Below are 59,076 nucleotides of genomic sequence, written 5' to 3' on the forward strand. Positions count from 1 at the left end.
TCGCGGCGTGCGGGCTCATGGCAGTCAGCGCGGCGGGCTGCGGGCCCTTTAAGACGCGGCCGGCAGGCAGCGTGCACATTGCCAAGGCAACTGGGGGCGGGCGCCGGCGGCCGCACTGACGTTAGGGGGAAGCTGAGCAATAACAACAGCGACGCGGGGCGGCGCGGTAGCGTCGGCTTTCCCAGTGCGCCTGCGCGGCCTGCGGGCCTGCTTCTATTTATGTGGGGGGGCGCCAAGATGGCGGGGTTGGAGGCGGCGAGGAGAACGTAGGGGGCAGCTCCGACCGGGCGGCGGAGGGGGGAGGGAAGAGGGAGGAGGAGCCGGAGCCGGTGGGAGGGAGCGCGGAGAGCGGTGTCACCGAACGCGTGAGGCGGGGGCCGGCGAACGGCAGGCGGGGGGTGGGGGGGTGGTGGAGGATGGCGGAGCCGCGCCGGGTGCCGTTCATTAGTCTGTCACCGGTGAGGCGCCGCGAGGGCGAGAACCCGGCGCTGGAGCGGGAGCCGGCGGGCCGCGAGCCGGAGCCACCGCCGGCGGGCCGCGAGGCGCCGCTGTTGGAGCCGCCGCACGAGCTCTCCCGGCCGGAGCCGCTGCCGCCGCCCCGCGAGAGCGCCGCGCGCCTGGAGCCACCCCGCGAGACCGGCCGGGCCGAGCAGCAGCCGCAGCGGGAGCCCCCCCGGCCCGAACCGCCGCCGCTGCCGCCGCCGCAGCTACCGCCGCCGCCGCCGCGGCAGAGCAGCCGGCAGGAGCCGCCGCCGCCGCAGGAGGCGCTCCCGCTCCGCCAGACGGTCCGCCTGGAGGTGGTGCTGAAGGACCCCACCGAGGAGGGCTGCGTGGAGTTCAGCTACCCGGAGCTGCTGCTGTGCGGGGACTCGCGGGTACGGGACCTCCCATTTCCCTCCCTTTCCCCCTCCCCTCCCACTGCGCTTCCTCCTCCTCCCGGCGGGTGGCTGCCCACGTCCTCGGCCTCGCCGATAACACTATCTGTCGCCCCTTGCTGCTCGGGGGTGGTCTCGACCCGGCGGGGCGGTGTCCTAGGGGGAAGTCTAGCGGCCTCGCAGTCGTTCTGAGCTCGTGGTGCTGAGGCTGTGCCGGCGCCCATGGGCGGAAGGGAGGCTTCGCACTTGTAGTCCCTGAGTTGGCCAAGGGCTCCTGGCTTTGGCTGTGAGCAGGGGCGGGGGGAGCGCCAGTGTCTTGTGCCCGGCTTTCCCCAGCTCTCGCCCTCCTTGCCTGCCCGGGGATCTGTAGTGTTGCATCCTCCCTTTCTGGGAGCCTTTTCCGGCAGCTAGGCGAAACTTTTTAGCATGCCGGTCTATTTTCCGGGCTGTCTATAGGCTATGTGCAGGTAAATGGAGAGTTGTAAGCCCGGCTCCGCTATAAACGCTGAGAAGCAATTAAGTGAGCGTTAGCAGACTTGGAGATGAGTTTCTGCCGGGTGGGTTTTTTTTTGGGACGGGTAATGGTGGTGAATGAGAGTTAATGTTGAAACTAACTTTACCTGTAACTCTTAAGAACTTCGTTCAGAAAAAAGTGCTTTCACTTTTTCTGTTTCTCCCAACCAGAAAATATTTGGTACTCGAACTACTTCGGTTTGCCAAAAGATCTCGCAGCATTAGCCGGTCAACAGGACCCCCTGTTCAAGTAGGAAGGAGAAACGTGTCCTTAAGCTGGTCACACTTAAATCACTCATTCTTAGTGAGTTGCGAATACCAGTGAAGTTGCACTTGATTCAGATAATTGTAGTCCCTCTTAATTCCAGTACATGATTTCAGAGGAGATTTCAGGGGACAAGGAAGTAACTACTATTATGAAGGGTTTGATAGCTCTGATAAAAGCAAGCCTCAAATACAGGTACTGGTATCACCACTATTTTTGTATCCAGCACAAACTTGAGAATGACTGAAACTTGTAATTTACTAAACTAAAGTGTTTCTAAGTGGTGATGCCCTATAACTGTACTTAGCAGCCTGCTTGCTTTTGGTTTGTTAGTTGGAGGGGTGTATGCACTGGATTGTGTTCAGATGTGGAAAACGGAAAAGTTGATGATTGTGATTTTAATTCCTCTGAGATCTAATGCGAGTTAGAAGGTTCCTTCTGTTCATCCTGTCCTAGAGCTGTTGTGGCAAACTGTACCACTTACGACTCCTCTGTATTGGTGTGGCATAAGCATGCTGCCTTGTCAAGTGCCATCTTTCAAAGCAGTTTGCTTATGAAAAATTGTGTTAATGTTTAGAAGTGGTTCAGTGTGTGGAGGTTGACTTTTCCTTTTGGCAGTTCCCAGTTCTGTAACTGCCTTTTTTTCCTGTAGGTTGGTAATGTGTTAATCACACATAGTCATGGAAAAAAAATGGTTTTTGAATGTTGTTTTGGATGTAAATTCTGTGTCTTCTGGGGGAAAGGACTGATTTATGGGATTTTTGGTACAGTTGGGACCAGAGGATATACAGGATTGGAGACTTCTTTTAGGGTAGAAACGGAGGTAGAAATACTTTATAAGAAGTGTCTGTTTTTCAGCTCTCTCTAGAGTCCAAACTGAAATGAATAGATGTTAATGGTCTGTCTTGCTGGGCTATGTGGAACAATCAGTTGATTATGTAAAACAGTCTTATACATTATGATCCTCTTTAAGAGATTCTGGACTTGTGTTCTTGTAGGAAAAAAACAGATGTGTATTTGGCCTGTCAGTTTACATTATTGCTTGCTGTATGGTAGGAGCTGGAAAACGTACTCTGATATGGTAGGGAAGACTTAAAATCTTGTCTTAATCAGCATGAAAAGTGAGCGGAAGCACATTTTATCCAGAAATAAAATTAGTGCATGCTGGTTCCTTCACAGTTAGAGCAAATACAAAAGGAGAATTTGCTCTGCACAGCGCAGGAGGCTTAGCATGACAGAAGTCTGTCTTCTACTGTGGTATGTTAATTGTTCAAAGTCCTAAAATAGAAAAAAATTGTGAAAGGAAAACTGATCTTGCTTGTGGAGTAGGATAGCTATGGTAATTTATGCCAATTAATGCAGCAGAGAAAACTACTTTGTTAAAATGAAGCTTGACCAAGAAGTGCCTGCCCTTTATGATTTTCTGCAAAATCTGTAAGATTTGCTCTTTCTAAGTATGTAGTAACTAATGGGCAGTTAATGCTGGGGTTTTAAGTGGAGAGTTAGATTTTCAATTTTTTTTTGTTTTGTTTTTAGTAATGATTCAGTTTAAAATGAACAGTTCATACAAACTTAGCTATGCAGACTGGTTTTGTAGGGTGAAGATTGACTGGCTTTTCAGAGAACTGTTGCAGGCTTCTTATCCCTTGAAGGTTGACTTGCTTATATCTATTCCTATTAAAGTTCAGTGTTACAAAATTAGGAACTTGTCTTTCTGTCTTATGTTGTTTGGAACTGGAACAACCAAGAAAGTTTTTCTATAGGCAGGCAGTTCTGGAAAGACAAAGGCTGGTGCACAGCAATAACTTCAAACATTGCTCTAATAGGTCTATTAATAAATGGTAAAGAATCCCAAAACTTACTTGACAGGAGGAGTGCAGCTTTTTTTTTTTCTTTTTTGTTTAATTACAAATTTGGGTTCCTAGCCTGAATCAGAAGCAAGTGGAAATGTTTGTTAGAATCTTATGCTGCCTTTGTCCTCTTATTTTGCCTTGATCAAGAGACTATCCTTTGATAAGATTGTTGGTAGAGTTCATCTTTTGGTTGGAATTACATGTGTAAAGTTTTTGCAGGTGAGTAATAAGTTGGTGTGGTTGAAGAGTTTGTCTCTTTAAAAACTGGCAGAAGTGAAAGTGTGCTGCCTTTTATGTTGGTGCAATAGAAGCTTGATGTGTAAAACTTAAAGCAGGTGAGCCAGAAACCCAGGATGGCTTCTGTCAAGTAAGGTATGAAGGCACTAAAGTAATGTCATAAAGTTATTGCAAAGTCAAAGTCATTCATCCTGCAGAAACTGTCAAAACTAAAACTTCCTTGAATTTGAGATTTCGGTAGTGCTTAATTAATCCAAGTCTAGTCAGCTACAGAGGCAAGTTAACACTTAAGTATCAGATTTTGTTTTACCTCTGTCCTCAACCTTGTCTTATTTCACAATTAAACAAAAATCAAACATTTGCGTAGTAGTGTTCCCAACTAAAGGTAGAGAAAGCAGTGCTGCATGTATTGAGTGGTATTTTTTTTTTTTACTGAAATCTCAAGTATGCCTGCAGGAAATGTGTATGTAACTTCAACTTATGTTTCAGGATTAACCTACTGATTTTTTTCTCTAAGTTATTAATTTGGAAAATGTAAGATAATTACGTGGTGTTTTCAGTTTTGCTTAGCTTACCTTCCTCGTTACATTTGTCTCAATACTGCTGGGCTAGTTTGCCATTGTTTGGTCACCATTTAGTCAATATATTGGCTTTTGATACTGTGTAAGAAGGATCTTTTCTGAACTTGGTGCTGCTTTTTGTTCTGTCTTAGTCTGCCATAAAGCTTCGTTTATTCACTAACAAGTGGTCCATGTGTATTATAGTTGCCATCCATAAAGTTCTGTAAACCAGAACTCCATTCCATTGTCTTTTAGCATCTTAATACCTCTCCCAACTCCCCTTCCAACAATTGCTATATGTGATTTGAACTCTTAAATTGAAGCCAGCAGCCTGTTTTTCTGCTATAGCTTATTTATTAAAAAATACCCAAAACACCATGTATATCCTCGATTACTGTATATTGACATTCATGTTAATAGAAACCTCTTTCTCAAATTAAAAAAAAGGGAGGGGTGATGTACTTCCTGCTTATTTGTGCAGCTGGAATATTAAATCTCTCTTGTTGTAGCTGCCATAGTGTCAGTAGAATTTATGCTATGATTAGTGAAATTATCTGAAGAAAAAATAGCAATACAAGAATTAAAGGAATTAATTTATGGTTGCAACTTACTGAGCTTGGTAGTCTTTTGGCTGCTTCCCTGCTGATTAGAGTACCAGGTACATCCTGCGTTTTGTATCTGGAAGGATCACAGCACCAGTAGGAGGCACCGGTGAAAGCAGAAGCAAAAGGTAGTGCTATTTAGAGAGGGTTCTTTCTCTTAAACATCGAATGGCCATAGTTCTCTTATGCTTACACTTAAAACTGAGGTTGTAGTGGAATGCTTGGCAAAACGTAAGTCTCATCTTTCTCTTAACTTCCCTGTTTGTGTTCTCATTAGAAGCAAAGTAACTGAATGATAACTGAATAGGTCAAACTGATTTTTAGAGAATAAGATAAGTATCTGGACTCAGTATAAAATCCAGCTATTTAGTTATCAGGGCTTTGTTTGTTGACATAGAATGCCTCTAATAAAAATCCTACTGAAAGTGTTTCTCATGGAAAGGTATTTGACTTTTTTTTTTTTTTTTCAGAAATCTGTTCACTTGGAAGATCCATTTAATGATGAACAGCGTGAGCGGCATGAAGTAGGAATGCTAGCCAAGAAGTTTGAGGCAAAATATGTGAGTTATTTACCTGAATTAAAGTGTGCAAATATTTAGTAGTGATAAGTTATGATGCTGTAGAAATGTTAACACCTTTTTTTTCTTCTTTTTTTTTTCTGAGTAAGGCTGCTAACGTAGTCTCAAATAATTTCTCTATACTTGAGAGCTGACAGTCTCATGATATTTCATTTAAGCAGCTTGAAGCTGCTACAAGCTTATTAGACAAGTCTGCTAAATAGATTTGTCTATAGGATGTTATAGCTTGAGAAGCTATTCTTGGAAGAGCTTCTTATGTAAACACAACTGAGTAATAGATGCAGGTCGATATTAATGATAAATACTGTGCTGAAGGAAAGAAAGTTTATGTAGTGCTGTTGTGCACTCTTGAACAGCTCTTCTGTTTGGGCAGAATTTTGATGGATCTTGGTGTATTTCTGACTAGTTTGGAATGCTTCCATAGGAAGTTATTGTTGAATAATAAGTCATAGCTTGATGAGTTTATCTTGTAGCTTCCAGCTGCCTAAAGATACTCTGCTGACTCCTGAAAGTGTAGCATGAGTGACTTGAACAACACTAGGTAGTAGCATAAAGAGGCTTTCAGTAATAAATGAAGGTAGAAATCACAAAATGTTGACTGAAACCACACCCAAACAGGTCTTTAAGAATTCATATGGGTAGGGTTCGGTGATTAATTCTGAGCTGGCAATCAAAATTCATCATCATGCTTAGGCATGTTGATATTCTGGATTACTAATAGAGTACCTCAATAATAAAGAAGGGAAACAAGGGCAGTCATCTGTATCTTTTGCTATTAATATACATAATCTTTCTTGTCTGATTTATTCAAGTTTTTTTTTTTGGTGGTTCGTGGTTTGTTTTGTTGTTTTTTTTTTTCTGGCAAAGGCATATTTCTCTGAGTGCCCAGTCTGTGCATTGTGTACAAGTAATTACTGTGTTACATAACAAAAGAAACCCTTAAACTGAAAGGAATTGTTTTAATCTTCTGGAAGGATTGGTGGAACCCAGTATACCCAGTGAATTGAGAAGGCAGTTCCAGAATACTTTTTTCTTTTTTTTTTTTTTTTTAAATTTGAAAGACAAATTAGTTTTTTTGAATGTGAGGAAAATGTTTCAACTGTACTTTTCTAGGAGACTCATTTCCATAATACAAGTTAGAGATTTTATAATGTCCTGAAACAGGTTACTTAACTGCAGCAAATTAAAAGTTAGTGTAGAGCATGTAAAGCAATATATGTAGGAGGGAGTGGTAGTTGAAGCAGTTTAATTTTACATATGCATTTATGCATACATCAAAGCTAACATGTACATTTATGGACATGACATGTTGTTGTTATGCTTAGAAAAAACAGAGTTAAATGCTCAATAGTCATAAAAAGGGGCAGATAGATACTTTTAACTATTAGAAAGCAGTAGGTAACAAACTTGTAAGATTAGAGTTTTAAGTTCACAGTGCTCTTGTATCTGATTACTGTTTGCACTTCTGATTTCTTGCATTTCTCTCATTCTGTGCCATGCCCCCCTCAGCCCCACAAAATTCCTGGAAGGGTAATGTCTTCTACAGAAAGAGCTACTTATGTTAGGGCCACTGAGCATTGAGGGTGGTGAGTGATTAATAGTTCTTGTGTTAGATACTCCCTGCACTTTTTCTCTTCGAATAAGAGAACCATCAATCTATTTACCATCCATGCTTGGAGGAATTGCATCTTTGTACACTGACCCGGTACAATTGCTCATGTTCTGACAGCATCTAGCCATCTTCTTGTTCTTGTGGTGAGACATTCACACCTTAGCTTAAACTAGAACAAATTAAATACCCTTTCTCTCTAATGTGTTTTAGTGTAAAAATAACCACTAGCTGTATGAAAGAGAAGTAGAGGTTTTTTCGTTTTGTTTTGGATTTTTTTGTTTCTGGGTTTTTTTGTTGGTTGTTGTTGGGATGGAGTGGGTTTTGTTTTTTTATCAGCTTTGCAAGAATTACTGTATCTTACTTAAACTAATTAGGTATTGCTTATCAATATCCATATTAAAATGGAGTAAAAAAATCTCAGCACATGTGGCAGTACTGAAAAATTTGATGTGTGAAGAACAGTTTTCTTTGAAGACTTTTTCTTTCTTTTCAGATAAATTCCTGTACTCATAATCAAATCGGTACTGTATTTGGTATGTCTTGCAGGTACTAAGAAAGCCTGTGAATAAATATATTTTCATAAAGTAAGATGCAATAAAGTTCAATGTACCATTTGTTTACTTGACTGTTCAGAACTTTTCTGCAATTGCTATGTGTTTTAAACATCAGCATAAAACTGTTCAGAATGGTTCCAGTTTTCGTTCTTTTGATGGTTGTTGCTTTCTAGACAAAATCAAACACTGTTGTAAAAACAGTATGTTGAATCTCAGACAATATTGTACATAATGTAAGAATTTTCATTGGGTCAAAACAAAGGTCCATGTAGTGGATGGTAGAATAATCCTCAGACACTAGTGTCATCCCATACTTGAAAGTGTAACAGAGTAAGTGTTATTACACTTAACAGAGTAGTTGATGTTACTTCACTGTGCCTGTCTGGCAATCTGTGGCTTAATTTCTCCCAAAGTCAAAGGTTGCATGTTTAACTACCTTTCTTACAGCTTTCTGACATAAATTTGCCAGATAATTTTGAGCTCACTGACTTTGTGTTCTGTAGCACTGATTGCAATGATGATTGTTATATGAAAACATACGTTGTATTTAAACTTGATGAGTTTGCTTGGTGCACCATATTTTCTGTATTGTAAGAAACAGTGAAATATTTCCTGTTCTTCCACATACTGCATGTGGTCCTGATACTGTCATCTAAATTCAGTCCTTTCATTCCCCAGCTGAAGTGTCTTTAACATTGTTATTGTACAGAAGCACTGTTTTCTACCTTTAAACATCCTTGTTGGCTTACTGTTCCCTTTTTTGTTCCAATTTCTGTTTCTAAATTAAAGAATATTAATGGTGGGATGCCCTGATTTATTGGTGATATAATGATGACTTCTGATTTTTTTTTCCTCTGTCCCTTTTTTTATAAGTCCCAGTTCTTTTTTTTTAACCACTGTTGATTGTTGAGCAAATGTCACAGAACTCTGTGTAACAACTCCAGTGCTTCCTGAGAAGAATAAGAAATTGGGAGAACACCATATTTATTCTTGTTTGGGTTGTACTTCTTTTGTGTCAATGACTTTTATTGATACTGAATTCAGTTGATGATTTATCCTATTAAGTTCAGAACAACTGCACGGTCTTTCTGTGATTATTTAGTTGTCTTCTTAAATTTACTGTCATCAGCAATTTTGACATCTCACACCCAAACCGTTCTATTATTTCTCCAACTCTTAGCCCTCTTTGTTGCTTCTAAAGGTGAATTAATACCCATCCCTTGGTGACTTGACTGATTACTTTCTTTGCCAAAATGAAATACTTATTTGTACCCTTTCTTACTCAGCCTTAAACCAGACATTAATTTGAGTGTACTTTCCCTCTTATCACTTGTTAGTTTCTTGACTTTACAGTTATTTGGACCTTTTTTCAAGTATCTGAAGTACTGCTTGCTTCTACCAAAATTCTTCCCTGCTCTGCAATGTATAGTTCTTGTGCTTGCTGGCTTTGTTCTTTATAACTTCTAATGACTTGCCCAGTGTAGAGATCAGGTTTACTGGTTTATAGACTGTTGTTTGTCCTTGGGAGATTTTGCAAAAATCGGTGTTGTAGTTGCCACCTTGTAGTCCTGCTGGGCAAAGGTTGTTTAGACTTTAGGTTACATGCCACAGTTAATTTATTGAAGTCATACTGAGTTTTTGTAAAACTTGCATGAGTACTGTTTGCAGCCTCAGGAGCTAGACATCTTGATTTGCTCTAATATCATGACTGCTTATGTTGTGGGACAAGGTTGGAGGATCTGTTTTGAGAAACATGAAAAGCTTCAGTGGTAAAATATCCCTGAACTGCTGCATAGTAAACACTGAGGCAGTTGATGATATAGTTCTGTTGTGGTCTTGCATCCTTAACATGTTGATCACAAGGACTTTCAAAATTCTTCCTTAAAAATAAGCAAAAGAGGCCTGGAGAAAATTCTCTGCCTACACATAAAATGGTTCAGATATTTTCATATGTCTGAATGTAGGTTACTATTTTAATCCTGCTTTTCTTCATTCAGCTATTATGAACTTCTTTTTTGTTAACTTTGTTCCATATCCATTCTATGTTTTTATGAATAACAGGCAGTCAGAATGTATTAACAGCTTTTAAATATTGTTTGTAATGCCCGTACACTGAAATAATTGGATAGCTGTTGCTGCAACAGGATTTTGGGCTGGCAAACACGGATGTTGGTGTTTACTTGATCTTAAAAGATGTGGTATGGAGGGTGGATTGCGTTACACATTGGTGATATCAATAAAGTATAGTTTACGTAACATTCTTCAGACAACCTGCTAGTGCCTCAGTTAGAATCATGAGAATTACATAAGCTTTTGCAAGGGTTAAACAGAATCTTTAAGTGCTACCTTTATTTTTCCTAGGATTTTGTTTTTCCTTCTCTCATTCAAGCTCTGTTTCATGGCATGTTTTGGGAACACGCAGACATTCAGCTGTGACATGAGTGACTGTAGGGGGATGACAGGAAGTTAGGAATACTTAGCTTAGAAATCTTAGGCTTGAAATACAGTTTGGAAACCTGAATTAAAAATGGCACTTAGTTTTGATTCTCCCCTCCCACTCCTCCCAGGGCTATTGTGTGTATTTGTTTAATTATACCTGAGAGATTCCTGTTTGCTTGCAAGAGCACATGTTTTCCTTAGTTACAAACTTGAATTCTTGCAAAATATTGTTAAAATTGAGGTGTTCAGATGCTTAGGCTTCTCATGAGACCAAGGATGAAACCTTCTTTGAACAGCATCTGCATACACATAATAACAAGCAGTTTATAATATTTGGATGTTAAAACTGAAAAGACTCAGATTTTAAATGTTCTTAACTGTAGAGTACAGGCAGAGAAGCTTCAGAAGCAGTCTTTTTGAATTCATTGAAGGTAAATGGTTAGCATTTTAGTAAAGGTGCTACCTTTTGGAGAATTTTATCTTTTAAGACTTTAACATTGGCAGTTTTAACAATATGTGGGAGTCAGAAATGTAGGTCTTATATCCTAAGTAGATTGTCATTTGTATAACTAAGTTTAGATTCCCTGAATGTTTGAGCTGGGTGTGAGTTTTTACTTGATTTAACAATAAAACTTTCACATGAGAAAAGTACTCACATGTTAAATTGAACTTTATTGTGTCCTGGAGGCCAGTGAGCCCACAGTCTGTGAGGCACTTTCTGGCTTTGAGTTACTCAAGTAACCATTTCATGTCCAGTCCTATCAACTGAGGTGATGGCTCTTGCATTTCAGGATTTTATCTTAATACATATTTCTTCAGTTATGTCATATGATTGCTGTAATTTCTTGAAAACTCATAGGCACCATATCTGCAAGTACCAGATCAATATTGTTTTATTTTTTTACTTGGGTGTCACTTTCCTGTAGAGAAGCAGTTTATTTTGTGTGGGGAAACACTTTACTGAGTGCTAGTCTATTAGTATTTTCCTTTGTAACAACTCTGTAATATCCTGTAAAACTTAACACTTTCTAAATTGTCCCAGCCCTTCTGTCACTTAACAGTCCTATCACTATGCTTTAAAAACATAAAACAGTGAAACATCTCTAAATGGGAAATGTTAGGAAAATGTCAGTAATGCAGAAATCAGGTGGCCCGTGAATACCTTTCAGGGATGATTCTGGTGAGGCACGTTTACCAGAACTCATTCCTGTGTGAAAGTTTTTATTAATTCATATAGACTGTCTTCAAGAAAGCAAAACTAATAATTCCCTGAATGACCATCCCTCAAATATTGTATGTTCTGTAGACTTTAGTATGTTGTTTCTGTGTTTCCCAAATGATCTAACTCTTGTTTTGTTTTCAGGGTGGAAAGCCCCACAAACATCGGAAGGATCGCCTGCAGGATCTAATTGATATAGGTTATGGTTATGATGAAACGGACCCTTTCATTGATAATTCTGAAGCGGTAAGTAAGCCTCATCAAAGCAGCAAGAAGAAATAAGACAATGCTTTACTGTTTTTAAGAAAGAAAGGTATGGGAAAAATTTGTGCCAGTGTATAACTAAGAGATCCAAAAGGCACCCTATTTGGGAATCCAGTTAGTGATTGTATTTGTAGTCTCATTCAAATGTCATTATGCACTGCAAGAATAAAGGAGGCTATTGCTAGGCTGCATAATTTTCCAACTTTAGAAATTATTTTTATTTGTGCACTTCATTTACTGTGGTCTGAAATTAACACTGGCTCTGTTTAGTTTCTTGTACCAGCTATCTGGATTATTAGTAGATTACTGGTGTTAGATTTCCTGCATTAGATCAGGAGGATATTCTGCTCTTAAAACTGACTAAGAACAGGATGGTTATTCTGAAAAATTTGAGATAAAACAGTTTGGTTAAACAGCACAACGCTACAGCTTATTTTGTCTGAATATTTTGCAGAAATGAAAGTATGTCTTGAGGTAAAAGAAAAAGATAGTGGGTTCAGGCAATATAAGGGATATCAGGAGATTTAGAAGAGACATTGGAAGATATGATGGGGATAGTATATGAAATTGTGAGAATGAGGAAGAAGCTTGGAAGAGAGAATGGATGATTTAAAATCTTGGGGACCTATGATTCTCCTTTATTGGATAGCAGGAAGAAGGTATGCTGTTCTGTCAAGTAAAAGCAAACAAAATCCTCTAGAAAAAAAAATCTGATACTTTACCCAGCTTTCAGTTTCCTCCATTGCTTGCAGATATGAGTTACACTGGACAAAACGGCAGTGATCTGCTGCTCTGAAAAGGAGGAGGCTGAAAGTCTGAATGTGAATGGAAAGATGATGAAAAGGAGTTGTGAGAAAATGGGAAGAAAAGCACAGAAGTGAAGTGCATTGCTTAGCATACATTGTGTTGCGCCTCCACTTGGATGTAATAGTAGACTTAGGAAATTATAAAACTTTAAAGAGCTTCTGTGAACATTGAGCTGTGAGGTATCTAGCATATAGATGTAGCAATGAATATTACTTTTCAGAACTGTGGGTGGTGCACAGAAGGTGTGCTGCAGAACTCATACCTTCTTAGCAAGAGAAGTTACACAATGGATAGTAGGCTGAGCTTATCTCTGTGTTACTTTTTGAAGTAGGTCTTGAAGACATGTGAACAAGTTTTATGAAAAGTGAGTTTGCTGTACATGCTTACTGTAGCTTGTATTAATTTGTCCTTTTTCTTGGTCTACATTAAAATTTTAGTTGAACTTGCCAATATTAAAACTGTCTTATTGTTATCCCTCAAATTCTTTTGTGCTGCTGGAACAGTATTGGGGCATAAGCCTTGTATGTCCTTTCCAAAAGTCAGATTCTGATCTTCAGCTCAGTATGAATGAAGGTTCTTCACTCCTGCTGAGAAACAACTTGAGCCTATAGGCTTACTGAATGTCACTGTTGCTTAAGATAACAATCCTTAGTTTTGAAATTTTGTCATACAGAACCCAAATTGTAGCTTGGTTTTTCTGGATTGTGACCTACCACAGATCTGATACGTGATTTGGATAACTTTCAGTACTCAACAGTACAGGTGTCTATCAAAGAAGTGAGTCTAGCAGAGTGGAATACTCACAAGTGTATTAGTATTTCTCATGCTGTGCTTCCTTCCAGTGCTGCTGCTGTTACCAGTAGCAGAGCCATTAGATTTGTGGGAGCATTTATTTCTGATATCTTTTGCCAGACTCCTTGCAGGAACGTACAAAAGGCAGTTGTTAGGGGACCAGATGGTTGCATCATGTGGTAGCTGTGGAAGCTACTGGGGAGAATGGTGTATTCTCTAAAGATTGCTCTCCTGAACAAATCATTATGCCTTGTGTCTGCATTACAAATACAGACTAGAGAGAGGCCATCTCTGTTTTGCTTTCATCCCCATTTCTATATAGAAAAGAAGAAAAAAAAAGTACTGTGTGCCAGCTGCAGTTTAAGTTGCTTAAGGATCCTGTAATGTAGGAGTTAAGTTCAACAAAACCTCTCATTCCATCTAAGATGCAAATAGGAAGTGTTCAGAAAGATCTACGTGTCTGGCTTGCTCATCTTCTCTGTGGCCAGCTATTAAATCACAGTGTACCCTGAGAAATGTCAGAGCCAGACCCACCCTGGACTTGCTTCATTTTGGAAGATACACTTTCTATAATATCCTGGATACAAACACTTGAAAAATTAGTATGAATGCCCCTTGAATTGCTCCAGGGCTGTCATTCTGTTGTCCCCTTCTGTATCCCAGAAAAAATAATCGAAAGCTTCTCCAGAATTTTAGACCTTTTTCTTGTCACAGGTGTTAAAGGAATACTGAGCTCTTTGGCACAGAAAGAGATATATTCCATAGCTTCAGAGATAGTTTCCTTCTAGAACCAGATTTTGAAGTAATGCCATGAAGTATTTTTCAAGAAATCAAACCAATAAAATTGTAAGGATGTTTTTAGCAGGCATTGTATTTGAGTTAAGAAGTTCTGCTTGCTTTCCAATTAAGCTGTTTTGTACATGTAACAGGGATGTATATATATAACAAATATCATATGTAACAAACAGCGTTTGGGTCCTCCAAGGATCCAGGAAGGCAATTGTTCTGCTTTTTTTCCTGAGGGCAGGGATCGGGGTCAAGTGCAGGGAATTTGCTAATGGCATGGTTCTCAGGTAACAGATTTTAAAGGGGCTGGAATGCAGAGAGGTGCACGACATGCCTGTCTGAAATAAGGTTTTTGGAAAGTGCTGACAAAAGGGAGCTTTTCCTAAGTGAGGAGACTTTTCCTGTCAAGCTCCTCAAAGGTCACTGGTACCTGCCCTGATGAAGTAGGGTAAATTTTGGTGTGCTTAGTAGGCTAGGTTGCCATTGTTTACATTGCCTTCTGTGTAAATGCAAACTATGCACAAGCTTCTTAAAGATTTGCTTTCATTGTTTACTCTGCAAAGAATCAGTACTTTCCTACAGTGCAGTAAAGACCTTGGCAGCATGGCTGCATTAAACATCTCAATGTCCTAGTGGCAACTAAACACAGAAAAATAAGGGCTCCTGAAGGGACTAGTGATGCAGTCAGTTTCTGCCTCCCATCTTCCTTCAGGTATGTCTCCTCTTACAGCAGTAAGTGCATAGTTACAGGTTGCTGCCTGCTTTGGATTAATCTGATATATATGCTGCTCAGGTTTTTTACCTCGCTCTCCTTGTTGGAGAAGTTTTAGCTGGTCCTTTCTGGAAGAAGTTTCTTCTCATCTCTGGTTGCAGTTGCAGGCAAGTGGGAAATCCATGCTTCAGTCTATATCAGTAGATATTTTTGGGTTGAGTATCTGACTGCAGCTAGTGGGTTGTGAACTTGTCATTTAAAAAAATGTAAATCTTACTGCTTTTACTAATATGTAGCAGTTATTCTGATGGCAAGTCCAAATCTTTGCTTATCTTAAAGGACCTCTGTTAATACACAAAATGTTCATAACTGGCAAAGCAGGCTGTCCCTTTCCACTGCTTTGATGTTGAAAATAGGTTTTACTATAGCGTAAACTGACAGGAACTGTGTTCTGTATGGAATGATATTCCTGTAGATTTCTGCTTCCCCTTTATTCTTACCTGCATGCCCACATATGCATACACATACATATCAGCCTGATTTGGCTGGACTCTTTGGTCTTGTGGTGACCTCTGAATATTTGCTTAGTTGAATACCTTCTGGACAATGTAAGCTTCACTTTGGGGAGGTAGAGATTCCAGGGGAATACAGTGCTCTCTGAGCCTTTTGCTATGTAATACAGAACAAGGATCTGAACTAATCTTAAAAAGGTGAAAAATTATGCAATTTTCTCTTAATCAGAGGTATGACGACTTGCACATCCAAAACAAAGACCAGGTAGCGCCTTCACCCATGGATACTGTAGTGCTACTTCTTCCCATGCAGAGGAAGAATCTTCTACCTAGAAATCTGTAACCAGTGAAAGCTGTCTTTTGAAGCAGTGGTACCAGGTAGCAACGCTGACAGGAACTGAAGCAATATATGAACAACAAAAGCAATGGGAAGCATACACTTCAGTACTTTGGATACTCAGGGCAATATGACAATATTTACCCTGTCAACTATGTTCAAGGTTCCACAGCAGCCTTCTAAACACTAATGTAAGAATCCTGTCATGTCTGGTAGAGAAAACTAGCCTACTACTTTTTTCTCATGCATGGAAATTTTCTTCAAAACAGGTACTTAAGCTTAATGGGAAAACATGTTTTTCTTCGGCTATCTCTTTCCTCAAGAGGTCAGACCTTCTAAAAGGCAGTCTTTCAAGGATTGTATGTTGATTTGAGTAATTCTGAACACACTGGTAACAGAGTTGCTGTTTTTCTGTCTGGGTTCCCTAGAATACTTTCCATAATATAAGAGCTTAGTCTTCGCAGAAATTCAGTGTCATGATACACGGTTTTCACATGTTTTTTAGGATAAATTTGGTTTTCTTCATCTTGTTATCTCCAGGCTTATTAAAGATGTGATTGATCTTAATATCCTTTCCCATCCTGGCTTCCCTTTAAGTATTCCTGGTGGAGCGATCTAAAACTTTAAGCTGGTGGGTTGCCAGTAAGAGCACCTTGCCTAAGACTCCTGAATATCTGAGATGCTTTTTCCAATGAGAGAGATATCCTTTTGAGGAATGTCAGAGCTCAGTGTGCCAGTGGTCATGACTGGTATCTATCTGGAGAATGGCAGAGCTCAGCTGATGGTAATTTTTACTTTTCTTTTTTTGTTTGTTTTGTGAGATTCTGGGCCAGGTGTTCTTCTCTCATCCTTCCTACTCAAAGGAGCTTGATTAATGCACAGCTATGGAGGTCAGTGTTGTTGCTTGAGAGAGATTAAATGTCTGAAACAAAATTAAGAACCCCACCAGTGTTAGGAGCATATGCAGGAAAATGCTACATGGGCTTCATTAAACATACTTTCATGTTTGAGAGATAAATATAACATTGTTGCATTTTTTATATGGAAAGAGCTTACTTTATAGAACTCTATCACAAAACTTTATCCATTCTGAATACAAGAGGGTACATTAAAGCTTTTTTGAGATTCAGCTTATTAGCTGTTTTTGTTGGCTCTGGATTTCTCTGTTTATATTAGTTAGTGGTCTGTCTTGTTCATTGTCACTTTGCCCAGTCCTGGAAATTCTGTGGTTAGAGAATAATGCTTACTTAGCTGAGTGCACCATGTCACCTTTAACAAAAGAAGTCTTGCGTGCTTCCTAGGTGTCTTCAGGGTAGATCTGCTGGCTGGCACCTGACATGTCATGTGTTTGTGTGAATACCAGGGCAAATTTCAATTAGGAGATTATTCCATTGCTTTTTATCCCTCCTCACCTCAAGATAAATAAAGGTGTGAAATGGAGTACCAAACAAATAAAACAGGTATCTGTTCTGCATTCAGCAGAATAGTATGTTTAAACTATATACCCAGCAGTCCCCTAATCAAGAGCTGTTATGGCTAGAGGGACAAAAGTAGTTGAATTAGCAGAATAAGTCTGCAACAGTCATGTTCTCTTGCTCCTTCTGTAAAATATATCTTTTGCTAGAAAGGAATAAATAATATCTTAATCCTTTTTCCTTTTTTGTTTTTTTTTGGGGGGTGGGTTTGTTTTGTTTTTTTTTTTTTTTAGTTCCATCTTCTGGTGTTGGTTTCAATCCGGTAGTTTAGGACTGCTCATGTATTTAATAACATCAGTGGGACACCTAGGAAAACTGAAAACTCAGCTTCTGCATAGGAACTTGAAAAAGCCTGAGACTTATATCTGGCTTTTGTAGTACCATTATTTAAATTTGTGTACATCAAGAATGTAGGAGTAAGAAATAATCATGTGTGTGGCAACTTCTTGGGTTTTGCTAAATTTAAATTTTGAAGAGCACTAAATCACTTTCAGAGTCATCTGAGCTAGTAGAGGGAGAGATCATGGCCTAGGATCAACTATTCTTCACAACTAGATGGATTTATTTAAGAAACACAAGGAACTTGCTTGTGTTTTTTTTTTTTTGAAAACACTATGATTATTAATATAATATAAAGGGGGGTATAACATGCCGAAATAAGAGATCTTTGGTAAGAGAGTTTGTCTTAAGTGTCATATGCTAAGTCTGCTCTTCACATTAAATGAATGGAAAAGGAAAGTGTAACTTTTTTATTTTCTACAGAATCTTATAGTTGCACTGTAACAGGTAGCCTGAGAGATTAAGTAATACATGGCATATTTATTTGTCATAAAACCCCTGAAATCTATTTTCAGTGTAGATCAGAGCTCAGTCTTCGAATGACTTGACTTGAACAAATAAAGGTGGTCACATGAGTGGTTATACATGTTACATCCTGGACTGAAATATTTTCAAGGCTGTATAAGAACGTCATCCTGTTGCATTGAAGGTCACTTAGGCTAATAGTCTGACTCTGTGACTGGTGGAGGGGTATAAGAGGTGGTAGTCAGGGTGAGAACAAAACAGGACAACATATATGTACTGGTACTTCTCTCAAGGTGTTCTTGTAGGCTGACTGATTACAATATACTGACTACTAAACTAGGGTTCTCCTAGGAGACTATCCTATCCTAGTCTAGATTACCATGAGTCAGATATTATATCTTTATCTAATAGTCTGTTACACTTCTTTCTGTTGTGCTTTGCTAGCCGTCCTCTGCCCCACGGTTAAAAAACACAACACACCACAAAACAACATGCCTGTGCAATTTGGAAGAGGAACCTTCTTTACCTATGGGAAAGCCCTTTCTGCTTGTTTTTTAATGTAATCTTGAATTAGAAAAGCAATGTATTGTTCCCCCTTACCTTGTCCAAGATTTCATTGTATATTTGATTATGCTATTTTTCAGAAAGTTCTGTTTGTTTGAACACCTCTTCTTAAAGGCCAGCAAAGCCAAAGACTGCATTTCAGCTATTTGTGTCTGTAAGAAGCATGCAGATCTATGAACTACATATGTTTGAAGTGGCCTCAAGTGTGTACTGAACATGGTGTATGGATATTAGATCCATTTGACTGAAGCAACCATATTCAAAGTAACTTCAGTAGTTTGACTTTATTCAGTAGGCTAATGATGAAAACTAAACAGCCCCCCCCCCCCCCCCAGCTGGTTAAAGTAATCTCAAAAATAAACTGAGCAAGGAATAAAAGTGATCCCTGCTTATCTTTTATCTGAATAATGCCAATTTTGCAACAAATAATGCGTGGGGTGCGTGTCCTCAAAAATACTTGGCCATGTTTGCAGCAAAACTTGTTTCCAGATCTCATTTCCAGAATTTAATACAGAATTGTTACAAAGCCTTTTCACATGTATTTTTATAATATAGGTTGTTGCTTGGAAGAGAGCTGAATGAGCTCACAGTCAAAATATCTGAGGATAACGGTCAAAATATCTGCGCACAGGAGCTGACAGTATTAATATGACACTGCTATATACTGTGGGTTTGGATTTCAGAACTAAATTGATATAATCCATAAACCCAACTAAATTTCTTTCATACCTAAATATTTAATTAGATTAATGGCCCTAGAAACATAGCAATGTAGCTCAAGGACAGAAGTTGAAAATAACTTACATGCTGATCTGGTTTTAGATGATCAAACGATACATCAGTCTTCCTTTGTTTTCTGCAGAATGATTCCATAATCTTGTGTTGGACAAATCTCTGTTCTCAGGAGTCTATCATATATGAAATCCTGTGTATTTGGAGGTCTGAGAATATTTATTCTCAATCTTGGAATGTGTAAGGAGGAGCAGAACACTAAAGGGCTTTTACCTATTTTCCTTAATAGGATCAGTTCTGTGATTTCATATGCAGAAAAGCTAGTGCAAAGCAAAAGTCTTGAAACCAATTAATCAGAAGATTTAGAAGTTACAAGAGCCATGTTCCCTTTAGCTGAGAGTCCTGAAGAAACTTTAAAACAAAGTTTAATCTAGCTATTGCCAGTATCTTGTACAGTTATGTTCAAATTCTCTGTTCATTTGAGGTGCTAGAAGAGAGTAAGTTTACCTCAAAGGAGAGGATACTAAGTAAATTGTAGTCTACATGCCCCAGTTTTAGCCAAGTTGAAAATAAAATTAAACATTTAGTTGCAAGTTATACTGTGTTCAGTAGGCTGAGGAAAAAAAACAATTTTGGTAGGGAAAAGTAAACTCAAGGGTTAGGAGAACTGAATTTCAAAAGGCTCTTCAAAAGTTTGACTGAATTCACAGTCCTCAGCAGAAGCTGTTGAAACCTCAGTTGATAAGTTATACTTCCAAGTGTTGCTGACCTTGTTTCCCTCCTGGCTGTTATGGGATAGGTAGGTAGTTTGTTAATCTGTGTATTGAATGAATTCTGCCTCTCTGGTTGCCTTGTTCTTACAGATCTGTGCCACATAGCACATTGAACATTCTATTAATCTGCTGTGATTCATGGCTTCCTTGGTTGTGGAATGTCTTTATTCCTTACTTTTTCTTGTGTGTTCTCCAGAGCTTTCTTACTGCTCTGCAGCCGAGTCTTTACTGTGTTTTCCTTTACTTGCTATTCACTTACTATGTTAATGGTCCCAGCTTTAACTGTGTAATTTCTCCTTCAAAGTTGGCAATTACTGTATTCTTCTGTTTTGATCCCATTCTGCCCCCACTTCACCAGTACAGTTCACACCCTGTCAGCTCAAAAAGGAAATGCCTGCTCTGTCTGTTAAGCACTGTGGATAGTAATTTATTTTCTTTTCCTTTTATCTTCCTTGTGCATAATAAAGCTGGTTCTGAGAGCTGTGGAAAAACATCAGATTTCTCTGAAGTTCTTACCCAGCCTCCACTTAAGTTTACTTTGCACCTCCTACTTTGCATGGTCGTCCTGGTCTCTTAAGATGAATGACAAGCCCAGTTTGCTTTCATTTTGTCCAATTAATAGATTCTCCTGCTTTCCTGTGCTAGTCTTTCATATGATCTTAGGGTATTTCATAGGTCTTATCACCACTTTTTCTGTCCCTTTCTGCCTTTCTGTGCTGCTTGTTAAGCCTTCCATTTCAGGAAGATAAAAGGTGATGACTCACTGAAATTTCTGACTACTTACTCAGATTAAATCCACATAGATCTCCAGTTCAGGTTCTTTCACCAGCTTTCTTGTCAAAGTATACATTTCATGTTTTCCTCTTCTGGTTAGTTCTTCCTGTCTCAGTGCTTCTGGTAGTCCAGACTTCTTGGTTCTTAAACCATTTTATCATCATGATATGGAGGGGGAAATGAAATAAGTGGATAGCTGACACTCTACTTTGCACTCTGTATGTTCCTTCATGTAGGTGATCTCAAGTCTTTAATGTTGTGGCAGTTAAAGAGCTTACTGATTTATCCAGCCTCTTGACTTCTGTCTTAAGACGTGCAATGGAAAGCCTGCTGATTCAGACTTCAAACTAACAAGGACATTGTTTCCTTATCAAGTATCTTAATCATTTGGCTGAGCTACCAAACGTTTATAGCTTGCAGGTGTAACCTGAAATAGTCTATTTTCCTTTACCGCACTGCACGCCTCTGAGGTGTGTCAAAATACTACCCTTTAAGATAGGCAGAAATTGATTCTTAGTCTGTTAGACACTGAGGTCTTTTGTGACACTTCCTGGTACTTACTGGTAACTGGTACTTTTGTAACACTTTCTAGATCGTATAATGCTTTCTGCTTATCTTTGTTGGCAGGTGCGTGTCTCAGGCGTTCTGCTTTAATGCTTCCAGGCAGACTGTAGCTTCCAGAATTAATATTTGTTGCTTACATACACCATTCTAAAATTTTCCAAATTTGAAAACTAAAACTGGTAGTTTGAATTTGGAGTCATTCAGGACAACATTGTCTTTCTGTGCAGCAGTAACAGCATTGTCAAGGCAACTCTCCCCACGTTCTCTTGCAAACACTTCCATGACTTGCTTTGCTACTTTTACACATAGAGCTGGAATGAATCTACTCATCCTCACAGCCTTTCTAAGAATTTCTTATTAACAAGATATTTCCTAGAGTTTCCTGGTAATGGTTAGGGGAAGAATGTCATTCTGAAGAGGCTGCTGGTCATGAAATAATAGAATTCATGTCCTACCCTGTATTTCAGTATTGACCACTTTTCCTATGGTTTTGGATTTCAGTATGTTTTGAGATACAGCTTTGTACTTCTAAATGGGAAATTCCTTCATAAACACTAAGTACTTTTCAAAATAAAGCGTGTATAAGAGTTTGAAACTTTGTGGTTTTAAAACTCTCTAAACAGAGTGAGAGTTTATCTGACTTCCAGTGTTACGAGTTCTGGCAATATGGTATTTGTATATATTCAATGTAAAATTAGAAATAAGAGATACTGTATTGAAATTTATGGCTGGGATAGCATTTTTAATAAAAGAAAATTTCAGGGTACTTTTGTAAGAGAAGTAGGATTTTGAGCAGAGCACTGTAGTTAAGAGTCTGTACTAAATGTATCATTTGTTGAAACATCTGAACATGACGTGCGCTGCAGAGACTGGTATTAATGAAAATTCTAGCAGTGTTAATGAAACAGCATATAATCTTGACAAGCTCTTATGCTTAATTTACAGAAGCATCTCTACGATCTGTTCCTGGGTATAACATCCTATTCTGTAAAATTCCAATACAGATTAGTTTTTTTCCAGTGCAGCATTCAGACTGTCATCTTTTCTGAAAATATGGAAGAATTAGGTTCTGGAAATAACTGTAGCTATCACAGATAACTTAAAGGGCCTGTGATAAGAGTGTATGACTAGCAAAGTAATTTGAACCACACATTATCTCATAAAATTGAAGGGCACTCACTAGAAGTATTAAACTTCAAATTTAAAATCGGTAGAGACAGTGTTGTGGGGTGGTTTTTTTGTGTTTGTTTTTTACAAAATTTGTTTCAGCCAGTGGTGTTGCTGGTAGGCCTGTAAGGCTGTCCTAGATGAAAACTAATAATTGACTATGTGCCTGCCTATTTCCTGACAAAAGCAACCAGTGAACAATCAAGTGAACTTGCTTGTAGGCAGGTAGTATATATTTGTTCATATGATTTACATATCTTGAGATTTAACATTTAACATAATGTAACATGCCCCCAAAGACAGAATACTGGGGGGGGGGGAAAAGGCTGAAAGTTTGTGTGTTTGTGGGTTTTTTTTTTTTTGGGGGGGGGGGAAGGCAGGCCTGTGTAACCATTCTAATTTCCTTCAGAAAGCAGTACTTTTAATGCCATAATCCTGCCTTTTTCCAAAAAGGGCATTATTTGAAAGTAGAAAAGTTATTCTGTGATGTCAACTTCCTGTGCCTTGGCCAGTAACTTTTCAATAACGTTACTATTCTGTTTCTATTCCAACAAGCTGTGATGTGTACTTGTGTAGATTTTTTTTTTTTATGTATAGGGACAGGTAAATTAACTATGTATTTATTTTATTGAGAAATGCTGATAAACTCATCTTTTCTCCTGCCCAGTATGATGAATTAGTTCCTGCATCCCTCACAACCAAATATGGAGGGTTTTATATCAACACTGGTACACTGCAGTTCCGCCAGGCATCTGACTCAGAGGATGAAGACTTTGCAGAAGACAAAAACCATAGGCCACCTAAAGTGAGTGATCTTACTAGTGCTCTTTATACACAGGTTATGGTAGGTGGACACTGAGAAATATTTGATCTGCATAGAATGGCTCAGATGAAGAGGTTGAAACCAGAATGATGCACAGCACTGTTTTATTGTGTTTTTCTGGTTTGTGGCTCAGGTACTAGCTTTCAGGAAATAACTTGGGATGTCCAGTCTTGTAAGGCTGACAGTTAGGCAAGCTAAGAAGTGTCCATCCATCTTGAAGTGACAGATGATTCTGTAATTTTATTTTGATTTTATTATGAGATAAGAAATTTTCCAGTACTGCTTTTATGATTTTGCACAACTCTTGCATGATTTGAAAGTGTTCCTAATATTCAAAATAACACTTAAAATATCTGTTAAAATAAACTTGACACATAAGAACAGCTATACTAAAAAGAACATATAAAGTATTTCCCAAACAGTATGCTGTTCTGTGTACATTGACAAAGTTATAATCAATGTGAACATAATTGTTTGCATAGGGCATTCACAAGTTCCATGCTATTCCAAGAGCTTCCTGCTTTCTGATGTCCTTTCTTGCTCTATAATTCTTTTAACATAATCTTAAGGTTCTTATATTGGATCTGTTTGGGATGGACTTAACTTTTTTCTTTTTCATAGCAGCCCTTATGGTGCTATGATTTGGATTTATGACTAAAATAGCATTGATAACAACAGACAAAACTCTGATATGTTGAATAATATTTGCATAATGTGGAGGCTTTCGTTTTCCCCACTCTGCACCAGCAGGTAAGCTGGGGATCAGCAAGAACTTGGGAGAGGAGACAGCTGATCTGAACGGGACAAAAAGATGTTCCATACTGTGTAACTTCATACTCAGCAGTGAAACTGTGGTAGCAGAAGAAGGTGGAGGGATTCAGTCTTCCAAGGCTATTAGGCCATTGCTTATGGGTATCAGTCTGTGTGTGCCTTTCAGTAGTTGTTTTTTTTTTTTGTTGAAAACTCTGAATTCAGTAGCTGTTTAAACATCAGTAATTACTGAGACTTGTCAGCAACTGCACTGCTGCTAGGAATCCAGTGGTACTGTTTGCTTTTACACACATTGAGGTATTTTTCCTGGCTCTGAATTGGAAAGTGTAAGGAAAACTAAATGTTTATTGCTGTAGAAGTCATTTAGGGTGGAAGAATCATTATCCTTTATTTGATCTCATTCTAGATAGCAAAGTTAAAAGAAAGTGAAGATCGTGGAATGAAGAAGCGCAAACGGAAAGATGAAGTGACAGAAAAGGAGAAGAAGCCTCGGAAAATGAAACCTCCTAAACCGTTGGGGTAGGTTTCTTTCCTTAGATAACCCTTGAATTGTATGTGAGGTTTGGTTTTAAGCTTGTGTGCCATAGCAAGATTATCACAGCTGTTCAGAATATTTTTAAACTATAATTAATAGCAGGTAGATTTTGGGTTTGGAATTAATGTGGAGGGTTTTTTTCATAAATAATTCCTACAAGCTAATTTTTTGTCCCCCTAAATTTTGAACAGCCAATAACAAAACAAGGGCAAAAAGCATTACAGAAAAGAGGTTTTAAGTTTATGAATAGCATTACCCATCACTGTTCTACCCAAATTCTTATATAGCACTAAGAGTTACATCCTCTAATGGAAAATAATTTCCTCCATATCCCTTGGTTTCTAATCTGGAAAACTACAAAGGTATCTTAATTCTGCATATTTCTCAGCAAATTTGTGCTTTCCTGAGATCTGAGGCTAGCATGGAAAGATTAAGGTTATGTGTTTTAAATTGGCTTCTAGAAAATTGTTGCTGAGTGAAAGTTATTTTATTACGAATATTGAAATTGGTATTGTAAATTTATTGATAGTTGGTTTTTTTATTTATCAAGGAGATGAATTGGGAAAAAGTGCTCTGTTTAAGTAGCGTATAGATATTGAGCCTGCATGTCAAAATTCGTAGCAAAGAGAAATTTTTTTTTAATGTACATGGTGTGCCTAGTCTTAAAACAACCTGTCACCATTCACAAGCCTCAAGAGGCAAGTTTAAGTATTTTGGTAGGATAGGTCAGCCACTGTGCCAACTTCTCCATGTTTAAATTGAGAAGTCAAAAGTAAATAATCTTTGCCTCAATGTGTACATAACCTAACAAAACAAATCAGCTGGAGAGTATGAAATCACATGACCAGCAAAGTTTTATGGTAGTTGATAGAACAGTCTAAAGATGGAAGCACAAAGCACTTGCTTCATTACCCCAATCATTTTTTGATTGTACTAAACTCCCAGTCTTTTGTAAAAGTTACTAAGGCGTCAAAAGTCACATTCGTTCTAATGAAAGATTTATTTCCTATGCAGAGTAATGGCCTTAAATTCACACAAGTCTGAAAAGAAGAAAAAGAAACTGTATAAAGACTCTCTCTCTCTGGCTGCCATGATCCGTAAATTTCAAAAGGAGAAGGAAGCCATGAGGAAGAAGGAATCTAGTCCAAAACCGCCAGTGACTGTTGCAGCCTCTACCCCTAGTAAAATTCCTTCTTCCTCTCACAGTGCAGGAAGTGATATTTCTGACTTGAATCTTAGGATCAGTGATCCTGTACTCTCCATTTTTGGTAGCACAAATGAACGTGAGCTCATACAAGAAGCTGAAAGTGCCCTGGACATGTTGGGAGACATTGACTTTGACAAGTTGCTTGATGGCACTTCTGATGGCAGCCCAGTATCTGAGCTGTCAGGAGAAAATGGAAATGTCACTCAGGCAACCTACACCTCTCAGGTCATGACACCCAAGCAGGTGCCTGCCCTCCCAGAAGGTCTGCCTATGCTACTTGAGAAGCGCATTGGAGACCTTCGAACAGTAAGTATGAATTCACTGGTAAAGGATTACATTCAAGAATCTGTATTTATACTCAAATGAAACAGACACAGAGACAATGCAGGTCAGTTGTTAAAGCAGTGCTTGTTTCATGGTGGAGACAACGTTTTCTAAAGCTTCTGTGTATAATAACTTTTATTGTTAGAGTTATTTTCCATAATGGAAATATCAGTGTTACTTTAATTTGAATGTTGGTGAAATTAATGGATGCTTTCTTTCTTTGGAGGAAGAAACCTGAAATATGACAGCGGCTTACAAATGTCTTGAATTTTTGGCTTTGTAACGTAACTGTTAACTTGCCAGTTATATATAATAATTATATATAATATATATATATTATATAGTATATATATATAATATAATTTGAACAGTAGTAGAGGTTGCTTTGCTACAGATAATGATAAAGCAATGTTTCTCATCTGTATGTAAATGTCTTATAATGTTCTTAGTAATTTTTAAATGTACCAAGCTAACTACAGCCAAGAGGTTAATGTTTATTAAAGTGAGAGAGATTATTTTGCCTACCTTGAATACTCAGATTAATTCTGCAATGAAGTAATAAGAAGCTTTTAGCAAAACTGCAGAGCTGTATTATAGCTGTATTAGGCCAAAAGTCAGGAAGTGTTAGTGGCCCACCCCAAATTCATGCTGCTTCACAGTATAACAAGCTCCACACAGCAGGAAGAAAGCTTTAATTCAGTGGATCTTGGAAAAACCTAACTTTTCCATCCCCTGCTTTTGATAATGTCTTCTGGAAGTTTGGTGTTGGCAGAACAAGTTTGTCCATAAACTTGGGGAAAAACTAGACTATTGACGTAAAGGTTCCAACTTTCTCACCTTCTGTAAATGGAAATCAGCTGACACATAGTCAGTGGGGAGAAAACATCTTCTAAAAGGCAGGAAAAATAAGTGGGTCTTGTCAAATACTTCACATGCTCACAACTTTAGTGCTCTTGAGTGCAAAGAAAGCTAAGTTTATAGAGCTGTAAGAAAAAGCCTATGTTTCAGGAATATGATGTTTTTAGGTTAAGAACAATAATAAAAAAAATGCAAACCACTGACTAAATACAGCAAAAATTTCCTGACCTCCTTTTGTAGATGAATGTGTTCTAGTTCTCTAAGTGGCCAATTCTGAACTACCATGACAGAAGACAATATTGCACACATGCAGGAAAATTAATAGAATGGCTTTTTCTCTGTTGTGAAGGTAACTATCAAGATAATCTGTGGGGAAAAGAAAAAATCAAAATCCACAAAAAACAACTAACCAACAGAAACCCAACAAAACTAAACCCAAGCACAGTTCAGTGATAGTGATGCAGTTTTTGAATCTGGAAATTCAGCCAGCAACACTGTCCTGTGTGCTAGTATAATGCTGAAATTATTTCTGCCTGGGAACCAAAATGTCAAAACATTATCTTTCCTTCCACTTCATATAAACCACTTAAAGATACTGGATTTAAGACTTTCTGATTTGTCTTTCTGGTATCCTATTACTTTCAAACACCTGTAGTAAAACAATTACTAGCAAACACCTTTCTAAATTTTTTTTTTTAGCAGGACGAATGCTTCAATAGTGCCATCCCTTCAGCAGCTGAATTTACAGTAGCAAATAGTGAGCAGAACATGGTCATTTTAGGAACTTAAATTCTGCTATCAGTGTTCATGACTGAAGTGGTAAAGCATTCAGACAATGGACTACCTTATGTTTTCTGATAGAGTATCAGACTTCTGTTTTCCTGTGCAGTCTAGAGTTTACAATTCCGGTAAATATTTTTCTTCTGAACTTAAATGTGTCGGTTTACAACTAGCAAGAAGTTATTTCATAGTAACAAAGGAATTTTATCAAGCTAACACTTGCATTTATTTATAGTTTTTACCTAATTTGTCACAAGTCATTGAAACTTTTTAAAAGGCAATTGGAGATTTTTGGTTATTTGAATATTCAGCCTCGTAGCATATTGGCAGCCTCTAGTATCTGTCAGTCAGTATGATGATACCATACATACTTACATATCTGCATGCATATTCTTTCTTAGCTTGCTGTCTGGTCCCAGTGCCAAAATAGAAGATGACAATAAGACTGTAAAAGTAGGGCTTTTTTTCTCTTGATTTCTATAAATCTGCAGAGTGGATGGGCACTAGAGAGAAGAACTTGCTGATTTTTGTAGAATAGTGCAGGGAATTGGATTTCTCTGATAAGGTGTTACTGTTTGTGAAAAGAAGAATCTAGGTGATAGGAATAAAGATACAGTAATTCCCATGTAGAATCCTTTTGAGATCAGTAAAACCTTCTAATAAAAGGAAGTATGTATAGGAATAAGACTGAGATTTTTTTTTTTCCCAACCGCAGACATACTTAGGAAGAGACCAAAAATATTAGGGGTATATTCTAAAGATGGTGAGAATGATGCACAGCACCAGAAATGAGGGACGAGGTATTCCTCTAGCATATCTAATCCCTCTGTAGAAACACCAGTGAAGGATTAAGGCATATCTAAGAAGGCTAGAAAGTTGTAACTGGGTGAGGCAGATAATAGAGGTAGGAAAGGAGCCTTTCACAGATTGAAGGTAGGAATGTGTTGATGCTGTTGCCTGCTTGACTTGTCCTCTTTTTAAAGCAAACAGTGATAGTGGAATGTAGCTGGTGGTGAGGTAATAAAACATGTCTACTGGTTTCTTTCTTCATAGCTATTGAAAAGATGAATGTGATCTGATTAACATCAGTGATCCTGGAAGATTATAAATGTAATGATTATTTGCCCTAGAGCAGGATGGTTTTATTTGAGTATAATAACAACAACAGTCACTTTTTTTTTCTAAACAATTCAATATAGTTTTGTTTTGTTCTCCAAAGTAATGCTGTTTTCTGGAAAATAAGAATATAATACAGCTGTAAAAGTAAAGATACAAAGGTTGTTGGGATTAAATGCTCTATGAACTTTTGGATATTCTTTATTGCTGTGTTACCAGGCCGCCAAGATGTTTGATGAAGAAGGCAGGAAGAAGTTTTTCACACAGGACATGAATAATATTCTGCTGGAGTAAGTGCTTCTCTGTACAACCTTCCCTTTTTGGAAAGGGGGTGAAAAGAAAAGTACAGAAGAGGAAATATAAAAATGAGGTTGTTCCAACAAAGTCCTTAAAAGTCAATGAAGGTAGATCAGTCTAAGCTAGTTATTAGCTAAAGAGATTTATATATGAATATGATTCCTGTCATGACTGTCTGTCTTTATCCAGTGTAAAGTGTTCTGTAGTGCCCTGTGTCCTTCACTTCATGTGTAAAATTCAACAAAACTGCCGTTATTTCTTCCTGTCCCCTACTTTCATGACTCAAAACACCTTTAGCTTTCATAAAGGAAGATTCCAGCTCTTTTTACTCTGTAATGCTTCAACTAAGTATTTAATATAGAAAGTTCTGTGTTCATATTCTAAGAAACAAAAATAATCTCTAGAAGACTGTAGTAGTCAAAATTGTATCAAGGTTGATGTGCAGTGGTGGGAGTAAATGAAATTTGAATAATGTTCAGTGTTGCTGGCAAAGTATGCATTTGAATGGTTTCTTGCCATTGATGAAGACATCCTCTTTTTGTAAAAAAAGTTTATGTGAAAATGTTCCAAGCTGATATTTTTGGTGTGTATAGCTAGATTATATTATACGTACAGAGCTTCCTTAGGTTTTGTTTTTAGTTGGCATTTCCAGCTTGGGGTGCTTCAGTGGTTGACTGTCTCTTGTTTGTCAGTATTGAGCTACAGTTACAGGAGATAAATCCTGCTGTCCGCAATGGAGTGTACTCTCACCTTGAGGCTTTTGTGCCATGCAATAAGGACACACTGATAAAGCGTCTGAAGAAGTTACACCTCAATGTCCAGGTAAGGATAGGGAGATTACCTCCAGCATGGATCAGTTATGTAATGGTGATGAGGACAGAACACAGGAGAGTAGTGCAGCAGCCACAGAGTCTCCAGTAAGTGAAAGATTTTGCATCAGTTGCTAGATGAGCTTAAAAGTGCTTTTTGTGTGTGTGTATGTGTACTTGGTATTGTCACTACTTTAGGTACAAATACTCTTAAGTATTTCAGACCCTTTATTTGCGAATGAAATGCTTTCATCTTGAAGGCTCGGTACATATCAAAGTTGCAGAACTAGAAAGCCACAATAATTATGGTTATGATAAGCTAAAAAAAAAATTACCCATAACTATTACACGCACTTTTGTGTCAGGAAAAAAGAGAGTAAAATAGATGACCGAGCCTGTGCTGTTTGTGCAAAATAGCCTTTGTGGCTAGGTCTTACAAATACTTTGTGTGTCATTTGCAGTTGCTTTTCTCTTATAGTTTTTTGTCCTATTGAATAAAAAAGTCATCTGTGATCTGAAGTATTTTGACCTGATTCTTCAGATGAAATCTAGGACTAAATCTTGGAGATGATCTGAGGATCAAGGATGCAGAGTCTCAAACTTGCTAAGAAGACAAACAGATTCATGTGCTGTTTTTAAGCAGTAAGACATAATAGCATATAGTTTTCTAGTTCTTCTCAATAAGCAGTTATGATTAACACTGAAGTCAGGAGATTTAGGAAGAGAATTGAGAACATGTAGGGAAGTATATACTATATTACTTTAATGGTTGAAGTTCTTAATTTGGAGGTAATTCTAAATGTATATTCTTTACCTTTGAAGTACATAAATTACATATAATAATTAATATTCAGATAATCTGATACATATATATTGTTCATTAGCTAGGATGTTTTTATACCACAGCATTTTTTTGGAAACTTGGATTAATTGCGTGCTTATTTGCAAGTGTCATCTTGTTCTTCCCCTCAGGTTTTCTTCCTTAGTTTGATTTTAATAACTGTCTAATGAGATCATGCCATAATGTTTTGGGATATTCATGACAACTTTCCTTGTGGCTATCTTTCATTGTTTGTAGTCTCAAGATTTAAAATTGTATGAAGAATTTCAAGTATATGCATTTCTACAATGATGTTGCACTAAACAGGATTCGAGTGCCATGTAGGAAATAGCTGTTGTGGTCAGTAGTTAGTGCTGGGATTATTGCCTTAGGAGTAAGTGGGAAGTAATTTTTGTGAAACTCTGAAACACATTACATCAAATAGGACTGATTTGGTGTTTCTCTTTTTACAGGATGACCGCTTGAGAGAACCACTGCAAAAGCTGAAACTGGCTGTCAGTAATGTCATGCCTGAACAGTTATGCAAGTATCAAGAGGACTGCCAGGCCCGCAATCAAGCCAAGAATGCCAAGTAGGTATTTTTGGAGTCTGTGCATGCCCGTTCTAGAGTCCAGCTGAAAGTCTGTCTCTGCATTGTTCATTCCCTGAGCTCAGCAGAGTACTTGGCTTCAGTTTACCGGTGTCTGTAAATTTTGAACTCTACAAAAATACTTAGTTTTGGGTAGGTGATGTCATCACAGCTGGCTCTAGAAAGAATTTCCATTAACTGAGGTCTTAAGAGAAAGAAATTGTAAACTGAGAAGTATGCTGGAGATTCTCAAAATGCCAGATTAATGGAGGAGGATGGTGTGTTCAGGGTCTTGATGTATTTTGCCCTTGTTCTTTGTAATAGTTTCACTCGTAATTAACTAATTCTAGACTTGCAGAAGCATTAATTAATTTATAAGCTTCCTTCCATTTCTCAGTAGAGGCATTGTATGAAGTTTATAGCTAGCAACCTTGATGGGATCCATACAGTCTGGCCTTTTCGCTTGTCTCTGAGGACCATGAGATGGTGGTGAGATGAACTTTCAGGAGGGGTGTAATGAGAATCTGAAGTTGAGTCTGTTTTTTGGTGGGGTTTTTTTTTCCCTAGCACCTAAACCCAGACTCCTTACTCAAGGAATCATTTTGTCTCTGTTGTATGCCTATACAGAAAATAATTGTTCTATCTGTAGGTTACAAGCGGAAGATGAACGAGAGAAAAATGGATCAGAGGAAGATGATGATGAGAAACCTGGAAAGAGGGTTGTTGGACCCAGAAAGAAGTTTCATTGGGATGACACAGTGAGGTGAGACAAAACCACCTTTTCCACTGAGAATTATCACTGACTTCATAAAGGGATCTGCGAGGGGATGTTATGCTTTTCAGAAATACACCTTTGAGAAATTTTTGGAGAGTGCTGGGGCTAAGCAGGCAAGCTAGAATGTTGCCCTTCTTTAACATGAAGGGCAGTATCATCCTATGTCTAAACCTTTTTTCACTGCTTATCTGTGTTACCCAAATACATGAATATTTTCCTGGTCCTAGGACTTTAAGCTGCTTTAAGCAAAGAACACATGTAAGCAGAGTTACACCTGCTTCTCACCATTCTAGGAATAGGTCACAAAACACTGTCAACCAATGAGCAGTCAAGATTTCTGCCACAATAGGGTAGACTTTCAAAATTGGTGATGCTGTTTTGGCAAGCCTTACAGTCTTTGGGCAAGCCAGCATCCAGAGTGCATGAGTCTTAACCCCTCCCATCCCCTCTGAACACAAATTCTATGTTATCTCTCAAGAGCAACAGATTCTTACCTAAAATTATGAAGTCTCACTTTTCTTTTTCCTAGAATAGATTTTAACTGAAAACTGAGATTACTGTTATTTAAATAATCTAGGTAGGTTTCTATGCAAGCATATCCTTCTAAATCAGACATTCCCCATGCAAGATATAAGCTAATTTAAATACAAATGTATGTATTATTAAAAAGGCCTGATGGACTTCTCACAGTGAGTCTTTTTTAGTGTGTTAAGATGACAGGGAAGCAAGCTTCACAGAATACATAAAACTAGTGTAGCTTAGACTGGCCTGGAGGGAGACATACTTAATGAGAGATATTTAAATCTGCTCTTCATTGAAGAGGCTCTTAAAGGCCAGTGTTACTTAACTGTGTGCACATTTTTTATTTTTGAGGACAGTAGAAGACAACATGCCTGTCAGGAAGAATTTTCTGTTGAAATATTGAGTGTAAAATGGATTTCACTTGCTTTTAGACATTCTCCATCTTAAATGAAATAGAGGTCCCTGTGAGCAACAGGAGATGTTTTAGCAAGTACGTCATTATAGTAAGGATGGCAAAAAGTGAGCCATACAGTGTGCTGGAAATGAAGGAAAAGTGGTAGTGACAAATCATACTAGTTGTAGTAGCAAGCTTCCAAAAACTGCAATTGGAACTGAGCTCTTCCTACAGATGGTGATGGACAGTCCTTCCATTTCTCAGCCTTTTTCTGCTGAGCTTTTGAAAATACTGTTTCTTTCAGTATACTTACTGTGTGTCTTTTTGCAGGTCTCTGTTGTGTAATCTTGTCAAGATCAAGCTGGGATGCTATGAGCTAGAGCCAAATAGAAGTCAGTCTGCTGAAGATTACCTCAAAACCTTTATGGAAACAGAAGTGAAGCCACTTTGGCCTAAAGGCTGGATGCAAGCAAGGTAAGATACCTGCTTTGTATATCTGTTAATCTTGGTACTAAATATTTCTTGGATGTTCTTTATTGTCGTACATTTGACTGAAATACATACTGTTAATTTTCGTTAAAACTTCAAAATATATCAATGGAACTGAAATAACTTAGAAGATAGAAAATTAACTTATGAAGAGCATTCAGGCTTGTTTGCAAGCCTGAGAGCTAGAAGCCCAGCGTTTTCTTTGGAGAACTATTTGCTGTTGTCATCTGCTGGAAACTGAATTTATGCAAGTTCGTAACACAGTATGTGATGCTTCATTTGAGAGACAGGTATGAGGAGGGGAGGTAACTGCTTGAGAAGTTCTTTTTGTGGTATTGAAAGTGATGGTGATATAGAAAGCAGCCATGCCTATTTAACTTGTAAGCAGTCTGATAACACAGTGTGACATAGATGATAAGATTATAAACTGGAATTTCAACATCAGAATTTACAAAACACTAAGGTTTGTGCTCTTTATTTCCTGTATGTGATTGGGATGCTCTGTGATGCTGCGGTTAAAAATGCACCAGTTTCTTGATGAAGACTTATACTTGCTTCCTACTGACTTAGGTGGAAACAACCACACGAGGGAAAATGAGAGCAATAGTAATCATTGTGAAATACAAATTTGGCAGTTTTCAAACACTTCAAAGTGAAAGAAGAGAAGCAAATATAGGTGTTCTTTCCTTCTGTACATCTGCTGCAAAAGACAATTTCCCATCAAATCTTGACTGTAAAAGCTTAATGATATATAATAAATTCTCCATTCCTGGCAGTGTCCAGGGCCAGGTTGGATGGAGTCTTGGGTTACATGGTCTAGTGTGAGGGTGGTGAGGCACCAGAACAGGCTGTCCAAAGAAGTGGTAAATATTCCATCCCTACCAGCGTTCAAGGCCAGGTTGGACGGAGTCTTGGGTGACGTGTTCTAGTGTGAGGTGTCTCAGCCCATGGCAGGGAGTTGGAACTAGGTGGTCTTAAGGTCTTTTCCAACCCTTACTATTCTATAATACATTAATACTAATCAATGAGATTGCCTTGATTGTAGATTAGTCAAATCTGTATCAGGATGTAAAGATAACTGTACTGATTGCTTCCTAGAATAGTCAGTGTAGAAAATGAGGTTGTAATAAGCTGTTTGTGAAACAGTAATGAAAGGAACAAATGAAGCTTTACACTTCTTGGCATACAGCTGACTTATTTCTCAAGGATCTAGCTTTGTGTCATAAGTATGCTGATGAGTGAGAGGTTATCTCATATGAAGATTTTATTGAAGTAAACAAGTTAGCTTAAAAACACTTAACAAAGCTCAGTGGTAGTGGCAAAACAGTCAAGTGATAATGTAAGGTCATCCAAGAATATATACAAGTGAAGCACGTTAAAACTTTGCATTTGAAAGCCATGTAACATACGGTTCTTTCCCTTCCATATGGTAAGCATGCTGAAAACTTTACATAAGCTTTTCAACTGCCTATAAAAGGGATTTCAACACAAAAGGAGAAAAATCAAACAAACCTAAAAACCCCAAAATGACTTCTCCCCCCAAAACAAAAAAAAAAAATCCAAGCAAACAAAAAGCCTCTACCCACAAACAAACCAAATAAACACCAGGAGCTGCCTCAGAATAACTTTCTGTGGACCAGCAAGACTTCTTTTACCAACTAGGCAATTTTAGTGCCATAGAATTTGTTCTGTATTTACAGGGAGGCACTTCACTGCATTCTCTTTTGGAAGTGATGTATTGTAATTTATAGACAAACAGTTACACATGGAAAAAGCAAGAATTTCAGGGAGTCTGATAGTGGTAGCTCTTAATACAGTACATTTTATTCATATGCTGGATGCTCAGTGTTGTTGAGAAGTTAAGAGCAGGGATTACCATGCTGAAGGATTTACATTTACACATGGTCTCAAGTGAGAAGGAGCTATGTAAGCTGGAAAAATTAAGGCTTTTAATGCTAAAAATGGGCTGCTGACTGCATTTCACAAGAAATACTTACTAATTGGAGTAGGTCTGTGGTACCAGAACTTTGTGGCTTCAGCCTAGAGGAAAAATTTTTATTCTGTCAAAGTTAACTGCATTTACTGTTCATCATAGGTCAGTATAGAAGCATGAGAATATGTATCAACCATAATTTAAAACTGCACCTTGTTTATTTGTCTGGGGGTATCACAACTACCTTTGTCATATGAATTTTCAACGTATATAACTTCCATACTCTGCCCCAGGAGATTATTTTGTTAATATCCATGGATTTAGAGAAATATTTTTGTCTTAGAGGGTCCCAAAGCCTTTCAAATAATGTAATCCATTTTTTTGTGTAACTGGGTTGCTTATTAATTTCATGTGCATCAGAATAAAGCCTGCAATGTAAATATGTGTATGTTCAAAAATGAAGTGTAAGGAACAGGAAGTCATTATGCATGTAGGTTGCATTGGAGGTCATCATGCATGTAGGCTTGCAGCACATTTATTTTGTGCAGGTCAAGCAGCATGCTTGACTTGAAATCGTGATCAGAGAGAAATAATCTCATACTGATCTCTGATCAACTTTTAAATCTGAATATATTTATGCAATGGTGGGGTTATCATCCAAGTGTGTTCTTGCTTTGGAGCATACACTGCACGGTCCTTTCTTTGTACTGTATCTTTAACTTCTGTTCCTGTAGTAGTACACTTTTGTCTTGAATCTGTAAGGATACTACAAATTACTGGGGCCTGGATTAATTCTGGATTTTCATTCCCAAATTAAAAAGTTTAAGGAATAGACAAATCACCAGGAAGGAGGTGTGAGAGAAAAATTCTGGAGAAATTTCTGGGTAGGACAGAAAGTGGCACATGGAACTTGTAGCAAAAGGAACATCTCATTACATTATGTTCTTCATGGGCATTCATTAGTTCCTGATGGGGAGCAGTGTAATACAGATTTGGAGGTTGGTATCATAAAGAAAATGGGACAAAGTAGAATCTGAGAATTAAGGCACTGAAATGTAGCAAGAGGATGTCAATGTTTTCTTGCCAGATGACGAGATTTTGGATACATGGATTTTTCATTAACTATTGCAGCTCTAAGGATGTATTATCAGTGAAAAGCTCTTGTTTAGACAGCTGTTTTTGATGTGATCACTGTTAGCGTGATAGCAGTGGTGTAGGAAAATCTTGTCTGTTCGTGTTTGCCTACCTTGGAAACAGGGAAGAGGGCCAAGTTTGCATTAGCTGTCTATGGTAGCTGCATTTGGGTAGTAACCTGCAAGATAGGTACAGATTGAGAATCATTTTTACTTCCCACTTATCAGCTTGGGGTTGATAAGGAAAAAAAAGCATGTGAACTGTTGAGATTTGTCATACCAGCTCTTGCCATTCATTGGCTCTGTACCAGAATGTATAAGTCCAGTGTAGCTGAAGTCACAGAAATGGTACTCAATGGCCTGTGTAAAATACTGAAGAAAATCGAAAGCTGGCATGGCTACTGTATTCTGACTTTTTCCCTCTGTTTTAAAAAAACAAAGATAAAAAAACAGAAACAGAAATAACACCAAAGCACAGCAGACTAACCTCAAAACTCAAACTGTGATCAGTGTGTGACTACATAGTGTGAAGAGTTTATTATAATCCTTAATGGAATATTCAAAATGTCTCATTGGTATTTGAGGAGAGAGAATTCAACATTCTATTACAGTGACTTATGTTTGGCCATTCACTGAGCTATTTTGAATGTAAACTTCAATTTAGGGGTTTGGTTTCTTTTCTTGTTTGTTTGTTGGGGGGGGTTGTTGGTTTTTGGGGTTTTTTTGACTTGTGCTGGGGTGTTTTTTTTATTTGGTTGTTTGAGGTTTTTTTGGTTTTGTTTTGGGTTTTTTTTGGCATTCTTCTATTTATGGGTGTTTGAAGCTACATCATGTTTGCAGTACAGACAGGCTACCTACTAGCTGCTTTGGGGACAGATGATCAAAGTGTTCTTCTGAAAATTCAAGGATATTTGCATATTTGGTGGTCATATGCTGATTGTCCCTATAGAATCACCTTATGTTTCTTTACTTGTCACTCTTTCAGGATGCTTTTTAAAGAAAGCCGAAGTGTTCACAATCACCTCACTTCTGCTCCGTGAGTACAATATTTACAACTGCCATCTTTAGGTTGTTCATAGTATCTGTATCCATCTTCTTGCACTTGAAACTTATGATGTTAATAATAAGTAATGTTCTTGTGGCATATATTTTAATTCATTTATGAAGTGGTTAGATAAATCAAGAGGATATTCATTCTTGGATTAATGCCTTTAACTCAGAGTATTTCAAAGTGCTATATGCTGTCTGAATTTTGCTGTACAGCATATTAAATTGAACTTAGAGGCTGCAGTACTTCCTGCTCTTTTCTTCATAAATATCTGTAACAACGTAAGTCTGTGTATCTTAGTGGAATTTTACCTTGATTTTCAATGACACTGTGTCCCTCTGGGGACCTGTCTGCATTCAGCCAGAATTCAGATAAACAATTATGACTTTGAATAACACACAAATTGCAATCTCTGTGATAAATGATTGATATAGGATATTTTTATACATAACAAAACTGAGTCATGGTCCACCTACAGTAAGGTTGTCTTTTAACCAGGTATATTCCTAGTTGTGTGGGAAAGGAGAGAAAATGACCTATAAAATGTAAATCCTTTTGAAGAAATAGAAATGAAAAAAAAATGTGTGAAATGCCTAACTTAAAAATTGAAGCTGATAACTAATAATCCCTAATGCTGTCTTTGATTGCATAGCTGCAGTTGGTGCTATGGTGTTCACTTACACTGCAAAAGACCCTGGAAGCTTGTTAAATGGCTTCTTGCGACAAACAGAAGTTAGATGCAACAGTGAAACAGTTTTTAAGCAACAGAACCCTTCTTTTCTTGGGGGAGGGAGGAAGCTACTGATTTTATGTAGTTTGAAATATAAATGAGAACACAAAGTATGCTCCTCAGTGACAAAGCCATCAATGTAAAGCAAAATTGCTTGATTTTTTTTTTTTTTTTTAGTTTCTCTATGTTGGCCAAGTAGAAAATGGCTCTCTTGATACATACCAGATTATATCAGCAATTCAATGAATTTTGCATCTAAATTACTAGAGATACATGACCCAAAAAATGGATTAAAGGTGTGCTTGTTCTCTCCCCCTGTATATTTTAACTCATTTTCAGGATGTTTTATTATTAAAGCTGGATTACAGTAGTCATCTTTCTGTCATATTGGGATGGGATAACAGTTAAAACTAAAGTGACTCACCTTTCTGTTGTCTTCTGATGCACATCTGTATCCTCTGTTTTAGGGCAAAGAAGAAGGTGATTCTGGCCCCTAAACCCAAAGTGAAGGTAAATGACTGTTTAGATATCTGAATTTTATATGACAACTTGATACAAGCTGTTTCCTGCCTCTGATCCAGAAAAATTCTGGCAGAAGGATTCCGTCAGGAAATGCTGTAAGAGCTTATTGACTTGGTGCTGTAGCACTTAAAAAAAAAAGTAGTTCAAAAGACTTCTCTATAGCTTTGTAACTTTAGGCTATATTAGTTCTTTGAAAATAACTATTAGGTACTGGTTCCAATAAAATTGCACTTTTTTTTTAGTGTGCTTTGTGTTCTTTGTCAGCTGTATTAAATTTGGTAAGACTGGAAAAAATATGTGGTTGGGAGAATAGCATAAGTTGATAGAGGTTCTTGTTAGACAATGACTAGGTGTTGTTTTAGTAAAGTAGCAATTTTACCTAGCAGTCAGGTTAGCTACCCTGGTCTTCACAAATTATTCTTAACTGTGTGAAACATTCTTAGTTACATGGAGCAACGGGTTTTAAGCAAAAATAGGTTTAAAAACACAAATATTGAATTAGCATGAAGGACTAAAAGACCTAATTTCAATAGTAGATCTTTTTCAGTTCATCTGAATATACAGAATAACAGAATTGCACTAAAGAAGACTAGATCTACTCCAGAAAGGCTATTAAAACCTGTGCTGTCTCTATATTCTCAGGACTTCAGTCCAAAAAAAGAACAGAAAACCTGTATGTCTTCAGTCAGTTCAAGTTGCACTACTGTACTGAGTTCCAGCACGCCTGTCTGCACCCCAGCCAGCTCTAGCTGCACACCAGCTCCAGAGACCATCTGTTTGGATGACTCACTGGATGAAGACCTCTCGTTCCACCCACCTTCACTGGACTCTATTTCTGATGCTCTGGCAGTTATCAATAACGGTGCCAAGGGATCACCTCTTGGGTCCACCATAGACACAACAACATCCAGACCTCGTCCTGGACTGAGGGAAGAGAAACTAGCAAGCATTATGAGTAAGTTGCCACTGGCAACTTCGAAGAAAGTAGAGCCCACTCAGACACCCCATTCATCAAGTCTTATTGCTGGTCACACAGGGCCAGTACCAAAGAAACCCCAGGACCTAATTCACACTGGTATCTCTTCAGGCCTTATTGCTGGATCTTCAATTCAAAATCCTAAGGTTTCCTTAGAGCCTTTGCCAGCCAAACTACTTCAGCAAGGATTACAGAGGTCAAGCCAGATCCAAGCCGCTTCTTCCTCTTCACAGACTCATGTTTCTTCCACTAAGACCCAAGCAGCTATTTCCACCTCTCAGAGAACCAAGGATGCTAATATCTTGGTATCATCTTCTGAGGCTCAAGGTGTTTCTTCCTCAACATCACAAGTGACAAAGGTGCACCAGCATTCAGCTGTACAGCAGAAATATGTATCTCCTTTACAAGCAACTATTAGTAAATCACAGACCAATCCAGTGGTAAAATTGAGTAGTAATCCCAAATTGTCTTGTTCATCACCAGTCATCAAGGCTCAAGATAAGTCTGTAGTATATCGCCTGCCTTTGTCTAATCCATCATCTGGAAGTGGCTCTCAAGTGTCTCACCCACTGGTTTCTCGGACAACATCCAGCACCTCTACCTCTAGTAACTATTTAGCCAAGGCTATGGTGTCACAAGTTTCTTCCCAGGGTTTCAAGCCTCCCTTCTCCATGGCTGCCTCTCCTAAACCTGCTGCCTCTCCCAAGCCCACTGCATCTAAACCCTCTGTCACACCCAAGCCCAATGCATCACCTAAATTTTCATCCAAGTCCACCTCATCCCCCAGGCCTGCAACAACACCTAGTTCTTCCAGTTCAAGTGCACTAGTTTCCCAGAGTAGTCACTCCAGCAACAACCCCCTTCATAAACAGTCCAGTGGTGTAAATATCAGCAGGCAGTCTCCCACAGTGAATTTGCTGCCCTCTAATCGCACCTCAGGCCTTCAGCCTGCAAAGAACCCTCAGGCTTCTTCAAAATTGCCCAACTCTTCTCCTTCTGGAACTGTTGGTAAAAATAATCTGGGTGGAGTTGGAATGAATGTACCTGCCAGCAGAGGCAGTAACCTTAACTCAAGTGGAGCTACTAGGACTAGTCTGTCTGGGGGAGCAGGAAGTGGAACACAGGGTGCTACTAAACAATTGTCAACTCCACACAGACCATCTTCTGCCTCAGGGTCTCCAGTTGTAGCAGCCAGTGTGCAGGTACGCATCTAGCAAGTTTACATTTAAACCTTGCATTAATATTTATCACACTTACTTCGTAAACATTCTGTCTTACAGTATCTTGATTTGCAAATGTGTCATAAATTTAATGCTTATACTTTACTAAGCATAAATGTTAATACTGATGAAACTCTTTCTCACTAGTGAATAGGTATTTCCAGCTAATGTGAAATTCAGGGATCAGTTTGGAATGAATCCTCACTATTAAATGTTAGTTGTTCTATTCTGTGAAACAGAATACACTTTTTGTTCGTGTTAAGAACACTAGAAAAGGTAAGCCTTCTGTGGCCATATTTCCAGGGGATGTGGTATTTCCTTGCATTATTGGGTTTGTGTATTCTTGCGTATTTGCCTATTTGTAATGGTGCTGGTCACATGAAAAGGTGTATTGGTACATTTGTTGCCAAGCTTCATAAATAATTTGCAAAACTAGAGTTCAGTTGCTTATGGTTTGAGTATAAAGTAAGACTTGTGTTTAAAGCTAACACATGCAGGGCTTTTATTTAGTATTTGTGATTAAATATGTATTTTATGTCTTAGGGTCTAGTCAAATTGCATGAGACATCTCTAATATATAAATATCCTAGAAATTGTTTGAGAGCTATGCAGAACTTCAGCACTGGAGTTAAAACAGTCATATAAAGCAAATACTTTGAAAATACTGTTGTCCTAAACCCCATGCAAACCTATGATTTACTCAGAAGACAACTTGCTTTCCCAAGTTGTGCAATGTTCTGACTGGGAACTATTTAATTACTGAGCTGATTTGAGGTTTTGCTCTCCTTATTGCTTTCTCTATTCTGAGGTCTTTACTACTTAGAATCATAGAATAATAGAATAGTTAGGGTTGGAAAGGACCTTAAGATCATCTAGTTCCAACCCACCTACTTAAGTAAACTTAGGCAATATCGCTGCAAATCAGGGTCTTGTACAGCAAATGGAAAGCTTTGTATTTTTCTGAACAGTGAACATAGCTATTGTATGGAAGGGATGTATACTCAGCTTTTAGCAATTGTTTGTAATTTTTTAGCTTGTTAGCAAATTTTTCTTAATGCAGCTGAATGACAGGAGGAAGGTTGGTTTGTTTTTTTTTTTAATAGGATGTTTTTATGGTCTTTCATCCTATTGTACTGTAAGTCTGTTACAGTAAATAAGAAATGTCTGGCGGGCTCTGACAGAGCCTTTTCATTATTTTGGGTACTTTGAATGAAAAAAAAACAACCCAACAACTAACCCACATGCTGTGCAAGGGCCAGTGTGAGTCTACAAAAAAGGTGAGCCAGATACAGTCCAGTTTGGGTACTCTGGAAGGTGCCTAGTGGAGACAAAAAAAGCAACAGTGAATGGACTGGGAATGGAATTGTTTCTTCCTAGTGCAGTCAACAGAATCCAGTGGATACAATTGCTGTGATGTAGAAGAAAATGTGAAATGAGTGTGGTAATGCTTAAAGATGAAGAATGAGGGAAATAATAGTATTGTATTGGATGATGAGATGAATTCTGGCAAACCTCCCTGTAGTTAAAGGCAAGTGATTTTTTTTTTTTTTTTTTTCCCTGATGATCTGGGAAATTAAATGTATTTTGGCAGACACTGATGTTGAAAAGGACTTGAGGGGGGTGTGGTGGATAATAAAGTAACATGAGAGTGTACTGTAAGACAGCAAAATAATATGTATTGGTATATAGGATGGGGAAATCAGCTAGAGGTACTGAGCAGCACATAGTATCCCTAAAATTATTATTGTGACTTTCTATATGGGTGTTTTTGACACTTCAGAAGTTACTTTCGTAATCTCAGAATGGTTCAGAAGAATGGTGCAAGGCAGATAAACCATAGAATAGTGTTTTTGCTGCTGTGCAGACTGAAGCACGGTATGGAATATGTTCAAGAGAAGATTAGAATCAAATTACCTCCCAGTCCAAGTACAATGAAGGGGAAGAGATTGGTGATAAGAGGGCTTTATATTTAGCCTTAAAGATCCAGTGGCTGCTGAACTTAATTCCAGAGTAGTTGTTAGGTACAGTGCACTAAGATACAAAGTACTGCAAACTGCAGTGGAACTTTTAAAAACTTGCGTAAGGCTGAAAGTGAATCTCCTTTCCATTAAAGCTTTAGGGATTTAATTCCTATCTGAGATACTGTTGATCAGTCAGATGATGAGAATGGTACTTGAGTTGCTCATTAGAATGTTGTGTTGATATCTTCAGTGTCTCTTACATTGAAGATCAGACTAGATGATTTCATGTAATAAAGATGTTCCTAACTATGAAGAATTTCCAAGAAGACTTTCCCTCCTTTACCCTTTTGATTGACACTTATATTTACCAGAATATAAGCATACACTTCCTGTAGATCCACAGAAATTTTACTCTGGAATACTCAGTTAAGTTACATCTTAAGAATACAAAGACAAAGTAATCTAAAATTCAGCGATTATAGTGTGGTTTCATTAAAAAGCTTCTACCCTACCACTAGTACTCCTTACCAGAATCTGGCTTAGACTTTTAAGGATCTTAGTGACTCAGATTTATATGACCAGGATGAACCCTTTTATGAAGTGCTAATATGGGTGAAATAAATAGAAACCTCTGAACTGTGTCTCTCTTAGGGCGTTCTCCATAGCCCTTTCCATCACTGAACTTCACTCCTCTTTTTGATGGAGTAAGCTATGTCTTGACAGAGCATATTATGAAGCTGTTTTCTGTGTTCAGGCATTTTACAAAACCACAATTACGAGAGAATTACTATATGGCTTTTTATTTTGCTGCGCAGTAAAGATCACATAGACAATGAATGGTTGCATTTTTTGTACATAGGCTTATTGTGCAATTAGTACTTTTGAAGGCAAAGGAGAATAATCGGGGATGAAAACCTTCAGCATACTTTAATACCCTACTTCTGGGATGGAGTAAGTCTTAGAAGTTGTCACTCCTAAGATGACCAATAATAACACTTGCTACTAACATCACATCTTACAGGGTGTTTTCTCATAAGCAGCAACTTTTTTTAGCTGCTTTCATCTGAATACCTTAAGACCAGAAATTGGTAATAGAAACTCTATTGCTTCTAAGAGTTTTAATCACTTTGCTGCTTCTGTAAGTTGATACTACAGAAGTCACAGAGACTTCCATTTCATTTCAATGTGAATCATTAAAATAATTCTCAGTTTTGGGATTAGTTAGGGCTTACATTTATAAATACACAGATTTGAAGTCTTAAAAGTATGAGTCAATTTAACTGATATCTGAAATATCTGAGCTTGAGTCTGATTTAGAATGCTTTCTGTACTGTTTTGTAGTAGATTATTAGACAATATTAACATATAATTAATTGCATATTAGCCTATAAAATTACGATTGCATAGTGAAAAATAATTGTTAAACAAGAACAAGATGATCTACTTTTAGAGGAATTAATGCAATCTGGGAGTTGTTGGAGCTAAAATATTCTGCTAATCTCAACATTTTCATTTATAAACTACAGTGAATTTAACTTCATTGTGATCTATGTAGAGTTCAGAGATTATTTCCCTTTGCCTTTTGCTTTGACATGTGTATACATATGTATGCCTACATATGTGTGTATTTTGGTAACCTGACTTCTCTTTTAAGTATGGAGTTTTTATATATGAATCTTAATTTTCAAAAATCATTGCTTCTAAGCAACCACTTCAGAAAGAAAGTTAGTGTTCTGTTAAGACCCAGATTTGGAGAGGGGAGAGTAATACTGTGCTTCTAAAGAACTTCAGATCTACATCTGATGATCTCATATTATTAATCCATAGAAGATGCTGCATTAGATTGTGACTGTAGACGCAATGCGTAGTTAGGAGATAGAGGAAATGACCTGAGAAAAACATAAGAGATGAACCATACTGCCATGTCTGAATTTAAGATATAATTGTACTTTTTTAATAGATGAACAGTGAGAAGACCTCCTGAGTAAATAAGTGGATATTTATTAATAGTTTAATACTCTTCTTAATAGCGCCACTGTTAACAGAAGATAGTTGTTTATCTCCTTAAAGAATGCAACTCAAAGCTTTAAAATCTTGAAGTACTCCTTTTCTTTGTACAGTCAACAGCAGGAGCATCATTACTGGCTAACGCCTCACCTTTGACTCTTATGGCATCACCCCTGTCTGTAACCAGTCAGAACGTGACATCTGCACCATTAACTCCTTTTGGGATGCTGGGCGGCCTTGTACCTGTGACCGTGCCCTTCCAGTTTCCCTTGGAGCTGCTTGGCTTTGGGACAGACACAGCTGGAGTGACAACCACCTCGGGATCTACCTCAGCGGCTTTCCACCACAGCCTAACTCAGAGTGAGTGGAATCAGTTACCACACTGTGCTTATAAGGAAGGATGCATCCTGAAAATGGAATTTAAGAAGAGAAGCAAAAAAGTTCTGGGAGGCTCCCATTTGATTTATGAAAATCCGTGCAGGAGAGTAAATGTGATTTCTTCACTGGTAAAACTTTATTATCCAAATTAAGATAATTATGAACCATCTTTGATACAAGCTTAACTCCATTGTTACATTTACAGTATATGTTTAGTTTTCAACATGCTTTTTGGGTGAACTTGTAATACTCTATCTTCAGAAAAGAACAGAGCTTAAAAATCTCCAAATGCCACAACACAAATAAGACTTAATATGGCGAGTACTTCAAATAGCTTAGTAATCTTGGATATCAAACAGTTCTCTTAAGAGGAAGTATCAACCCAGATGCACTTACTAATTTTTTTTCCCTGCTGCTTGAAAAGAAATTCTTTGGGGTTTTAAGCTGTATTAATTCTTGGCCTTTCTGCTGAGGGAAATGACATGAAGAGTTGCATCCCAGTAGCAAGGCATGGTCCTTGCTGTGACTTTTATTAACAATATCTGAATAGGTCTGTTTCTGTTGACTTATTCCAGCCATCGGAATGTTATCAGATACTTATTCTTTGTTGTTGAGAGACATCTTCAGAAATCAGTGCAAATTGGCATGCTACTATATAGGTATTATAAATCCTAAAAATAAATATACTATACCCTAAAAATAAAATCTTCCTATTTCATAAAGGCTACTTCTTGTTTTTAAGGTTTATCTTTGTTGCTCTCCTTTTTCCCCCAGACTTACTGAAGGGTTTACAGCCAGGTGCTCAGCACGCAGCAACACTGTCTCACTCACCTCTGCCTGCTCACTTGCAGCAAGCTTACACAGGTAAAGACACTGTGTTTTCCTTATTAACTTAGAAGTTAGATTTCTGACCTAAACTGAAATAAAATGTGCACCAGAAGTGAAATTGGTTTAAAAGAGGCACAGCAGAGGCACAAGCTTTAGTAGCAGCTGACAGTACACATTCTATCACAGGAGAATTTAAGGAACCTGAACTTTCTTTTTTTTTCTTTATTTGTCTTTAATGTCAGGAACAAAAAAAAAGCTCAAAATCATCAATTATTATAGCACTTCTAGAAACCAAAGTGTATAAATTCAGGTGGGGGGCGGGGGGGAGGAATACTACTTACGGGACCCTAACATGATTATTTACAGGCTGCAGAAAGTCTGTATTGGTGAGATTATTTTTTTTCCACTCAGTTATAATTTCTCCATTGGAGGAGAAACTGACCTTCCAGCTGGAAGCTTCTTCATGCTTCTTGTAAGACTGTATACCTGTGTGTACAGTGTAATGATTCCCTAATGGAATATTTGCCTTCCCTGATAATTTTGTCCTTGAAAAGAGTTGCATATTTTGGTAGAGAAGCTTGAAGTAGAACATCTTTTTTTTCTGTTTGTAAGGCGATGCTGAAAACTATCAAAAAGCTTTAGAAAGTGCAGTTTATTTAGATTCTGCTCTTTCCTTTGCTGTCTGTAGGTGTTTTGTTTCGGTGGGTTTGTTGGGTTTTGGCTTTTTTTTTTCCAGAAGGAACAGGAAGGGTGGGAGTTCCTCATCCTGTTCTCAGTGCCAAAAAAATTGAGCAGTGTTGCTCTAAGAGGCTGTGGAAACCAATTGGCTTTATTGGGTATAATAATTTTTTTTTGTCACAGTAAGTGCCATGGGTTGAATACTAAAATACTAAAAATGCTTTATTAAAATGTAAAGACTTTCAAAGAAAGACTTTATTTATTTATTTGTTTGTTTGTTTGTTTTTGTCCCAAGTTGCAACTTAGTCTTTAGAAAGATGGTATCTTTTCATCTGAAGGCTGATATCTGAGGTTTCAATAGTGCTATTTCTAATAAATGAACTATAGAGAAGATGCAGTCTTCCACCCTGTAATGTACATTTTGGTAATGCTAAAGCTGAATGTGTTAAAGTCCTGTCTCTTTTGCTGTAAATTATAAAAATAAAAGGTCACCCATGCTTTTATTCTTCCCTTTTCCTATCTCTAAACTGCAGATGGAGGCCAAAGTAAAGGGGACACTAAGTTACAGCGAAAAAACCAGTGACTTCTGGACAAGCAAGGGAGCTGAAGCAGTTCTGGTTGGCTGACAGAATCTGCCCAGTTGGGAAAGTGCTTATTGTCACAGGGCTGCTGTTTCTGTCGATGTTTACATATTTTGATCCCAAGCACTGTGGTGAGAGGAAGAAGAAAAAGAAAACAATACTTGATCAAAGAGAGAAGGAAAAGGAGGACTGGTCCTCCTGGTCATGCAGACTGGTCATAGTTTGATCTTGCCTAAAGAAACAAGCTTTTTTACCTGTTCTGATTGGCTTTTAAAAGAAATTGATCGTCAAACCCACAGCAGCACAAACATGTGTTTTGTTTTGTTCTTTCTTTCTGAGTGATGTCCAATGAAGAGTTGAAAGCGTGAGAGGAGCTGGAATTGGTTTTTCCATCCATTGTGTAAAGTGGAATCATCCCCTTCATTAGTGCCCAAAGTGCCCAGTATACGATGTGTAGGTCCTGAGTGTACTATATGGTTGTGGACCAAAAGTTATCTAGAATAGAGGTGGTGCTGGGACACTTTGCATTATAATTAAACCCTTACACAAATGCAATTTCCCATACGGGCATGTTTTCCAATGTTACAAGGCTGTTTTGGCTTTAGGGAGCCTACAGATGGATGCAGTCTAATTAGAGAGTTGTCTTCAAAAGCAGGTCTCTTGGCATATCAAGATGTGGGAAAATTTCTTGTTCCTTATTTGATTGGTTTTTTAAAATATTTAAGGGAGGAAAGGGTTGAAAATTTTTCCATTTACATGAAAAGGAAACCTACATTTTATTGGTCAGACTAGCATTTCTTGCTCACATCCTTTTTTTTTTTTTAAAGGCACACTGATTTTTCAGTCCTATTTGTTAAGCTTCGTTTTCCTTTGCCTTGTGCTTATCTGCTACTGAAATTAAGTAATGTTCTACTTGTTTATTTTTTATAAAACAACCAGTTCTTCACTCATTCTAGGTCTTACTCATCTTTCATCTAACTCCTCCCAAAAGCCATGCATTATACTGATTTGGTAGATAAAGAAAACTGTTTGTGACCTATTCCAGAGCCAGGTTAATACTGCTTCAGGCATTAGCCAAAGAGGAGTCGTTCAAAAGCGACTAGAGGTGCCTTCTCTTCTGGGGGCTGAATGGGTTGTCTCCAGCATGTCCAGCCCCTGCTGGCCTGGGGAGTTCCTGACCTGAAGTTCTTTCTTGCATGGTAGCACAAGACTGCAAAGCTGGCTTTTTTGTTTGGGTTTCTTATTTTTTTTAATAGCAATACATCAACTGGTTTATTTGTAAGGTTAGGAGGTATCCAGCATATGTTGCACTTTCGACACTAGGACAGAACTTCACTGTTGAGCCCCTTGCGCTGTCAGGTGAAAGGCGAGAATGGTAGAAAGTGAAATAAGTCATAGGGGAAAGGAGCAAATAGGTGTATGATGCCCTTCTCCTTGAACTCTGAAACATTCCCTTGATCAGAGATGCTGAAATTCCTAGTAACTAGTCTTTCCAGTAATTCAATTTGAGAATGAACTAGTGACTACTCGTTATCTCACACCTTTGAGAGAGACTCTGACCCTTGGATAATGAATCTTCAATGTTTTTTTCTAGATTAACTTACAGCTTTCAGGTTTCTTTCACATGTGATTTATTTTTCTTAGACCAGACAACAGTTTCTTTTCTATTTAGAGCTCATTTTAATTTTATATGAATATATATACGTGAATTTAAAATAATATATATTGTGTATTTAGTATAAAATGTTGGGTTGAGCTCAGCAATAAATGTTTTTGCACAACACTTCTGTGAAAGACAGATTGAATTAAAATAAGATGCATTAGTTCATTAATTTCACTCCACAGCATCTGCCAGTTAAATGCTTTTTAGCTAGTGCTAATGTTTTGTATGTGGCATGTTAATTAGATAATCTTGCACCTCCATCATCAAGGTTAATTTTGAGTTGAAACATACAGCTACGTAGACCCTGATATTCTTAATACTGTGCAAATTCTGACAGAGTATCATATATTCAGAAAGCAACCTTTATCTGATTTCCCCCACCACCACCACCTTTTCTCCAGGAAGAGTTAAAGGAAGATAACTTCCAGTTTTTGAGACCTAACAGTTCTGGCAAGATGCTGATTCTCAGAACTGTGTCAAACTGCGTACTTGTTAACAATGTACGTAGCTGAGGGAGTTGCAGCAGTGAGCATCAGACAGCAATATATATAAAGAGCCTGTCCTAAGAGAGTTCTACCTCTTCTATGTTTTCTTCAAGGTATCTCATTCAAATTGATGTCTTTTGTCTTCATATTTTAAGAAATTTTAGGCTGGGAGACTTGGAGCCCTTTATACATCGCTAATTTCCTTTCAGCATCCCTCCCTTCCTGGAAGTATGCCTCATCTTCAGTTAGGGGGAGTATCCTGTAAATTTCAAGAAGGGTAAAGAGTAGTCTTGTCTGTGTGGCCTTTGAGCTTCTCAGTCTTGGGAAACAAATAAACTAATGCTTACTGTGGAAATAAGCAGTAGGATGATGAGAATAAAGATGACCACATGTTCTTTGTGAAGCTAGTTCAAACGGCCCCCCAGAGGGTAACTGTGTTGTCATTACACTCCTGAGCTTCTTTGGAATCAGCAACATAGCACTGAAAGGGTCTACATCCCCTACTGGCTGTTTTCTTTGGTTAAACCTAGCAAGGCCAAGTTAAAGGAAATAATAGAGTGGCTCCTAGAGACCTTTGTGGGTAGCATAAACAGGGTGGGGAAGTGAAAGATCTCTGCAACATCCAAATGCAAAATTGGATTAATGTTTTACTATTTTCTGCACAACAGCTCTTCTAAAGACATTTTCCCCGAAGTTTTTACTACTTTTTAAGGGCCTTTGTTAATAAATAAACTGTAGTTGTACATACTAAATAACCCTCAGTATTCACAAGCAATAAGAAAGCCACGTAGAGCTGTCCTTTCCAGGCAGCAGGGCTGAACTTGGTTTGGGGACTGTATATGAGCTAACATGCTAAGCTCACTGAAAGCTCCAAACAAATGCAAGCAATAATTTCAAACACAGGTTTTAGATGTTAAAACCGTCTGGGTAATACTTTCTGCTACATGATCCAAAGTCCCAAAAGTCGCAGTAGCTATTTTAAATCCTTTCAAGACACTTGCAGAGAAAGAAAAGGCAGGCTAGATGAAAAACAGACTGCAAAGCTTTCTAATCCCTTGGACTGTAACTGCAGTGTTCTCCCACTCCAAGATGCAAATGGCCTAAATCACTTTGTCTGGCCTTCTCTGTTGATAAGAGAAACATGACTAATACTGATCAACTAAGTCACAAGTGTGGATGCTGTGGGTTTCACATCTGTTTTCTGCTAATCAGAAGTAACTTTTAATTACCTGGGTTCTGCTTCTTGTTTGAATCCGATCAGAGTTGTCTGATGCACAGATTTGGGGGTTGGACAGGTGCCAAGAGCCTGTTTCCTTCCTGCAGTCCCATCACCTGACCCTTCCTCCACACTCCTTCTCCACTTGGTGCAAGACCGCTGAGGACATGAAAACAGAGAAATCCTGCAACTCTCCCAAGCTGTCATCAGTTGTGTGAACCATTAACCCTCTGGGAGTCATCTTGTACTCCAACTAACTTTATCACATTTGCTGCTACATTTGTAAAATGAACTTTTGGGTGTATTTATTAGCAAATTTTAATCTAGTTTACAGTTTTTTGTTTTGAGTAGTTTTTGCCCACAGGTGGATTAGAAGTGTTGGGGTGTTTGGGTTGGTTTTGGTTTGGGATTTGGTTTTGGGTTGTTTTGTTTTGGGTTTTTTTAATTGTTCTTTTTTTTTTTTTTTTTTTTTTTGAGTGACTTGGTGAAGGCACAGTGGTCCCTCTTCTGCTTGTGTTTTGGATATGTTTGAAGATGGCATTGCAGGGAATATCTGTAGCCAAGCTGTGGAAGGCTTCCTCCCACACCTAACTTTCATCTTTTGCTGAATCAGGGAGGGGGAATCATTAAAGGGACACCTGGTTTTTGTTTGGGTTCGTAATTTTTAATTTTTTTTTTACCATAAAATGAACCAGAAGGTGAAAGCAGTTGGTAAATGAGTTATTAATTAACACTTTATGCAATTTTAATTTTATAGACATTAAAAAATTTGGTACATTTTGATTGGTCCTGGCTCTGATGTAATGGCTGTTACCCTCCATGACTTACTTGATTCAGGCCTTTGTCCTTTGTTTAAGTGCCTTTTTTTTTTTTAATAATTTTTTCATTTTATTTCCCTAACCTCTTTAAACTGTTCTCAGAGATCCTGAAGTGCTGGAAGGCATTTTGGAGGAAAAATTTAAGCTTGCCAAAATGGCTTTATGCTGTTAAACTATTTTTCCCTTTTGTAAAGAAAACAAAGTGTGTAATGTGTGTAATTTCATAGCTGCTGTACCATGGCATTGGTTCTATGTGCTTATGTGTTCTTTCTCTCCTGCTCACACATATGCACACGCACACACATATATATACAGCAATATTCCTGAGAAACCTGTTCATCCTTCTGCATCCTGTGCTGGCTTTATTAAACACTTGAAAGGCGAACGTTTGTGCAAAGATGGCAGTACAATTAAGGAGTGTGTATGAGTGCATATATGTGCATGAGAGGAAAGAAGTGGCTAATGGGAATGAAACTTCCTGCATTGTTTTCTGAAGGTTTTAAATTTGGATCTTAATTAGGTCACAAGTAAAACATTATGGGCCCTGTCTGGCAACATTATTAAATACAATTGCTGAGGCAAAGATGTGTGGCTAGCAAGCCCAACGAGGGGGGAAAGAAAGAAGGTTAAAATAGCAGCTTGCAACAACTTTGAGTTGAGATGAATCGCAAAGAATCTTATGTGTCACATCTGTTTGACATGAGTTACTGCAGGGACTCACACATCTACCAAAGCTGTTGCTCTCTACTGTGCATCATATGTAAGAAGGAATTCGGCAAAACCTGCAAGAGTGCAGCTGCTAATTGAAGTTAGACCTGGCTATGCTTCCCATGCTGCCTAAAACATTCACCATGAAGTACGTTTCATGTTGTACTTTCTCTCTACTTGTTGAGACTTCATCAATGGTTTGTTCTTTTAATATAATGAGCAGTAAGTTCCTGTGTTAGCTGCAAGTGAACCCTTATAATAGTGTCTGTGTTTGTTTCCTTGTTCTCTGACAAAATTAGCAAATCTGCAATAGATCATCTAGTGATTTATTAATAGTTCTGTGCCAATTATCTATTTTAATTTATGATTATTATAAATGTGTACCTGAAATTATCAGTTCACTTGTTGACCAAGTGCTAAAATTAAGGTAACAGATGTACACATCACTAGACTGTGCTAGTTCTGTGATGTGTTTTCCTGGTAAGATCTAATTTTGAGTTGCAATATGAAAAGGAAGCATTTGCTTTCCAGAGTGGAATGAAGAGTCCTTTTTAAGTGGGAGAATCTACCTAGAGAGCAGAAAATAAGATACTGAATATCCTGTGGCAGAAAATAGCCTATCTGCTGTTTCAGTTCTTAGCTTATCTTCATGTGTTTGAGTGAGTCTGTTTATGTAAACTAGGCCATAGGCAGATTACGTCTACCAATCTAATGGTGCCAGTCAAAGATAGGACTGTTGCTGGTAGGTCAGCTAGCTGCAGTGATAGTGAGAGTTCTTCTTAATCTGCCTTAGTGCATCAGTGAACTGTGCCACATCCACCAGTGGCAGTAAACTGAGCTAACCTGGCTCCTGTGTTGCTGTTTAATTTACTTTGGGCACATGTGCTCTTTATCCTAGGCTGATCTGTGAGATGGGGAATCTACAGCTGGTGATGCTTGACTGTTACAGTCTTTTTTAACAAACACAGCTGCTGTGAAAAATCTGTGTCTGTCTACTGCTTAAGAAATCACTGCCAAAATAAGCAGCCAGAAGTACGCTTTACTGGGCCACTGGAAAGATAACTGTTGGGTAGGGGAATGCTTTGTTTGTGGAAACTTCTGGTGCAGCTTCATCATCCTTTTTCTATGACCCGGTGATCCCTTGCTGCTGTAATAGCCTTTTGGGGCCATAGAAAGCCCTGCTGCTGCTATGAGTTATGCTGAGAGATCAGCATGGCCTGGAACTGGCCCAAAACTGGGGAAGTACAGAGATTCCCTACAGCTGTTTTTGCACACTCCTCATAAATAAAACTCTGCTAATCTTGTCAGTAGTCAAGGATATAGGTCTGTATTTTGTAGCCATTTTGACAGCTGTAATTCTACAGAGCAAATCTAGAAAAAAAAACAAACCCATGTTTTGTATCTAGAAGTGAATTTCGGTCTCTTCCCTTGCTGTCATCTTCTGCTTAAGTTATAACCATTAACTAGTAAGTTTTTCCTTTATGGTGAAGTAACCCAAAGCAAGCAGTGTACACATTGGCTCCTGTCATGCGCAATACTTAGGGGTTTTGGTTTGGTTGTGGTTTTTTTCTTTTTGCCCAGTAGTGTATGCAGATGTATTTTATCAATAGATAGTTACGTTTATTACTGTCTAGTACCAAGAGAAGGGATAGAAAATCAACCAAAACCAGTCAAGAGATACCACCATTGCAGGCCAAAACAAGTAGCTGCTGAGGCAGCCAGAGCTTGAGACTTACCAGATTTCGCCAGAGAAGTGGGGGAAGAAACCTTCTTGTGTTCTGAGCTTTTTCCAGAGAAGGCCTTAGTTTGATTAGTAGTCACTAATATCAACTATGCAGATAAGTATTTATGTGTTTCAGTGTTACATGCATTCCTTCCCCCAGCTACCCCTCTTAATACTTCTTGAAGTTTTACCCAAAGAAAATGGAGTATTTTTTTGAATGTCTGTACTGCAAAAGTCTTTTTTTTTTTGCTAACGTGAAGAAAAAAGTTTGTATTTTAAAAAGAAACCCTTTCACTTGTGCAACATCTTGTGTCGTGTCATGAAGTTGCTTTAAGAGGGAAGCTAAAATCGCCTCTTGTGACAGGTTTTACTCTGAGAGTTTTTTAGGATATTCAGCTCTCAAAATTGGTTTAAAAAGCTACAGCACTGTTAAATGTACAGATTTTATTTGGGGAGAAACTAATGAGACATCCCAGGTTTCCTTCCAATATCGAAAGTGAATTAATTTCTCACTTAAATGAAGTTGCTTCTAAACAAGAGGAGTTACCAGCTACACAGTAGCTGGATCTTTAAAGAAAAGCTAAATTGTGGTCCCCGGGTTATTTCTCACAGATCTTTTAGTCTTGTATGTAGTTACAGATAACAATTTAGCTCAGAGGTGAGAACTGTAGTGTGTGTTTTATTGCAGGTGATCCTATCATGTAGCAATTAGTTCCGTGTTCTTGCATAGTTCTCAAGATCCATACTGGAAATAGATGGAGAAATTTTATTTTTGGACTACTGTTAAAAAAATAAATTGCAATATTACTACTTTTTACCCTGAAAAGTCTACTGAGCAGCATTATATTTTAGCAGTTAAACTAGTACCCTCGTTACGTGATTTGTCTCTTGTAGTCTTCTTTTACTGAGAGTTAGAAGCATTTCATGAGTAATCCATAAAATGTTGGCGTTCTCTAGCTTGAAGTCAGGTGCTTATAATAAAAGGGCATCTGCAATTATAACTTCTGATGATACAAAAGCACTATGTTCAGAATATTTCATTGGGAAAAACAACCCAGGTGTGGGTGCAAGTCCCTCTAGTTCTGCCTGATAGAGGCCCTGTGAAGAACAGTGCATCCAAATACCTGCCTACACAACTAATGGTAGTGGGGATCATCTCCTCAACAGAAGTTTGGCCTCAATATCCTTTATTTGGTGTCATTTTAGTGTGTGTATATATATATGTATATGTTTTAGCAAGTTTGGTCACTGCTAGCTTAACTACCTGACTTGCTGCGGTCCCCAAGACAATGAAAGGCTGGGAAACAGATGGACAAAGTGTTGTCCTGTCTTTCACTGGGGAGCACAGCTGGCCAAGTGTTTTGTTCTAAACTAATGTTAAATCACAGCTAGAATTCTTTGCATTCCTCAGCTTCAAAGAAAGGAATGCACAGTTACCATGAGATGGCAAACCTGTTTGAGTTGGTGATCTGTGATGCTTTATTCAGTCCAGCATAGATTTGTACAAGGTCACCTTCCTCCTCTTAGTGTTCACATATTTTGGATCATGGGGCTTAAAGAATCCAAACAGCTTGTGCTGCTTACCTGATGAGCTCTCCAGGGCAACTCTCCTGTGAAATGCTCCCCCTCTTGTGACAACAAACCTGAACAACCAAATGCAGCTACATTTGGGTTGAAATCCACCTCATTTGGATTTTTAGGGAGTTATGTTCCAGTAACTTCATGGGATGCTGTGTTTAAAATGTGTGATTTCTTTCCTCACTCCTCATAAAACTGGACCTGGACGCAAGTTTTGAGTTGTTGGGTTGTTTGTTATTTTTTTTTTTTTTTGTAATAATCTCAGGACCTGAAAGATTGTAGCATTTAGTGTGTCTTAAAAATGATGTACTGTACCAGCCATGGATTTTGTAAATACACCTGTCTCCCTTTTTTGTATTTTGATTTTTTAAAAGTGTGTGTAAGGCTCTTTGCCAGACGAACTGGTGCCTGCATAATTTCCATCCTGAACTGAAGCAGGAAAAGGAAGAAGCTGCTGCCACAGAAAGCCCTCATCAGTTCCAAATGTGTATATTGTTCTGGTCAGTTTAATGGCTGTTAAGTCTTTTGTTACTTGGGAAGTTGGTTTGTTCCCCTGCACGTTCCCAGTCGTGGCTAGTGGAGCCCTAACAGACCAATTTTTACTCTCTTCTGTGTCATTACTTCATGTTTTCACTCCTTCCAGATACTCAGGTCTGCTATCCCTGAGAAGTCTGGCATTTTCAGAGGTCAGGACTACAGGACTTCTGCAAGAATAGCTGGAGAGCATTTCTCATTTTACCAATGCTTTGGTCCAGACACAGAAATAGGGTTTGTATCTGCGATGCCACCTCCACCTGTTCTAGAAGGGACTTGCCCGTGTATTTTGTGCTTTCCTGAAGGGAGTGCAAAGATTTATTAGTATTTTTATTTTTTGGCAGCAGACTTAGCTCTGGGATCCAACCTTGCCGGCAGACGCCTGTTCTGCAGGAGGAGCCTTACCCAATTCGGCGTTGCTGTTCCCTGTCCGTGACTGCGACAGGCTTTTTTCATGAGTGTACTTTTTATTTTCCTTTTTAAAATGTCATGTGTCTGTGCTGTATTAAATAAAGAGGAATGTACATATTAGCCCTGTCTCTGTGATTTATCATAACAAAAGTGATGTAAAAAGGCTTCACTTGGAGGGGTGTCCTTGGGGCTTTTGTGTTGGGTTTGTCACTGCTGGTTTTCTTGGGCGCCAGGTGCCAGCTTTATTCAGTCGGGGCAGCCACAAAGTCAAGGGCGATGCTGCGAGCAGGGAGCAGCGGCTGAAAGCTACCAGACGAGCAGTAAGAAACAGAACGCTCCCCTTCGTACTGAGTGTCCCCGCGCCCCAGCCTCACCGCTGGGCCTAAGAGAACCACGCGTAACCCCGCCCAGTGCCCCCACAGGGCCACACGGCTTCCGGCCTGCGAGCCACGCGCGGGAAGGCGCTGCCCAGTCAGACGCATTCCACCCTTTCCATAAAAGGCAGAGGGGCGGGGACAGAACAGAAGTGCCTACACAGAAGACTTTTCTGCGGCAGCCCCAGTGGCCTAATGGATAAGGCATTGGCCTCCTAAGCCAGGGATTGTGGGTTCGAGTCCCATCTGGGGTGGACTGTTTTTTTTGTATATTTTTCCACCCAGGGGATAGCAGGGTCCCGCACCCGCTCTGGAACGTTATAGCCGCGTCCACTTCCCAGAGCGTCGGCCCGGGCTTGCAAAGGGTCTGCGTCTTCTGGGATCACTGAGCGCTCCCCACCTTGGGCTCTACCGAGCTGTACCGAGAGACCTCGGACACACACGTGGGCTGCGGGGGGGAGAGGGAGGAGGCCAGGGCCAATTCACCCGCCCGAAGAGGAACGGGCCCCTCCGCTGGTCCCACTGACCTCGCTCGGGACCGGCAAGCGGCCCGAAAGAGCCGCCCCCAAACCAACGGCCCGGTGAGAGAGACAATAAGGGAACGCACGGGCCTTGGCGTGGCCTCTTCTCGATACTCGACCTTCAGCACTTGACCTCCGCAAAGCGCGGAGGGCTGGAGGAGGCTTTCGCCCGACTCGGCGCTCGACAGCCCTCCCTGGCCGAAGACGCGAGCGACGAATCCGCGCGCTCGCGCCTTCTGCCGCTTTCCTTATTGGCCGCAGCAGGAAGGCGGCGGCGCTCGATTGGCCGTCGGGGGGAAGAGGTGCGCAAGATGGCGGCGCTGGGCTCTCCGCTGCGGACCTTGCGCGGGCTCCTGCGCGAACTCCGCCACGCCAGCGGGAGGGCGGGCCGCCCCTATCGCGACACTCCCGCCTATCAGCATATAGTCGCGGCCTTCCGCGCCAACCGGGTACTCGCGGGGTGCGGCTCCCCTCACCCACCCGTTTCTACCTCTCTCTGGCGGGGAGATGAAGCGGGGAGGGATTGGCCCTGCTTGTGGCGTCGGGGCGGCGTGTGAAGTCCCTGGGGCTTGATGGCTGCTCTCTGCAGGTGACCAGTGAGAAGCTGTGCCGGGCCCAGCAGGAGCTGCACTTCCAGGCTGCCACCTATCTCTGTCTGCTCCGCAGCGTCCGGGAGCACGAGGCCCTCCACCAGGAGTACCACGGCCGGGGAGAGCGCTCGCCTGAGGAGGTCGCCGGCCTGGTGGGCTTCAGGTTGCCTCAGCAGCCGGGAGGGAAAGGCTGAGGTGATTCTGTCGAGTTACCTGTTTGTTCCCGAATAAAGGTCCTATCATCATAGAAACTGGCTGGGGTTTTTTGGGTCGTGCTTCCTGTCAGTTCTGGGTTGCAGGTGTGGTGTAATGTGAGAGGCAGCTGTCATGGAATGATAGAAGGACTGTTTGTAGTGGAAAAACGTAACAGCCTTTGCTGCTTAACTGCTTAAGGAGGTGCAAGGGTTGTTGGTTCCCCCCTCAAAACCTGTAGGTAAGAGAACTGGCCTATTTACTGTAGATCTACCAGCCACATTCTGTACATGGGGAATTTTCTACTCTCCCAAGACTGAAGGTGCCTTTTTGGGAACATCACTGGATCTGGTGAATGCAGCAGCAGCATAAACCTCTTTTTTAATCTTGAAGATTACTTTTTCCATGGTGGTGAGCTAGTGGCATCAATTCAAAAAACCAAGTAGTACTTCATGCATTACAGGTTTCCGAGTGTCTGAGCAGTTGGCTCTTAAGACTGTAGGCTTCCTATGCTGTTCTCACTGAATCTCACCAAAGTGAGCTGATTACTGCCAATGACACTGGATACACCAAACTGCCATTTTCTTGTCTTGCAATCTGGAACAACAAGTTTCCTTTTAAAGAAATACTGGCTTGCATTATAGCTGCTTTCCTCTAAGAAAAGGGGTGGATTATATGGAAAATACGTAATAAATCTGTAATAATCATGGAAGCACAGAATGGTTTGGGTTGGAAGGGACCTTAAAGCTCATCCAGTTTCAGCCCCCTGCCATGGGCAGGAGCACCTTC

General features: G+C 39.0%; 2 protein-coding genes and 1 non-coding gene across 5 annotated transcripts; all 3 read left to right on the plus strand.

Moving 5' to 3' along the window:
- The first annotated feature begins 416 nt into the window (after positions 1–416).
- Positions 417–56,730, plus strand: UBN2 (ubinuclein 2). 3 transcript variants are annotated; one of them, XR_004549607.1, is made up of 18 exons: positions 417–875; positions 5,376–5,465; positions 11,452–11,553; positions 23,038–23,175; positions 24,371–24,483; positions 25,514–26,012; positions 29,004–29,074; positions 29,774–29,903; positions 31,184–31,302; positions 31,949–32,062; positions 33,321–33,464; positions 37,531–37,581; positions 38,791–38,833; positions 39,488–41,023; positions 45,123–45,369; positions 46,162–46,251; positions 47,427–56,433; positions 56,544–56,730. XR_004549607.1 is itself a non-coding variant. In XM_034062727.1 (17 exons), exons 1-17 carry the CDS (start codon positions 417–419, stop codon positions 47,474–47,476), a joined length of 3,996 nt encoding a protein of 1,331 aa, XP_033918618.1. In that variant the 3' UTR covers positions 47,477–56,730. The 3 variants fall into 3 exon arrangements, 1 of the variants encoding a protein (XP_033918618.1); XR_004549608.1 differs by having other exon boundaries at positions 56,547–56,730; XM_034062727.1 differs by having other exon boundaries at positions 47,427–56,730.
- Positions 56,731–57,165: 435 nt separating this feature from the next.
- Positions 57,166–57,238, plus strand: TRNAR-CCU (transfer RNA arginine (anticodon CCU)). The gene has a single exon. It is a non-coding gene; the product is annotated as a tRNA-Arg (tRNA).
- Positions 57,239–57,776: 538 nt separating this feature from the next.
- FMC1 (formation of mitochondrial complex V assembly factor 1 homolog) lies at positions 57,777–58,349 on the plus strand. Its single transcript, XM_013129349.2, has 2 exons — positions 57,777–57,954; positions 58,095–58,349. The coding sequence occupies exons 1-2, from the start codon at positions 57,817–57,819 to the stop codon at positions 58,287–58,289; spliced, it is 333 nt and encodes a 110-aa protein (XP_012984803.1). The 5' UTR covers positions 57,777–57,816; the 3' UTR covers positions 58,290–58,349.
- The last annotated feature ends 727 nt before the right edge of the window (positions 58,350–59,076 follow it).

The sequence above is a fragment of the Melopsittacus undulatus genome, chromosome 5, assembly GCF_012275295.1.
Source record: "Melopsittacus undulatus isolate bMelUnd1 chromosome 5, bMelUnd1.mat.Z, whole genome shotgun sequence".
NCBI classification, from domain to species: Eukaryota; Metazoa; Chordata; class Aves; order Psittaciformes; family Psittaculidae; genus Melopsittacus; species Melopsittacus undulatus.

Coding starts and splice junctions, on each gene's coding strand:
- UBN2 (XM_034062727.1), top strand. CDS start 417: ATGGCGGAGCCGCGCCGGGTGCCGTTCATTAGTCTGTCACCGGTGAGG. Junction 26,013..29,003: donor GCATTGGAGACCTTCGAACA/GTAAGTATGAAT, acceptor CTGTGTTACCAG/GCCGCCAAGATGTTTGATGA. Junction 33,465..37,530: donor AAAGGCTGGATGCAAGCAAG/GTAAGATACCTG, acceptor TCACTCTTTCAG/GATGCTTTTTAAAGAAAGCC.
- FMC1 (XM_013129349.2), top strand. CDS start 57,817: ATGGCGGCGCTGGGCTCTCCGCTGCGGACCTTGCGCGGGCTCCTGCGC. Junction 57,955..58,094: donor CGGCCTTCCGCGCCAACCGG/GTACTCGCGGGG, acceptor TGCTCTCTGCAG/GTGACCAGTGAGAAGCTGTG.